Source organism: Protomyctophum parallelum (genome assembly GCF_964188405.1).
Source record: "Protomyctophum parallelum genome assembly, chromosome: 2".
Taxonomy (NCBI): Eukaryota; Metazoa; Chordata; class Actinopteri; order Myctophiformes; family Myctophidae; genus Protomyctophum; species Protomyctophum parallelum.
This window is the reverse complement of record NC_139699.1, coordinates 36,492,397-36,564,485: the sequence shown is the minus strand read 5'-3', so window position 1 is coordinate 36,564,485 and position 72,089 is coordinate 36,492,397. Positions and strand designations below refer to the sequence as shown.

General features: G+C 41.0%; 2 protein-coding genes across 2 annotated transcripts; both read right to left on the bottom strand.

Annotated features, from left to right (window-relative positions):
- Positions 1-12,940: 12,940 nt before the first annotated feature.
- On the bottom strand, positions 12,941-25,054 carry slc17a6b (solute carrier family 17 member 6b; the record flags this gene model as incomplete). Its single annotated transcript, XM_083791349.1, has 12 exons — positions 12,941-13,288; positions 13,646-13,773; positions 15,147-15,257; positions 15,618-15,750; positions 15,935-16,084; positions 16,663-16,805; positions 17,376-17,462; positions 17,563-17,650; positions 19,992-20,106; positions 21,919-22,037; positions 22,388-22,643; positions 24,981-25,054. 12 exons carry the CDS (start codon positions 25,052-25,054, stop codon positions 12,941-12,943), a joined length of 1,752 nt encoding a protein of 583 aa, XP_083647475.1.
- Positions 25,055-26,353: 1,299 nt separating this feature from the next.
- On the bottom strand, positions 26,354-71,278 carry ano5b (anoctamin 5b). Its single transcript, XM_083791317.1, has 20 exons — positions 70,989-71,278; positions 50,702-50,769; positions 46,475-46,585; positions 45,277-45,345; positions 43,892-44,176; positions 42,805-42,924; positions 41,766-41,881; positions 40,768-40,902; positions 40,388-40,493; positions 40,032-40,092; positions 39,423-39,574; positions 39,244-39,318; positions 37,946-38,174; positions 36,898-37,076; positions 36,464-36,561; positions 30,918-31,048; positions 30,333-30,538; positions 29,572-29,774; positions 29,264-29,369; positions 26,354-29,153 (listed from the first exon to the last, which is right to left on the bottom strand). Exons 1-20 carry the CDS (start codon positions 71,062-71,064, stop codon positions 28,917-28,919), a joined length of 2,763 nt encoding a protein of 920 aa, XP_083647443.1. The 5' UTR covers positions 71,065-71,278; the 3' UTR covers positions 26,354-28,916.
- Positions 71,279-72,089: the final 811 nt, after the last annotated feature.

Below are 72,089 nucleotides of genomic sequence, written 5' to 3'. Positions count from 1 at the left end.
AATGATCTTCCTGAACACGCCCACAGTTCAGTAAAAACACACCCTTTCTTCATTCAACACTTCATTCACGTGTGGGTGTGTGACTGGTGCCACAGAACGGAAGAGGGGTTATCTCCTATAGACTCCAACACAAATCTATATGTTACAGCTCATACATAAGATATATCTCAACTCCCTGTTTCCATTTCAATTGTAGCAATCGTGGCTTCTCATAAAACTAGAAATGTATGTACGTGGCATACATGCATGTGTATTGAACTCTCTTGATTTGAACTCTCTTTTCTGCTGTGGTCTGAACAAACAGCTGTGGTCAGATGAATTATCTCTTCTTCCTTTCCTCCTTTCTTTATTTTCTTTCATGGTAGATATATTACTACAGATCCCCTCTGAGGGATCAGCCACGAGAGAAGGTGATCTCACTGTCGTGCGTATTCCTGGGTGGTGCTCGAGGCACTGTGTGCAAATCAGGAGCTTATTTATGAGCACGTACGGTCTCTGGGGTCCTAGTACAACCCTAGCACGGCCCCCAAGTCATTAAAGAGTGATTTTGGCATCCACACCCACCCTCCTTTTCTAACCTTCCCTTGAGTCTCTCTGACAGCACCTGCCCCACACCCACATGTGAGCAGTAATTTAAAATGCTGAGCATATGCGCACGCATTTTCTCAATTTAGCAGCCATGCTGTCTGACTCACAAACACGCACACTTGTGTACACAGCAACGCTATGACGCAATGTATTGACAAGGAGATTTTTTTAACAACCACAACAAATTATGCTCTGACACACACAAAACAATTTTGTGGTGTGACTTTATTGATCATTTATGCTCAGTAGAAAGAGGCAGGAGGCAGAAGGTTCTGCAGCCTAAGCCCTAGGTGAATTGATGGTCACAAGCAGTTATGGGTCACCTCCCTTGGCTGATCTGTGACAAAATGATGGTTATGGCTGGTTGGCTGTGAGAAAATAATTTGGAGGGCTGGTGACACGTTTATTGAGCCTGTCAAATTAACAAGTGCAATGATCTGTGCCGGGACATGGCTTGTGATCTAATTGCTGCATCTGTGTGTGTCTGCGTGTGTGCGTGGGGGGGGGGGGGGGGGGGGGGGGGGGGGGGGGGAGAGAGAGAGAAAGTGTGCATGGTTGTTTAGCATCTGCCAAAGTTGCACATCAATGAAGCACTGAGTTCTGGGACAGGATATATCACAAGACACAGCATCTTTACACATACTGTAGCTGACACTAAAAGAGACACGGCTGTTTCCATTCTGCTGCAGAAATAAAAGTAGTTAATATGCTCTTCGTCATCAGTAGCTACCTACTAGACCTGTGTCTGTCGGCCACCGGCCTACTTGGGAACGATGCAAGTTGGTATGCAATACCTATTGTCATAGCACCCGTTAACCATACAATTTACAATTTAGGCATTTAGCAGACGCTCTTAATCCAGAGCGACTTACATTAAGCAAGAACAAAAAAAGCATGGGAATAGATCATATAAAAACATTTATCAAGAAACATGCGTAAGCTAAGAAAGTAACAGTGGAATATCTATATAATGAAGCTATACATATAAACTATACATCTATACTACTATGCTATACATATGTACTATGACGTGCTATGACTACATACAATGCAATTATAGTGCTGTCTACATAACATGCTATAAGTCTGTATCAAATGCTATCTAAGTCTACAGAAATGCTATCTAAGGGGGTGGGGTAAGTGCTATGGGCCATGATGGAGTCTGAAAAGGTGGGTTTTCAGACTACGGCGGAAGATTGGGAGTGATGCTGCAGTTCTGACTGCAATGGGAAGTGCATTCCACAGTTTTGGAGCCAGAAGGGAGAAGAGTTTGGGACGTGTGGAGCGTTGTCCCGGCGTCTGTCTGTCTGTGTCCCTTTTGTGCCCATAAATATGGAGATCTCTGTATATGTCTGTCTGCCTGTGTCTGAAGAGTGCAAACTGACTGTGAAAAGTGAACTGGTTAAGTAATCAATGGCAGGTATGGGGTTGCCATGGCAATCAATTGGCTGAGGCAGACTGAGGATTCTACAGCTGAGGGGACTTAGGCTCATTAAGTCTGATGAATAAATTGATGTTGTTTATATTACACACCATGTCAAGTTGGACAGTTCATCCGTTCATCCGACAGTTTATCCGGTCCCTATCATTTTTAACTCAGTCTCTAGCCTATTTCCTGTTTGCAACTTATTGTTCATACTTAATATGTCACGTCACATTGTCCCATCCTGTTTTCGTTCGTATTTCAGGGCCCTATCACCATTTATAATATATTTTTGACGCCATATTCATATATACACATCTTTTACTGTCTCTAGTAGGACCGGTTAACTCAGAATACTGTCTGTAGCCCTGTTTTCATTTCAGTCTACATGTCGTTCAGCCTTGGCAGTTTGATAGCAGCTCTCTTGGAATGTGTAAACAAAGCCAACGCACTATCAGGAGACAGTTGTAGGTCCTTGTTTCTCGGGAAAGAGAGTTTTATCTATTCAGACGGGCTCGGGACTCAAACCTGCGTCATGCTGTCAGGCTGGATTACCGGCCTAGGTGCCTGGACCACTTTGCCGCGGCCCAGGGCAACCTGTTTCTTTCTTAATGTGGAGGTTGGGGGGTATCCAGACCCTGTCACGATCTGTGTCATGTTCTGTCTCCCTGTTGCGTTTTCAGGTGTTCCTTTGTTTCCTAATTACTTGCGCAAGCAGAGCGCGCAAGTAATGTTTTCGCCCGGTCTCCTTCGTCGTGACAGCTGTTCCGCCATTTGATGTTTATGCAGAAAAACATCAAATCTGTGCCTGTGTTGCTGGACCAAATGACCACAAATGACCATATCTCTTACGTCATCATTTAGAGCTATAGTCATACGTATACTATATACATAATCAGTAAAAAATAAAATAGCAAATTGTGCCTGATCTGCTGGGACCAGAGTACGTGGTGTGTATGTGTATGACTAGCTCTTAATGATGACGTAGGAAATATGGTCATTTGCCCCAGCAAACAAGGCACAGATTTGCTGTTTTCTTGCATAAACATCAAATGGCGGAACAGCTGTCACGGTTTTTGGCGCAAAGTATCCACAGTATACCGCTAATCAATGTACAACTACACACTTTATACAGTATAGACTAGTATAGAGTATATATGTATACATATACAGTATATGCCTATATACTATATATATACTATATATATTACTTACGTCATCATTTAGAGCTAGTCATACATATACACACCACATACTCTGGTCCCAGCAGATCAGGCACAATTTGCTATTTTATTTTTACTGATTATATATATAGTATACGTATGACGTAAGAAATATGGTCATTTGTGGTCATTTGGTCCCAGCAAATCAGGCACAGATTTGCTGTTTTCTTGCATAAACATCAAATGGCGGAACAGCTGTCACGGTTTTTGGCGCAAAGTAACCACAGTATACCGCTAATCAATTTACAACTACACACTTTATACAGTATAGACTAGTATAGAGTATATATGTATATGTATAATAGTATATGCCTATATAAATATTATATATATTTCTTACGTCATCATTTAGAGCTAGTCATACGTATACTATATACATAATCAGTAAAAATAAAATAGCAAATTTTGCCTGATCTGCTGGGACCAGAGTACGTGGTGTGTATGTGTATGACTAGCTCTTAATGATGACGTAAGAAATATGGTCATTTGTGGTCATTTGGTCCCAGCAAACCAGGCACAGATTTGCTGTTTTCTTGCATAAACATCAAATGGCGCAACAGCTGTCACGGTTTTTGGCGCAAAGTAACCACAGTATACCGCTAATCAATATACAACTACACACTTTATACAGTATAGAGTATAGAGTATATATGTATACATATATATTATATGCCTATATACTATATATACTATATATATTTCTTACGTCATCATTTAGAGCTAGTCATACACATACACACCACATACTCTGGTCCCAGCAGATCAGGCACAATTTGCTATTTTATTTTTTACTGATTATGTATATAGTATACGTATGACGTAAGAAATATGGTCATTTGTGGTCATTTGGTTCCAGCAAACCAGGCACAGATTTGCTGTTTTCTTGCATAAACATCAAATGGCGCAACAGCTGTCACGGTTTTTGGCGCAAAGTAACCACAGTATACCGCTAATCAATTTACAACTACACACTTTATACAGTATAGAGTATAGAGTATATATGTATACATATATATTATATGCCTATATACTATATATACTATATATATTTCTTACGTCATCATTTAGAGCTAGTCATACACATACACACCACGTACTCTGGTCCCAGCAGATCAGGCACAATTTGCTATTTTATTTTTACTGATTATGTATATAGTATACGTATGACGTAAGAAATATGGTCATTTGTGGTAATTTGGTTCCAGCAAACCAGGCACAGATTTGCTGTTTTCTTGCATAAACATCAAATGGCGGAACAGCTGTCACGGTTTTTGGCGTTAAGTAACCACAGTATACCGCTAATCAACTTACAACTACACACTTTATACAGTATAGAGTATAGAGTATATATGTATATAGTATATGCCTATATACTATATATATACTATATATATTTCTTACGTCATCATTTAGAGCTAGTCATACGTATACTATATACATAATCACTACAAAAATAATAACATTACTTTTAAATTAAAAACAACGAACACGAATTACAATACAATGAGGAATGACAGAGAAAACGATATAGGTGGGGGAGTTATGTTTGCTATAAAAGAAGATATTTCCATTGAAAAAATTCAAACTGAAAGCAGGATATTAGAGAAAGTAGAACATATATGTATACATGTAAAAGATAAAAATCTATATATCATTCTTATGTACAGATCACCTAAAACAGACCTTTCAAAATTAAACACATTTCTCGAAAACATGGTAAAGTATCTATCATCTCCGACTTCTGCAATTATGATAATAGGAGATTTCAATGAAGACCATAATACTGAGATAGAAAGAAGTATAAAGACCTACATGTCAAAATTAGGCTTTAAACAATTAAATACAAATCCAACTACAGATTACGGAAGTATTTTAGATCATGTATATTTTAACAAATGTGAAAGTATTATTAAAGAAATTGAAGTTAGAGACACATATTACTCTGATCATGATTTAGTATTAATATCACTATAGTCCAACATGAAATACATTTAAAATAATTGACAATTTACAATAAATAATACTTTGTTAATACAATAACTATACTGTATAATATATTTTAATTCAGTTTATATACTTTTTTTTCTAGGTGTTTACATGCATAAAGTAGATAGGTAGCAAATAGTTACACCTAATAATTAGACATTTCAAACGTTCCTTCACAGAGATATTGAGATTCCACCGTTTACAGAAAAATTATACTGTATAACATATTTTAATTCAGTTTATATACCTTTTTTTTCAACACATATAAATGATTTATTTGTCTCTGAAAAACTAAAAAGGGATCCAGAATATATCTACAACGATAAAACAGTATTTCTTATATAGATAGAAACTTGAATCATACTTAATAATACTAGATGTTTATATGTATAAAGTAGGTAGCAAATAGTTACATCTAAACATTAATCATTTCAAACGTTCCTTCACAGAGATACTGAGATTTGACAGTTTACAGCGGTCGAAAGGACTTGCGCGCTCTGCTTGCGTACTAGTTGGCCATTTATGGCCTACTAGTGTGCAACAAGCAAGTATGCACTCGACAGAGTGCAGTTCTAGTTATAGTTAGTGTTTTACTATTCAGTTGTGTTAATTTAATTTTTAAGTGTTGTTGTATTCCTTCCTTGTTTCTTACTTTACACTTGTGTACATTTATTTTGTAGTAATGTTATAGTGTCTCCTAGTTTCCTTTGTTGCTGTGGTTACCTGTCTTGTCTCACCAGCCGTGTTTTGCACCTGTGTCATTTTAGTTGTAGTTAATTTAGCCTATCCCTGTGTTGATTGCCAGTTCAGTTCACCTATGTCTATAGCCCACGTCTATTTACTCCCCTTGATTCTTTGCCAGTTTGTTGTGTGTAATAGTCATCATGTTCGGTCTTCAAGTGTTGTCTAGAGCTTTAATTAATTCCCTGTTAGTTTCCTGGTGCTTTTCCTATAGTGATTCCTCACGCCTGTTCAGGTGTTTCCTTCATTGATGTTAAGTAACCCCTTGCATCTGAACCGCCCTGCTTCACTGTCTTCCTTGCCAATAAATGTTTTCACCAATGTGTTTGTAAAGATGTCTAGTAAGTTAGTAACACATCTAGGCCCCTAGGGCAAAATGTTTAAAAGAAAACTGCTTGTATATGTGCGGGGTCAAACTAGTGTTTTTGTGAACTTGTGAATCAATACCTTTACCCTAGCCCATTTCGGCACCCTCTGTTACCTTTTCTGTATTTTGGACGGCGGTACCCTATGGTCTATTCCTAGTTAATCCACTCTCCGTAGGACGCAGCTTTACCACTGTCTGTTCACTGAAACCTGCGTGGTCGCTTGAAATGATGAGATGTTTCAAAGATGCATAAAGTTGCAGTAGGAGACCACGGAAACGTGTGCGAAGCGGCGTTATTCTGCGTTGCCGACTTGCCGCTAAGTATTTTTAATCTTTTTTTTAAAGTTTTGGCTTCTCTGAAATACTGTCTTCCTCACTTCCCATGTCCCGTCTCCCGGACCTAGTTGCACGTCCTACAGTAGTTACTGCTTCTAATTGGTCAACCGTGTACAAGCTGGATGTTTTTAATGCTGTCGTGTCGTGACTCGTAGGTCTATTTAATAACTCCTAGTAAACCAAATTTCAAAATCTTTGTGAGATGTGTTACTATAGACACCTTTACAAGCACATTGATGAAGAGATTTCTTGTAAAGAACTTTATTCTCAGCTTTGTGTGTATGCCTATGTGTGTCTGTATGAGCATGGAATGTGCTCAGTTGATTGGCTGAGCACGGAATGTGATGTATGATGATGTATGATGATAAGAGCACCACTCACGAGTCACTTCACAGAAGTGTGATTTTTGAGGGGGAAGACAAAAGTGAGGACGCAAATTCTGATTGGCCGGAATGAGATGATGCATGATGATGTATGATGATAAGAGCGCCCCTTACTTGCAGTCACTTCACACAGGGGTATGTTTTTGAGTGGTGCAACCACTCCAAGGAACAGCAATGTCCGTGTTAACCTATGTGTTAACCTAGGGGCAAAAGTGGCGCTGTTGTGCCAGAAACAGAGAGAGAGATAGTGTTGCACTGTTGCCTAGTGCTATTTACATAGAGAGAGAGAGAGAGATGCAGGGGGAGAGGGGAGTTGCACCACTCAGTTCACACAGGTGTGATTTTTTTTAACATCCCCTGACATGGGTCCTTCACTCCTGCACCGTGACAGGCCCTAACAGATCGAATAGTTCTCTAAATAGCGCAATAAGTGCTCCTCCACCCTCTCATCTCCATTAAGAGGTTAGGACAGTCAATGGTTCCAGCAGGAGAACACTGGGGGTAGAGTGACCCTATTGATTTCTCAGGACAACCATTAACTGTGCACTTCCTGTACTAGCCATGGTGAACCATGCTTTACATTCTGATTACAGTCCAAAGCCCCTACTATGTTGTTAATACCACAATGAGCAGTTATATATTTGTTTTTCATTGTGTTAATTATGGTCAGTGCAGGTCAGATATGATGCCTTATTGACCAGACCACCATTTAATTACAAACCTTTTGAGAATCTTTAAAGGACTTTCAAGATGATGCTTTTTTAGAAATAAATGGTTAAGTAGATTAGGCTATACCTTCAGCTCACAAATTACTGGAACTGAAAAGCAAGCCAACATTCTCAATAGAGCTTCACTCGAATAATTGGACAATTGACTTATTCAAAAGTTTGGTGAGATTATTTTAAAACTTCACTAAATCACATTCATCTGCAATGTGCGTTTGCACAAACACAAAAAACAGAAACACTGGACACATGCTGATTTAGCTTCTTTGTTTGGTTTTGTTATCAAAATGATATAGAGCATTTTGTTTTGACATCAACAAACCTCTCAATTTCCACAAAAACAAAGTCATATCACACTGGAACTTCACTCAGAGGCACAAAAACAGGAAAATGTAGCCATTACTTCAGATTGCACATCTGTTATTTTTTGAAAATGTTCAGTCACCGATTATTACAGACAGTCCTTCATTCCCCCTATTGTAACAGTGGCGTGGAGGAATAGATAAGAGAAGGACGTACAGCATGGTGAGGCAATAGGGGCCAGCCATCGACAGAACGAGCATAAATAAATACATTTTATAAAAGGAAAAACGAGAGAGGGAGGGAGAGAGGGAGAGGGAGAGAGGGAGAGAGGGAGGGAGGGAGGGAGGGAGGGAGGGAGGGAGGGAGGGGGGGAGAGAGAGAGAGAGAGAGAGAGAGAGAGAGAGAGAGAGAGAGAGAGAGAGGATGGAAGAGTCAGACAGAGAGAGAATAGTAAACAACAGCACACCCTCATGAGGACCACAGGGAACCATAGTGAACAACAGAGATGGAGAAGGTAGGCGGAGCCTGGGTTATCATTCTCATCTGGTGAGCAGTCTCAGCACAAAGTCCTGACATGTTATCCATGTCAAAGATATTTGTGCTGTACTCTATTACTATAATATACGTTTTAATATATATGTATATGTTTTGTTTTTTTTACAAGTATTTGTGTTGATGTCCTACATTTGTTATCACTAAAGCACAACTTGAAAACAAGTACATAAGGAAAAACAAAACCCCACCACATTATGTTGTGTTATTAGATAATGGAAGATAACTGTTCCAACGAGTTATTGCTTTGTACACTGAGTAATGTTTGGTGCAGAGTTGCAGACCCAAACCCAGGTCCTACAGGTCCACATACCTTGCTGCTGCCTTTAGCCTATAATGTTATACTTTGTTGAAAAAAAACAAATCTAAATTAGATCGAGGTCAAGGACCCGCTAAATAATATGTATTTGGCCACGGATCTCCATCTGAAAATATCTTGTGCCCACATTCAAGAATTGCTAAGTTCAAATAGACAAACACATATTGCTGGGGACCCTCTGTAAGGTCATCAAAGACCACTGGGGGTCCCTGGACTCCACTTTGAGAACCACTGATTTAGAAGCTCAGCTACTTTTGTCTGGTGACACGGTGACACCACGCAATGACCGAGTACCCTATAAATTATTATCTAACGTTTTAACAGCTACACTTCACCTTTGGTTATTGTGCAAAGAAACGGACACATCAGTAACAGTTTTAAGAGACATGGACAAGACAAATGTCAAAGAAATGTCAAAATAAAACGAAAAAGAGAAACATACAAATTACACTTTGTTCCATGCATAAATACATTTCCACACACATCGAACATTACTGTATATTGTGAAGTGCTAAGGTCTCTGCGGGGGAGTGAAACACTGGGTGATTGGATATCTTGACAACCTTACAGACCACCAAATTTGAGAGTGATAATTTAACATTGAATTAAATTAATTTCTCATTTCTAATTAGACATTACATTTATACTCTTGGGTTGGGTAGGTGCAGAATGAGGAACAAACATGTGTTTACAGCCCAGTACAGTCCCAGATACCTCGCAATGGTATGGCTCATTTCAGTCTCATTCCATGGAAATGGACTAGTCCTTAAATTGACTTATCTTCTATGGGATTGTAAATATAATCTTTGCAGTGGTGTAAGTGTAATACCAAAAGGCATTTCCAGATATTCGCATGGTTAATAGTATTTAAGAAAATGTTTCCAATCATTTGACTTCCTTTTAATGCACCGCTTTAATATTTTCACTGAAAATGTGACAAAATTATCGTCACTCATTTATAATCTTATACTATTATAATCTCTCTTCATTACTCTTAGAAATAGTTAAATTTTCTCTCATATAACATTACTTAGTATTTTTTCTTGGTTACGTTGACATAAAGACAGATACTGATCGGTTAATTCCATACTTTTGTCTAATCTCTGAATTGCACAGACCCTTCATAGAGCCAGACAGCATCGGCAAGGCCAAATAGGCATATGTCATAATATCATCTGTAGGCAGTGGTGGACAGTAACAAAGTACATTTACTTGAGTACTGTATTAAGCACAGTTCTGAGCATCTATGCTTTACTTGAGTATTTATATTTTTGGATACTTTCACTCGACTATACATTTCAAAGACAAATATTGTACTTTTGACTCCACTTACAGTACTGGTTAACAACTTAAGCCCTATTTCAAGTAGCCTATAGTTAATATAGCAGATCTACAAGCTGACAATGTGTCACAAGCTTGTAGATCTGCTAGTTTCACTACTATTGTTTTTTGTTTTTACTGTAATTTGAACTTTTGAATACTTGAGTATTTTTAAAGGCATGTACTTTTGAATACTTCAATATTTGTAAAAACAAGTACTAAAGTACTTTAACTACAATTGTGACAGAACTTTCAATTAGTGGAGTAATATTTAATTCGGTCACTATAAGTACCTATAGCCTACATTGACTCAAGTACTGGGTTGAGTACTTTGTCCACCACTGATCTATAAGCTCCTCTAAATCGTTACTCTGTCTTGTTGTATCTCTTTCGTCCACTCTACCAGATCACTATACAGCATGTTTCTGTCACCGTCTTAAAATAAATTGAGGAAAGCCACTTCTGGTAAAAGGATTGAAAAGGATCATGCTGTTCCCGACGTTTTTAGTAAAATGGCCTATCTCAAGAGTGTTCATTTAGTCAAAATAGGAATAAAATTATTTGGCCTATAGTCACCTGACTTAGGCCAAACAATGTGCCTATTAAAGTCAACATTGCAAAAGTTTTGATGTTACATAACTGACAGACAGTTATTTTATGACATTTTTTGTTTGGGTGAAATGCTTAAGAAATATCATATAGTTTGCCTTTTTTTCTGTTTCCAGACAAACATAATACAATGACTTGGGGCATTATTTTAAGAAGGTGACGCATTGGAAAGACTTGACTTTTGGCCAAGCATAAAATGCAGAACATGATCTGGAGAATTAGCCTGGTTAATAAACCAGACTAATATCGCATGGCCCGACAGGCAATTTATTTGTGCCAACGGCTGATTCGGTCTGGTTTATTAACCAGGCTACTGAAGAATGGCTTCATTTCTGTGCACAGCAAAAAGACAGAGAATTAAGAGCAGGTACATTTTTGCATTCTCTCAGAATTCCACACTGAGAACTTTGCTGTGTGGTGATGCACACTGCTCACATGAGATGAGCTGCAACTGATACTGCTGAGCCAACATCTTAACAGAACTCATCACACATGATCATGGCCAGTGGTGGAAATGTACTTGAGTACAATTTTAACTTGAGTGATTAAAAAATAATTGATAATAATATTTTATATTTCAGCTACTCGAAAATAGCCATGCTATTTAAACAAAAAGGTGAAAACATTTTGAAAAATGAGAGTATTTTTACTTTGGTACTTTAAGTAAATGTTGATGCCAAAATCTTTGTGCTTTTACTTAAGTACAGGGTAGAATACAGGCCTTTTACTTCTACATTGTGGTATTGCCACTTGTACTTAAGTGAAAAAGAAACTGAGTACCTCTTCCACCACTGCAAATAGCAAACGATAATGCAGTGGGACCAAGAGTAATATTAGCTGTCAGCACAGTATAACAAAAACCATTATGCCATTCTTAAAATCAGTACGATCTTTATGCCATAAAATGTGTCCTACGTGTACACATAAGTGACCTTTTTTCTTTTCTTTTTTTTTCTTTTTTTTTTACAAAAACACACACGCGCGCGCACACACACACACACACACACACACACACACACACACACACACACACACACACACACACACACACACACACACACACACACACACACACACACACACACACACACACACACACACACACACACACACACACACACAAATAATGATAAGAAAAATAATCCCCACATTGTGAATTCAAAAAGACACACTACTCTCAGTGCATTCAGCAGAGATGCAGTTCAACCAAAGTGTCTAGTCTCTGCATGGTTACGATTCTGTGTAGTGACATATCTATACACTGTGAAGGAGATGGAATGTAAGAAGACCCAGTTAGGCGTCAGTTCATATGAACTGCACACAACCCTGAACACAGTCAATTCCTCAGTGTTAATTTAACTCTGAGATCATAAAAAGTGACTCAAATGGACTCTGTACATTTAACCCTCAGAGTTAAATCAAAGGAAAATGTGGGCACATTGGCCAGGAATAGCCAATCGACAAGCTCACAGCGTGCAGCATTGCGGCGCATTGTGAGCTTGTATATCTGCTATTCCTGGCGAAGACATTCTGTGTAGAAGGAAACGGCAGAATTACAGGAGGATTTTACTGTACAGACTTCAATGTGAGCGAAAAGCTCTGGCTGATGAGATGAACATGGTTCACATGGTGGTTACACAATTGCACTCCAAACAAATATATTATATTACCCATATGCATAATAATACATTTACAACCTGCCAATTTGATATGTGTTACATCTCATCATATATCATATTTAATATTTTTACAATAATATTTTTTAGGGTTTTTTCTTTTTAAATTATGATTTGAATTTGTGCAAACATACAACAATGGATTGTAATTTCTCTCTCTTTTTTCTTATTTCTTGTTTGTTCACACCATTTATTTTATGACCAAACTGACGCAAACACAGCAACATTTTTCTACAAATGTGAATGTGGTGTACACAGTTAAAATCCTCAGTGTTCATTTATCCATTTTGTACACTCGTTGAGGTAAATTAACACTGAGTATTTCACTGTGTATTAACCACTTAAAACCTGTACCAGAGCCTGGTGTTTAAGTGGCTAAGTGTTTTGGTCTAGGAGTAGTCTTCACCCTGCTTGTATCCATAACTTCCTCCGTGCGCCTCCTCTTGAACGTACTCCTCTGTCTTCTCCCAGCCACCAGGCCAGCCGCCGTTTGCCTGTGTGGTGGCTCCGTACGTTTTGGCCGAACCTCCAGCCAGAGGAGCACCGTAACTCTCCGTGATGTCACCGGTTTCCTCTGCCAGCTCGTCCTCGTCAATGAAGCCACACTTCTCGTCGCTGGTCAGCTCCGGATCGGCCCACGGCTGCTTCTCCCCCGACGCAAAGATGCCGTAGAAAATCACCCCCCCGTAATGCACCATGGACGCAATCAGGAACACATACTGCCACTCGTCTCGAGTCTGAAGAAGCAACGTGAAACAAACAATGGGAAAACTGTAATTAAACATCACCGACTAAATACAAACATTTGCATGGTGATTAATTTGATATTAAAAGGCAGGGTTTCATGTAAACTGAAAACAATGCAACAATATTGACATATTACAACAGCATTATATAATTGAGTACATCTACAGTATGAAGCTATACAACTGCCTTAGAAGTCAATGTGTGGTCTGTATAGTAACTGTTGGCCAACACGTTTTTCCATTGCTTAGGCTTATGTCTCCATTACCATCACACATAGAAAGTCAATGAATACTGAACGCTCATCCTTCATAATTGTGTTAGTCTGTGTCTGAAGAGGAAGCCCATACCTTGTTCTTTGTCATGGCACCAACAATCAGTGGACATACCATCCCAGACAGAGTACCCACACCATTTGAAATGCCCATCAGGATACTGGCATAGCGTGGAGCAATGTCCAGATGATTCACATTGAAACCTGATAGAACAAAATGAATCTATAATCAGAATGAAAAGTAACTGAGATAATCTCCTGTTGTATTGTAGTTTACTCAGTACATTGCACATCACAAGTACATCAGTACTTTACAACACAAATGTCAGTTTGAGAGGATCACATCTTTCAGTATTTGTGCAGAGCAGGAAAAAAAAACAGCAATGGAACCCATAAACAGTCGAAGAATAAAAATGGCACAAATAATAGCCATCTTGTTGCAGAAGGAGGCAATAAGTTGCTCCACATTCAGCACCTCCCCCACACTGGCTGGCTGGCTGAATGAGTGAGTGTCCTGGCTGGCTGCTGCACACAACGTGCCCGCTCTGATCCCGAGGGACGTCTAGAGATGAATTATTAAACACTCCAGGAAAAAGCTGAGGAACAGCAGGCATACAGCCATGACTATACACACCAGAGAAATCCTTCATGTCAGCTCCAAAGAGTGTACAAATACAGTAAAACTAAATGGGCACTTTTGAGTACATTTAGTTAAATACCTTCTTCTGAGTAAAATTTCCACCTACGCTGGAATAGGTCAGAAGGCACCGTGAGAGACCTATACCAGGATCTTACTGAGGCTAGGCATTTAGGTTTGGAGAAGCTTTCATAAGAGGTTTGGAACAGGGTGATTGGTAGCATACTGCATGTTAAAGCTTGTTTTAATGAATAGAATACTAATTTGACTAATCTATATGGTAGAGCATGTTAATACAATATACTAGCACATCTGCAGTCAGTGCATTGGTTGGATATATATACTCTTCCATTGAGAAATATCTAGACCCTGTAGTGCCGGGTAGATCAACTACACACTGACAAGTCATACTGCCTGTGAAGTGAAGATGATTGTATCTCTCATTAACAACAGCTAAGAAGATGGTTGCTATGCAGTGGAAACCTCCTCATAATGTGCTCTAACCTTTTTATATAGTATATCTAGAAATGTCAACAGCAAGATTTCATGGAGCGAGCGAGGAAAATGTTAACGGATGATAAACTTAAGGATAGTTTAGGCTGTTGGTTTATTTTAATTTATTTTTTATTCATCATGCCATACTACATAATTTTATTTTTTCTATGATGAATAAAAACAATTGATTAAACAAATTAAGTGTATCTCCCCTGACAAAGTGAGGTGATCCCTATCGGCCTAGATGTGAGGATCAAATCCCAGGTAGGACAAAAACAGACTAAACCGTTCCGACAGCAGCTTTAGACAGCAGCTTTAGACTAGGATATTGAATTGTGGGATAGTATGGATATCGTGTATGTATGGATATCATGGTGAAAAAAGAACAGCGCCAAATCATTGCAACTATAGACATGGCCAGTATTGTTTTACTTGTTGTACTGACCTGAAATAGCAAAGCCACTGAAGCCAACCGCTAGGACCAGGAATGAGATGGCAACCCCTTTACTGTGGGAATATCCCACCACCAGCAGCAACGTGGCTTCCATGCCAAATCCTACCAAGTAAACAAAGGATGACACACACACACACAGGCGACAGGCTGTCAGCCATCATAGTGCCAGTTCATTTCACCACAGTTTGCACCCATTGACATACAGTACATGTACATGACAGATTAAATCAATGTAACAGTTACAGTTACTATCACAAAATATCTCAATCTAGAAACATATTGTTAAAATATTGTCACTCTGTTGGGTGGAAATCTTGTATGTCAAAAACCTTTGTTTTCGCCAGACAGCACCAATACGTTTAATGTGAATCTAACTCTGTGAAAACACACCCTGTAGCTGTTCAGGGGGAAGGTGTTGAAATTGATTATTAATTTTCGGCTTGTTTTTTTTTTCTTTCTCACCTCCACAGTTCATGATCTTCCTGACGTTGGTGGTGGACATAATGTTTTTTATGCGCAGCCAGTCGGCCAGCTGGCCCCCAATTGGCACAATGATGGTCATCACCAGATGGGGCAGGGCAGACAGCATGCCAACCTACAGCCATGTACATCACACATCACTGAGCTGCAAACACCAGTGAGGCGTAGCAATACAACGCATTCAAAAGGACACGGAAGGTTGCAGAAGTACACAACGCAAAAGAATGTTGCAGAACCAAAGGCAGGCAGGGGCTCTGTCTGAGCCACTACTATACATGCTGTGCACACGGTTGTCTTACCTTGCTTATCTCAAAGCCGAACACCTCCTCAAAGTACGCAGGCTGGCTGATAAGTAACAGGTAGAAGGTCCAGCTTCTGCAGAAATTGGCCACGATGATTGCATAGACCGGCATGGAGGTGAAGAATTTTCTCCATGGGGTTTTAAATTTCTACAGTGGATTATAAGAATTTTTACATAAATGAAAACTATTTAACTTTAAAATAAATATCATCAACATGAATACCTGTTGCCTGCTTGATAGTGTGCCATCCCTATATCTGAGTCTAAACAGATCATGGTGGTCTGTTTTACATGCATGCCTCTGCCAGATGCTTGCACAGGCTGATACTGTACTCTGAGGTCTGAGCTGCATGTATGAGCTCACACTCACATTGCACCTTCACTTATATTTATTTAATCATTGGTCATGCTTCCCTCTCACCTTTGTGGGTACTGGGTATATATCTCACATAAAACAAGTCATTACAATTTACATCACCCTCTGACTCTCCCTATACCTACTGTAAGATTTGAACTGAACTTTTCCATCAAGCCTTTATGTGTGCTGTCTTGCAATGTGGAACCACGTATAGACAGATCTGAAGATAAATGAGCTGATCTCATTTAGGTACGGTATTTAAAAAATATGCTGAATGGTTTGGTGGCAGATTCTATCTGGAAATGCTATTGCTAGGTTATCATTATTTCCATTTGTACACTCTGAGTTGTTTCTCCAGTCACGCTCACCTCAGATGGACCCATGAGCTTAGCAGTTTCTCCAATGCTCTCCTCAATGTAGATGCGCTCCTCATCGGTGATGGTTGGGTGTTCGGCTGGGCTCTCGTAAGACACGAAGATCCAGAAGCAGTACCACACAAGCCCAACACACCCTGCTCAGCACGCACAGACAGACAGACAGACAGACAGACAGCATGTGATTCTACAATGTACCGTACAGTATATTGTATAATGTATAATGTACGATTTGGGTTGATTTTTTACTGTATCCAGTTCTGATAGAGAGAGAGCAGGGGTCCTGGTCTGCTGGATATTATTGTACTACACAGACACACCAAAACATCGACCAAAGAAATCAATACCCAGGCTGACCGGTTAAATCTATTTCACTTTCTCTGGACATTCTGTAAATCAAGACCATTCTCTGGGCTACAGGACTGGTCTGAATAATATAACAAGTGTGAATATTTCTCAACAATATCGTCTTCTGCCATCAATGGAACAATTGCACCTGATTAACACTGTCAAAAGAACCGATCATTATGATTAGTTCTTCTTGGCAAGTGACACTGTCGTATAAAGTGAGCTTTATGATAAACTATTGAATTGTCTTGGGAGGTGATGTAACTACAAATAAACGCCTTCCGAGCTTCGGAATGGCAGTTCCAGAACTTTTCCTTGGAACCCATGCACCTCGCATGCATCTCACCCATCCATCTTACCATAGACGTAGAACACAGAGGACCAGCCAGAATACTGCACCAGAATCCCAGCCATAGGCATAGCAATGACAGCACCAGCATAAGAGCCTGAGACGGTAGAAAGAGAGGTCTTTTGTTCAATACATCAAAATGCACAGCATCATTCCACGGCCCATTCTAATGAGTCCACCACGTAGCTCATATTTACCACAGAATGAGGTGGTGGCCAGGCGACTCCTTTCCAGTGGGGGAGCCCACTTGGCCCATATGCCATGACACGCTGGGTAGGTCACCCCCTAGAAACACAGCCCAAATCCTCATGTTCATTTAACTTTGAGTGACAAAATTGTTTTAAATGCATTTGGATGTATAACCTTTACCCAGGAAACAAGTAAGACACATTTGTTGTAACAGATATAAATGTGCATCTGTCTTTTTTGTTGTTGTTTGTTTTTTAAAGTAAATTGACTATTGTATCCCTGGAACAGATGCCTCAATGCTTTTAGATGAGGATATAGCCACCCCATCTACCACTGAATACATTTTAATATTGAATGCCATGGTATGAAAATAAACAAACCAATGGACAATCCATTGAAACAAAAAAAAAGCCCCTTTTCTGAAATAAACGCAGCAGTCTGCAAGGGTCATTACATTGTTTTTATTTTTTCAATATTAACTCATATGCAGAATGTATCTCGATTATAGATTAGCTCACAATTAACTAACACTTTTAGAGCCCAGAACCCATAAGACATGGTCATGGACCAGCATATATTAGCTGCCTGTAATAACAAGCCAAAATCAACATTTTTCACCTTCGATATTACCATTAACTATTGAGTCAATGCTCTGAGCAAAGAAAGACTGATGTGCTGTTTACGAATCAGAGCACCTCTCCTGTTATTAGATGTTCATTTCAACAGCAGGCAGTGAAGTGGCTTTGTTCAACACAACTGATGTAAGCCGACATGTTGTATCGTCGCTGTTCGGCAGAAACCATGCAGCTAACTAAATTTTTCAGGTTTTTGATTTATTTTCATATACATTAGTGCTATTGAACACCCTTACGTCTGTGTGTTGTTTAAAAATAGAATGAAAAGTATTAAAAAGCACTTCGGCCAAAACCTCCTAACTTCACTTGAGCTGGATGTTTTTTCATTTCTTGAAAAATAAACATTTTGGAGTTACAGTAGGTGGTTTCTGCCTGACAGCAGAGATATATGGTGTGTATATATGACACAAATGTATAGTATACAGTATACTCACTACAGTACACAGTATACACACAGTACTGTGGATAGTACTCACTACAGTACACAGTACAGTACTGTGGAGTGTGGATAGTATACATGGTTCTTGGGCTAATGAATGCATGCAATGCAAACCATCTCATTACCCTTTGGTCTGAAAACCATGCATTCAAATCCTCAATGTTCATTTAAAATTGACAGTGTAAGAAAATGTTCCATCATTGACCAAGTCCATCCTTTTTGAAGGGTGCAGCTTTTAGTGTGCGTGTAAACACAAACTGTGTCCATTGATAATGAATGGCAATTTTTACATCATTGTCCCAACACAAACATTAAATGCAATTCATAATGCATGGCCAGTTTTGAGTGTTTGTGTAAACACAAACACTGTGATTGGCTGGAATGAGATGATGGCTGGAATGAGATGATGCATATGATGAGAGCACCCCTCACTTCACACAGGTGTGGTTTTTACACTCTAAGATTTATATTACATTTTTAACTGAAGCATTTAATGAATATGGCAAACCGCCAGTCTTAGATGAAGAAATGACGCTTTGAGATGAACAACTTCAAACAATCAAACATTTATGCTTCTTTATGTTTCATAAACAAAATTATATTAATATGTTGTTAAGGCATCATATCAGAAATAATATTTCTGTGTGAAATGCATGAATGGCTGCTATTTTCCCTCAATGACAGGACAGCTTTGAGTTTAGTGTCATGATTTATTACCAGTCAACAGGCAATTGTTTGGAGGTTATGTTCCACTACACACACTGCCACATTCAGAATGTATGATTGTTAGCACTTGTACAGCCATGTGTTGCCAATGTGTATAGGTTATGTTGCAAACAATAAGGGACACAAAGGGATAGAGTTACACTATTCCCCAATTGTAGTGGACTGGATCAATACATGGTTTCATGTTTCCACATGGCTGTACTACAACCATTTGGGTGGTGTTGGTGTTTGGGTATAAAACTCATCCATATTTCAACCTTTTAATTCAAAGAATAATAATCAAAGGAAAGGAAAAAAACTATTATAAGTATTAACAAGAGTTCTTACTTTACTGAATAATAACTACACTGGATCTACACTGGATCTTCCTCCAGCAAAGTATTAATCGTTTTGGACATAGCCTACGTCTACGAGGTTTCCACCCGACAGCGGGCTTCCTGGTGAATGATAAGACATCACCGTCTGGTCTGCCGACTGCCGCATGCATATCCATGATATATATATATATATATATATATATATATATATATATATATATATATATATATATATATATATATATATATAGGCATATAATAATAATAACAACTAGAACGGCGTTATTGTTATTATAACATTTGCGTTTTTATTCCCTTACCTCCACGAGGCCTTGTAATATCCTCACAAAGATGACACACCCATAGTGGACTCGAGCAGCCGAGGGGATGAACATGTTGAGTGTGGCGGTTAGGACAATGGCTGCACCAAAAACCCTGAAAACAATGATCAATATTATAGTGCAGGCTTTGCAATTTGCAGACTGCAGTCTCCGCTAATATTCAGCTTCGGGACTGATTTCGATCAAATAAATTGACATGATATAGGCCTATTTGTTTTTTCTCTGTTTATTAGACAGCCTAGGCTACACATTTGGCGCTCGGTGAAATTGCATTTAATATACCACATCTAATGCAACAATGCCTTGTCATTTCGGTTATAGACTATAGGCCCATTCAACAATCCGTGTTTTTTTATATAATTATTATTCATGTTTCCTACATAAGGCCCGTCACCGTGCGTGGTGACACACACAGCGGGATTACATTGGTTTACAATGTGGATGGGGTGGCGGGTACCGTGGGGGGTGATTTTGGGGATGGGGGGGTGGGGTGGGGTGGTGAAGCGACCTTTGCGAGGAGCAGCAGCTGAGCTGCAGGAATCATAACGCATAAGCAGAAGGCAACACCGACACTTGTATTTAGCATTTATGTCACGTCCTGACGTCCTGCACCCCCCCCTCCTCCACCCCCACCCACCCACAGCAATCGGTCTGCGGTGGGGACAAGCTCTAATCCGACTGAGGCGACCCTTGAGCACGACTCACGAGAGGAACTAATTCGATTATTACATGTGTACATGAACAACAGACAATGTGATATTAAATAGGCTATAGGCTTTGTTTATAATCAGATTCATTATCCATAGGCCTAGTCCGAAACGTGTTTTATTGTTCCTGCTGATTCATGCGTCAAACTGTGCAGGGCACTGCAGGCATAATGTTTTCGTTTTCAACGTGTCGTTATTATAGGCTATACATTTATATATTCCGTAACAAAAACAAAAAAACAAAATGTTACAGTTGAAATGACAGTGAAATGTTTGCGATATAAAAGAGGCTTTATATTATAATGGATCACGCAGATATGTGGGCCTTCTTTGGCGTCAAAGGCTGGTCGCCAAGGCTGGTCGCCATGCCTTGCAGAGAGCCAGAGATTAGCCTGCCTGCCCCCAGGGAGCTCGTTAACAGGTGGCACAGAGCCCTGAGTAGAGAGGAAGCCTGGCTGCCCGGAGGCCACATCTCTGCGGCCTGCATGTAAAGATGAGTTTAAACACTCATTTATGCTCCGTCGGTCGCACCACGTGAGAGATAAGGCTGCCAAATCATGCCATGCATGCACGTGGTTCTCAAACATTTTCATCTGTGAAAGAACTCAAGAAGGACCGCAAATTCATATGCAGGCAAAAAGGTGCATGCAGGCTATTTTACATTTCCCACAATTCTTCAAGATCTTTCGATTCACAAGCTTGGCTATTTTCAAATATCCGAAGTATAAAATAGGCCTGCCGGCTTAAACCCATGAAGGACCGCTGGCCGCTGGGGGTCCCCGCCCCGGACCAGCTCTGAGAACCACTGAGCAATGCAATTACACACACAACTCATCCTTCACGCGGTGCTCTGATCTGATCTGATTCTGATCGACCTGAGTTTTGACTGGAGCTTGTATACCTTCTTCCCATTCATAATTCAGTTCATTAATTTTATTTATTTTTTATTTATACTTATTTATTTATTTGTAGGCCTTCTATTTTTTCGTTATTTGCATATAGTTCAATGTTAATAAAATGACAATTGTTTTAATAAGCCACAAATGGGCCTACATATATTGGCTTAATGGCTTGATCGTTAAAAATGATGATTTATTTCACTTCAGTGTTGTCAGTCCACCATGGCACCTGCCAGACAGACAGCGGTGTAACCTTCAGTCCACATGTCCTCATGCCAGACAGACAGCGGTGTAACCTACCTGTTAGCAGCCAGTCTGGAGCAGATGTATCCTCCTGGGATCTGCGTCACGATGTAGCCCCAGAAAAACGACCCGTGAATCAGCCCAACCGTCTCTGGATCCCAGTTAAACTTTGCTTTCTTCATGACAAGAGGGTGATAAGGCCAAGATAAGCAAACTATTAGGTGGAATCGACTGATTTGATTGTGTGTGCGTGCGTGTGTGCGTGTGTGTGTGTGTGTGTGTGTGTGTGTGTGTGTGTGTGTGTGTGTGTGTGTGTGTGTGTGTGTGTGTGTGTGTGTGTGTGTGTGTGTGTGTGTGTGTGTGTGTGTGCGTGCGTGCGTGCGTGCGTGCGTGCGTGTGTGCGTGTGGGTGTGTGTGTGTGTGTGTGTGTGTGGTGTGTGTGTGTGTGTGTGTGTGTGTGTGTGTGTGTGTGTGTGTGTGTGTGTGTGTGTGTGTGTGGGCTATACACGTGCTGCCATGCACACACCTCTGTGATGATGATCTTGCCGTTCCGGTGGATCGTGCTGTTGTTGACCATGCCCACTATGGCCACGCCCAGATTACAGCGGATGCCGAAGCTGATGCAGAAGCCCAGGCCGCTCATGATGGCGATGACGTACCTGCGAGGCAGCCCGCAGCACGTGCAGTCCCACAGCGGGGGCTTCTTCTCCTTGGCGGCCGCGGGGCGGCCATCCTCCGTCAGCTCGATCACCTCGCCCGTTTTCTGTTTCCTCTCTAACACCCTGCGTGCGTGGTGCGGGGAGTGAGAGCCGAACGTCACTCGTCTCACACGCAGACAGTGCACTCACTCACGATCATACAGTATAGCCTTAGCCTATATAGGCTATATATGTATGAAACGAATGAGATGATAGTATAATAATAGCCTATATAATATAACCTACTCTGAGGCATGCATAAGGTGCTAGTCGAACCTATAAAAGGGAATATTTTCAATTGAATGGACATCAATCCAGCCTTTCTTTATATCAATAATGTATATTTCCTTGTGAGTTTTATTATAAGGGCAGTGAACGGTGGATTTGGGAACCTCCTTCTAGGAGGATGAGGAGATAAGGGTCTGTAAATTCCAAGAGTGTACATGGAATTTTCATATAAAAAATATTATAGTGTATATAGAAATACACTATAGGCCCTAATATGTTTTATTTTTATAGTGTAGATTATAGTGTTACTAGTGTATAGTGTAGATTGTGGTCCCATATGCATGAGCATTTCCTTTTCTTTTTTTCATTAAGGGGCCCTTGAAATGAAACAGGTTACTCCCTGGGTTTGGTAGCCACGACATGTTTTTGAAGGCCTACATGGGGAATTCCTTCCAAACAGGGGAGGAGGGAGAACCCCACCTCGTGCGCTGACAGCGTGATCGCTACTGTCACGACGTGACTCCTCAACTATTAGGCTACCGCTTGTATTCTGCATGAATGAGTCGCTGTCCGGTGGAAACCTCGTCAGTCGTTACTTTTCAGGAAATGGTGTAAAAAAAATAAAAAAAATAATAACTTGTGTTCCAATTGGATCCAATTTACTAAATTGAATTTAGTTTATTAGCAAGGGCGCTTTGTTAATGTATACATTCCATAATTGGTTCAATTATTTCAGTATTTAAAAACCCCACAGACACAGCCCACTTTCACTTAATCACTTCCACTTCACTTTTGTGTGACACTGCATGACAAAGTAAGGCCGGGGCATTTATTTACGGGGGGGGGGGGGGGGGGGGGGGGGGAGCATATAACTTGAAATATGGAGGTTATACCTCATGCACGGGCCCGACAGCGATGAGGAAGAACAGTGCATCTCATGATCATTATACCAGACGGGCAGGCCTGCAAGGCCAGACGTCTGTATACGTTCACAGACTCAAATTAACACAGCAACGGATTTAATCCAGTGGGAAATAACAAGCTTCCATTAAATACACATAAAACATGGCACAAAACTTCATCTTTCCAGAGATGTAAAAGCGGAGATGCGCCTGGCTGTACCGCATTGCAGCATCCTCATTAGCATTCATTGAACAGCAGCTCGTTTCTCATGGCAAACATCTATGGGCATGCATGCCTCAACCCCCCCCCCCCCCCACACACACACACACACACACACAAACACACCGCAATTACTGCAGGCAGGGATTTAAAAAAATTCCGTATATTTTGTCACACGGAATTATTATTATTTTAAACGAAAAAAAAAAAACGTTATCGAAATTTCGGAACAGCATTGGGTTTTCATAGGACAACCCATACAATTATGAAATCGTCACTAACCGCTATAGCCTGCAATTAGCCTATGATTTATGATAATGCTTTGCTGCTTTTAGAACAATTATTGAAGCAAACGTTTACTGTGCCTTCCATACATTTCAGACCATCAAGGCATCAATTTATTAGTAAAATTTCGTTTAGCCTATACCATTTAAACAGAGAAATTTTGAAACATTTCCATGCAGTGTTAAACGAAAATGTATGTAACGTTTTCAGAAAGAAACTAAATCAAATCAAAGGTTTATGTGCGTCAAATAGTATTTTTAAAACGTTTAGCTGTATGAGTTAGCTTCTCAAACGGCTGAATAGATTTTCATCTAAATCCTGCAGATGTAGCCAAACAAAATCTGCATAATATAGCCTATAATATGAATGCCTGGAGGTATTTGACCCCATAACTTAATTTATTTATATAGCCTATGAAACAAAACACGTCTCAATAAAAGATAGCTATTTGTCCTGCATGAAACAGTATAGATTTCTATTCAGATTAGTTTAATTTCGAATAAGAATTTGTCCATTCTCATTGCATCCACTTGTTGTAGTCGCCACCACATTGCATCGCTTCTAGAGGCGTGACTAAAGGTGGCTGTAAGTTGTGCGGTGTAGGTGTTTTCTCTTCTTTTTTTTTAATAAGGAAGGGGAGGGGGGCAAACAGCCTACCTACGCACCATGACAGTATCCCGTGTCCGTGTGTGGTAATAAATGAGCCTGAAATGCATAGGATATTAAACGAGTATCAATTGGACATGGCAATTAAGCAAAGATAAAAGGGCAGGATGCTCAACTTACTTGTGCATATGACCCAAAGCCTTCCCCGCGAATTCCTTCACCCCCGCCGTGGCTCTCATCTTCGTGGACTCCATATCCGATTTCTGCTGTAGGCCTATTTCTCTATTTGATTTCTACTGTTTGAGCATCTTGATACAGCGCGCAGTGGAGCGGTAAAGAAAATGAATAAAACAAAAACAAAAATTCAGCCGTTGCGATATTTCTGTACAAAAGGCTATACCGAATACAACAACACTCACGCCGAGCACCAAAACACATTCATGTGAGACGAATCAGTCGAGCTGTGGCCCCTCGTTCACTAACTGCTCGCCCAACAACGTGGAGACGCGAATATCCATCACGCGGAGAACGAAAGATATCATTAGATCAATCAAATAATACACCGGCGTCGATAATACAGTGGTTATATCTCCCAGAAAACAAGAATATTTCAAATAAATCTTAACAGCAAAAAAAAGCGTCAGTAGGAGTGGAGGAGGAGGTGTGCCTCGTTAAATCAAAGAGAGAGAGGGAGGGTGGGAGGGAGGGAGGGGAGCGCCTCTCTCTCTCCCTCACGTGGAGCGCTCCAGTAGTTCTGACGTATCCAGACCTGTGGTGGTTCAGCTTCAGCACCAAGGTCAGCGACAGCACGAAGCGCTCTATTATCAGGCTAGGCTACATATCCCCCTTACATTATGTTCAGCTGCACGGGGCAATTATAACTATGTCAGTTGCTGTGTACAATATGCTGTATAAATAGGTATGAGTTATTTGGTCAAATATAGGCTACTATAATTTGCGTATTTCGTAGCTGAATAGTAAAAACAACAACGGTATATATAGACTTCAATAGGCATTATTTCTTTTTCCTCTGCTGTTTTTGTGCTTTTGCAGGGTATAGTCACTATAGTGAATGGCATAATATATGAAAACTACCTCCCAGGGGCGGTGCCATGGAAACCAAATGAACAGGAGTGGATTTCCCCCGAATACTCCTCACCAGCCAAAGAACCCATCAATAATTTAGGCATCTCGATTCTCCCCTATACCTCCCCGCCCCCCTCCCACCCCATTTACCTCGCACGCACGCAAGCACTTATATGCACACACACACACACACACACACACACACACACACACACACACACACACACACACACACACACACACACACACACACACACACACACACACACACACGATAGCTAAATTGATTAATACAGATTATCCAGCAGATAATAAAGACACACACACACACACACACACACACACACACACACACACACACACACACACACACACACACAAACACAATAATAATAATAATAATAATGTGCTGCCGTTGTTATTATAAGTATTCTTATACAATTTGAACACAAAGGGGAGGAGAAGATATCAATATTATTCCTGAATGTTTCGTGGAGCTTGAGCGCCATCTGGCGCTCATCAAACACATTACACACTGCACATCCACTGACTGAAATTGTAGTATTCCTTCATTTATTAATTATTATCAATGTTACCATGACTGTAATTAGTTAATAAACAGTATAACATTAAATTTCAATTTGCAAAGCATTCACTCAATAGCAATTCATGCAAACAAAACATGGCCAGCTTGCAATAAAAAAGACATAGCCTCTATAGCAAGAACAACATTATGAAATATGACACATTTGAATTGTGATTGGCAATGCTGTCCTTAGGAAGAAAAAAAACATACAACATGGGTAAACATAAGTATTTAAGGCAGGTGTTTTGCGGCAGTAAAATTGATCTTGCACTTTACAGGATCAGGCAGGCATTAAGTCATCTTTGTTTTTTCAGAGAACAGACACAAATACGTCTGCTTATTATATTAAACCCATAAAAGATCTGTAAACGATTTGACTGTCAAATAGTGAATAATGGTATACCTGGACATTTGGAATAAGTGCATAAAGCACAGCACAAATCAGTAAAACAAATCAGAATAGAAATGAGAAACATACAAAGAACATATAGTGCAAGACTCTGCTGCAAAGAAATACCCCCCTCCAAAAAATAATAATAAGAAAGTTTGAAACTTTGAAAACAAACGACATATAAGCTGCTGTAAAGAAATAAAAGGACTGTTTCCAAATCCTATTTGTAGCAGAAGTAGACATGTATTATAACAATTATGCTCAAGTATAGTTAAATGTACTTCTATAAAATGAACAATAAAAGTAAATAATTGACTCCAGACACAAACACTTTGGGGACCAGCCACGTGTCAATAAATAACGTTCTTCTGATGCATCGTAAATGCATAACACACTCTTGTATGAACAGGGAATAACCAGCAACTGAACATCCATATTCACATGTTACCATCGAAACCAATCCATTTGAATTCAATTATCATCAATCAACATCCATCATAAAGATAGACACAGGGATGATTAATAGCCATGCACAGTATGAGAATCAGTTAATTTAAAGTTCATCTTCAACTAGGAGGGGGAGGGCTGATAAACTTGGTCTACTTAAAACCATACAGATAGGATAAAAAAAGACATGCAAATCTCAATGCCCATTAGATTATGTGCTGGTTCAAAAAATACCTTGTTGAACAAAGAATCAGTCCTGCTAAAAGGTATTGCATTTCTGCTATTGTCACGTTCCAAGCACACAGACCTTCCTCAGACTTCAGGCGAATAGGGGAGAAGTCTATAGGAAGAGCTGTGTGTTCGGAATGTCACAACAGCAGTAAAATAAACATCCATTTGGAATGCAGATATCTCTGTTCAACTTCACAACTTCAAAGTGCACACACAGGTACACCTGCATTTCGTAACATCTTTTAAGTTACCAGTGTATCATCACTCTTTCCTCTACACCCCCTTTGTCATAATGTATATTATTGGGAAATGCACAGGTTTGGTCCCACAACAAGTTGTATGTGCCATAGACACATTAAGGGGATTGTACATTTGATTATAAATAACATATGGTTCCTATAGGCAGAACATATGCAATCACATATTTTGGGTGTTACAGTATCAGTACCATTATCGGAGGTAGGGCCTTCTTAAAGTTGATAGCTTAAATCGATTATACTCTCCCCATAACACAATATATGATAAGTGTTCTAACTGTTCATTCATTAATGTAAAAGGAAATAAGGGATATGTCAAACCATTTGAATTAGATACTAACTGCAGGTATGTAGACTTTAAAACCTTTCAAAACTGACACACGCAAGGGTCATTAGGGTTCAACTCTTCGTCATTACATTCTAATTTGAAGCATCAAAAGCAGTTGATATTTGAATGGCTCTGAACCACTGCATACATCACATTCAGGGTATATTTATTTTAGTCAAGATATGTACACTGGAGAGAACACTCAAATACATGGTTTTAAGTTGGGAATGGTAACTGCAATTGTAATTACAATCTCTCTCATATCCCACACTGTCACCATAACACAGTGCCAGCAATCTGCCATGGCACATGCTGAGAAAGTGCAAAAAAATGCCTTCAACGAGATTAGTTGCGAACGCAGTGAGCCACTTACTATGACAGCAAGGGCTGAATGTCTGTGTGTGTGTCTGTGTGTCTGTGTGTCTGTCCCGCTGTTACACCACCCGCCCGCCACCAGAGGGCGCAGCTGTAGCACACACACACAGGGCGCAGCTGTAGCACGCACACACACACACACACACACACACACACACACACAACCACACACACACGAGCTGCGTTCGCTTCCCGCGTTTGCGCGTCTTACTTGTAATATTTAAACAAAGTAAATCAATGTCTTTCTTGCTGCCTCTACACATATCCTAATATAGGAGTATAGTTTGACAGCTGCTTTTTTACCATAAACAGATAATAACACTTTTATCCCACTGATAGAAGCCCTTGATATGATTTTGGTCGACAATGAACTCCCATATAGGCTTGGGTGGTGTTAGGAGGAAGTGATAGCCTACTACAGGCACTCTGATAGCACTTCACATTTGTCTCTAGTAGAGCAGAACCCAGGGTAGAGCTCTGACCGCGATTCTGTCATGAAACTAGCACTCAGCTGAAGTTTGAGTTTCTCCACCTCGTAGTTATGCAGGTATTCCTGGATCAGGTATCGTTCACGTTTGATCCGAGCCTTCACCTCCGAAGGAACGTCGGGGATGAGCCACGCCACAAAGAACTTCACCACAAACACCACGTGCTGGAGAAGGAGAGGCAGAGAGTCTTTGATCTAGTAACATACACCTTGACAAATGATTAGAGCACCTGTTGCTGCAGAGTACTAGAAATAAGTTGATTATTTGTATTTACCTCCATAATAATTATGAAAGCCATTCTAGCTGCCAGGATGTGCCAGAACTGCATGGTGTGCGTATACTCCCTCTGGTGGCCTGGAGGGTAACGGTAATCACGGTACCTGAACAAATCAACAAGTGTATAGCTGTAGTGTCACTAATGTAATGCATAATGTATCTAAAGGCATTGGCCTAATAAACCCTTAAACATTTTTATACCAAAATAATACATATTTAAGTTATTTCTGTCCAAAACATGGCAAATCCCAAATGTATGGCCAATTCAATGTCACACACATGTACTGCATATATAGTCCCCAGTACCTGCAGGTGGTGATGAAGGAGCTATCAAACCAGGCAGCTCTTTCACCTTCTTCTGGCATACTGTAAGCAGAGATCTGTGAGATGTTGTACACCGACAGGCTGTTGTTGATGTAGCCCATCATGCTGGCCTCTGTGCCACTGTGGTAGGCATACAGGTAGACCAAGCGTGGGATCATGTCAGAGGTGAATGCCATGATGAATGCCTGAGAAAAAACCACACAAGGCTGTCAAACTATTTACATAGAAATAAACCCATTTTGGGGCGGGAACCCCTTTTGGTGTTAGCAATCTGTTACGCTTTAGCTATTGAAAAATAGCAGATCTACAAGCTCATACGTATTTGCAATGCCATACGTTGAAAGATCTGTTGCCCGTGGACAAGGCACGCTACCTCTGCAAGTTAGATATTATCGGCATAGATGTTTGTCCGTATGTGATTAAGTATTGGACCAAGTTGCATTTGCAGCCATAGAAAATTCTTACCCCGGGCTAAAACCGGATGTGACGTTTGTGGGCGTTCCTGTCTAGTGTGGTGTCAGTGTATAGCGCGCCATCGAGTGGCGGGCTACGAGCTTGTAGGTCTGTAGGTTCTTCGATTTTTGAAAAATCGAAGAATGACTGACATAGAAACATAGCTTTTTCAGAAAACTGTCAGGATGTAGAAGACATTTTTAGAATCTGATCTCAGATCTAAATGCGTTAAGTAACAAATGTAAGGAGGGGGGGGACAGGACGGACTACAATATAGAATGACAGCTCACATTTGTGACGACAGACAAGATGGCCACCACGTTGAGGATTTCCTGCCAGGCTCCAATGTTTCTGGCCTTGGACGCAACGGGTCGCCTGTACTGTGTGGTGAACTTCCAGGCATCCACCCTGATCTCCAGGATGTTGTTGCAGAGGGCCAGCAGAGGAGCCAGGGGGAAGGAGGCCACAAACAGGGTTATGAAACCAAACTGGATCACTGGAAGGGCAGAAAGAGAGAGGAGTAGATAGAGAGAAAACTGATTAATGAGTGACAAATGCTTGTTTGTTGTGTACAGTATCGTATGTTTTTAATGCTTTGTTTCCTAACATAAGGTACTGTTTGCTTGTTATGTTTTTATGTGGGGACTGCGGATGAGAATTAGCATTTTTGCTAAATCTGTAGTTTTTATGTCCATTTAATGTCCATTAATATGCATTGTCCTGTCTAAATAAATAAAGTAAAGTAAAGTTTAGGTTTTAAACCCAAATCACATAATTTACTTTTTTTCTTTTTTACATATTTGTATACAAAATAAGGAGGTATTCTATCTATCTGATATATGAACCCAGAACTGTAATCTGGGTGAGTATCTCACCCATCTCCAGGTACTCATAGAACAACCCAATCTGGCTGAAGTTCAGCAGGCGATGGTCTTGCTCCCAGCGACTGTACTGGTTCTCTGGCTGTCTCCTGCCCTTTCTGCTGCCCCACCAGTTTCGCATCAGCCTGTAAATAAATGCATTCGAATCTGATATACAAAGTGTCTTATTCATTATATCGTTACCACAGCAACCAATGCAGGCAGGTCAACGATGTCTGAATACACAATCTGATCTGATCACTTACAAATATTAATAATCGGATTCGCCTGTAGTCTGAACAAAGCCTGAGAATGAAATAGTGATGTCCAGAGAACTGACAAGAGGCTTTAATTACCACTTACCAGTAGGAAATTACAGCAAGTGAATGAGAGAATATTTGTCATGAACTGTGTAATTTTATTGTGTAGTTCCTGTTTCCTGTCTGCTCTAATTGTTGCTACCTGTCTTGTCTCACTCTCACCAGTCTGCATTGCAATTGTATTTCACCTGTGTCCTGTTCAGTCTCAACCAATCATGTGTTGATTGTAGTTCTGTTTCACCTGTGTCTAGTTAGTCTTTGTGTATTTAAACCTCCCTGTGTTCTGTTCATTTTTCCTTGCCAGTTGAGTTCATCAATCAATCAGATTTATTGTTACTTCCACAAATATACACTGGGCATACAGGGGAGCAAAATACCGTTCTCCATGGCTCATGGTGCTTCACATTTAAAAACAATAGACACATTAAAAAGAGGCAAGGCCTTATTAAAAGAACATTAAGAAGGTAAAAGGAGCAGACAACATTGGCAGGAAAAAGTGCTGATGCATTCAAAGTGCATGTGTGTAAGGTGCTATTCATCCCTCCTTGGGGGCAGTATGTGGCGAGTGTTCAGTGTCCTGATAGTTTGCAAGGAAGCTCTTAGAAGGAAGTGAAGTGGTCACGTGACTGGGCTGCGCCATGACACTTTCATGGACACTTTCACGGGAGCCAAACTACACCCGGAAGTTCGGCAGAATGCATTGGAGTCAATGGGAGCTCAGTGACCAGCTCATGAACAAACATTATTTATGAATGACTGAGACCTTTTGTAAAGTGATCGCTTCTGGAAAATAAAATAATATATATAACACGTTATTTTAGGCTGTCTTAGTTTTTGATGTGCATACTACTTAATGTGTGTTATTTTTTCAAAGAGCAGAGAGCAGCCCAGGCAGAAATCTTACTATGTGCTCTTCTATAAATACCTCAATAAAAATAAATAGTTATTAAGTCGAAAAACAACCACTCGGAAAAAACGTGTGATATCACTTATGTCTTCTTTCATATTCCTGAACCAATTATATGACAAAGCTCGCAATCGTTCATGTATAATGTTTGTTATGAGCTGGTCCATTCACTGCCATGTATTCATTGCACTACCGGTGTGAGTTTGGCTCCCATGAAAGTGTCCATGAAAGTGTCATGGCGCAGCCCAGTCATGTGACCACTTCACTTCCTTCTAAGAGCTTCCTTGATAGTTTGGGGGAAGAAACTGTTGGTCAGCCTGCTGGTGCTTCCTCCTAGGCTCTTGAACCTCCTACCAGATGGCAGGAGTTCAAGTAGATGGTGGGAGGGGTGGGAGGGGTCGGTCATAATATTCATGGCCTTCCTGACACAACGGTCTGTGTATATGTCAGCTATGGGGGGGAGGGGGACACCTGTGATCTTCTCCGCTGCTCTCACTATCCTCTGTAGGGACTTGCGGTCGGCATCTGTGCAATTCCCATACCAGGCTGTGATGCAGTACGTCAGGACGCTCTCGATGGTTCCTCTATAGAAGGATGTCATGATAGAGGGGGGGGAGTTCACTTTCTTCAGGCTCCGCAAGAAATACAGGCGTTTCTGGGCTTTCTTAGTGATGGCTGAGGTGTTAGTGGACCACTTTAGGTCGTCAGCAATGTCCACCCCCAGGAACTTGGTACTTTTTACCCTTTCCACAGCAGCACCGTTGATGGTAAGTGGGGTGAGCACAGTGGGGCCTCTAATGACCATCTCCTTGGTCTTGTCCACATTTAGGGACAGGTTGTTGTCATTACACCACATGGCCAGTTTCTCCACCTCCTCTCTGTATTGTGTCTCATCGCCGTTCGTGACTAGACCCACCACTGTCGTGTCGTCAGCGAATTTGATGAACTGGTTGGAGCTGGACCTGGCAGAACAGTCGTGGGTCAATAAGGTGAACAGGAGTGGACTGAGCACACAGCCCTGGGGGGAGCCAGTACTCAGTGTGATGGTGCTGGAGCTATGTCCTCCTATTTTGACTGACTGCGGCCTGCAGGTGAGGAAGTCCAAAATCCAGTTACAGAGAGGCGTGTTGAGACCCAGTGTGCTCAGCTTCCCTATCAGCTGCTGGGGGATGATTGTGTTAAAAGCGGAGCTGAAGTCAATGAACAGCATTCTGACGTATGTGTTTCTCTTGTCCAGGTGTGTAAGGGCCAAGTGCAGGGCAGTAGACACAGCATCGTCAGTGGACCTGTTTGCCCGGTATGCATACTGATGTCTGATGGGGGTCCATGTTGGGGGGCAGGGCTCTTTTGATGTTCTCCAAGACCAGCCTCTCAAAGCACTTCATAATGATGGGTGTCAGTGCTATGGGGCGATAGTCATTTAGGCAAGATACAGGGCACTTTTTTGGGACTGGAATGATGGTGGCAGATTTGAGGCATTTTGGGACAACAGCCTGACGCAGGGATGTGTTAAAAATGTCTGTGAGGACATCCTTCAGCTGCTCCGCACAGTCTCTGAGTACCCGCCCATAGATGTTGTCATGGTGTGGCTTGCCCTTTATATGTCCTGCTTTATTGCCAGCTTCAGATTTAGATACTGTTTCATACTGGCCCTTTATTTGCCATTGTGTATGCACACATAGGAATGTGTGTGCATTAAATTAGCCCTTCACTAAGTCCAATAGGCATGGTTAGCAGCGAAGAAAGCTTGACCTGCATAGCAACCGTTGCAAAACTATTTGGATTGGCATTGGACAATCGCTTTTTGGGTTGCGATTTAGTGAAGGGCGAATTCCTTTTTCACAAAAAACACATACACCGTACAGGGAAAAACATAAATATAATCATTCAGCTTGTATCATGCATAGACATATAACGGTAGACGCCCCTTTCGGCTCTGGAGCTCAAGGTAGGGCAAAAAACTCCTGAGATTCCTTGCGAAGCCTGGAAGCATGGAAGCATGAGCGTGCGTCACAGAGCGCATGTTCGGCTCTGATAAGTCCCGGAAAAGATGCGCTGTGATTGGCCAGTAGTTGAGTGGCAGCGTGATGTAGTGTGCCGTCCACTCTACGGTGTAACAGTGTACATTTTTCTGCCCTCCCATCAACACACATCGCTCCAACGAACTGCAGCAGCCAATGAGGCATCTATTTTTTAAATATCTATGGTATCATGAGTTGGATAATAAATCATCATTGAACTTTATCTGCCTGCATGCCTGTGTGGTTCTGCACTTGTCTCATATCGTGACAATCAATGTTCCCTCTAAACAAAATTCGGTCTGAGCAAACACTCAAACCTCCTGAGCAGACATCAGCAACTACTGAGCAAACATACGTCACCTTGACACCAACTATCCAAACGTTAGATAATGCGAAGTGAGCGCCCCTCACTTCACACAGGTGTGATTTCTTTTCTTTTTTCAAAATGGATTTTGGTATACGAGTGAATCAATGAATAGTTACATAAGGTTACGTAAGTTACAATTTTTTTATTTTATATCAAGGTGGTAGGCTAGCAATTTTAGAAATATTCAGTTAGTCTACAGTGGTTCTCAACCTTTTCAGGCCCCCAAAGTAATCATATTTGAACTGGGGACCCCCCCACCCAGACAAGCAACAGAATGGTTCCACAGATAAATATTGTGAAAATAGCCAATCTACAAGCTCGTTGTGAACTTGTAGATCGGCTATTTTCACCAGTTTGACCAGTTTTTATAGCATGGTTTGCTGATTACTTTTGATGCAGTAATGGTATTTTTTCTTTTAGAGCCTTTGAGACATTATAAAAGTCTTAAAAGTCCTTAAATTGTCACTTCACTGTCATCTGGGTTGAGAACGACTGGTATATGAATAGCCTACTCAGTACTCAATTGTGCATTACATGGGGGGCATGAGAAACCGTAAACTTTATTGGGACACACACACACACACTAAGACCGAGTTTGTTGGTGTGTCAACTCCTATAGTTTCTCAGATTGTCGAACGTCAACAGCCCCTACTACGCCAGATATGAGCTATTATTATATGTAGCTCTACATAGCAGAGGGATTGATTGATTGATTGAAGAAAGCTGTATTAACAGATTGGATAATTACAGAGAGAGGTTCCATATGGGACTAGACCGCTAGAGATTAATGTTAACTTCCACATGTTGTTTCATTCACAAGTACACTGGACTGCGGAGGCTTGTTGTGCTGTAGTGATAACAACGTTAGCTAACCAGCTAATGCGAAGCTAACGTTATTCCCCCTCTCCTTGTTGCGCACAGCCGCACTTCCATCCGTTCGCCTTTTAAATCTAAATGTCCCATCAACGCACGGGTCCAAGGCGCAACGCGATCTTATCTGGTTCTTGGGGTTTCACACACTGACTGCACTGCAGTGCTGCCTGCTCCGTCTCCACCTATTAAGGTCCTCACTCGCCGCGCAGACGGCGCACTGGGCGCAGTATACACAGGAGGAGAGGAGAGGAGAGCAAAGAGTAAAAAAGGAGGGGAGGAGACCTGTCTGTCGCCTCGCCTCAGTGTGTGTGTGTAATCTAAATAAACTGTGAAGTAAATAGAAATAAAGTGTGGGCAAATGTCGACTCAGGATAGGTATTATTACTGTAATGTAGATGATACTCGGGGGGAACACCTTTTTCTTTTAAAGAAAACTTTTTTTTACACCAGCGTCGGTGTCTGTGCGCGACAGATTTCAGTTGTGCGCGAGAGCATTTGGCCATGTGCGCGCGCGCGCACGGGCGCACGTTAGGGGGAACATTGGTGACAATATAATATTGCTTCAGGTACTCTCAACCATGCTTAAGTGAACTGGGTGAATGGCATTTCACTTTCTTGATAATCGGACGATTAGAGAAGCTGAATTAGTTGAAATAAATGTTTTCCAGGCAGCACAGCTGGACTAGGGCCCACAGCACTGTGCAAGTGCAATAACACTTTAATTATTTAGTTATGGAAAGTGTCCGTGAAAAGGGTCTCACCTCAAATTCATATCGCTAACAATGCCTCCATAGTTCAAGATAGTGTAGCTGAAGCCAGGCAAACTTTTTGTTTTGTTTTTGTGATTATGTGATTTTATTTGATCATTTTGTGTGATGTGATTTGATGTGATTTCAATATCAGATTTTCCAATGAGGCAAACCTAATCTCAGCGTCGTCTCTCATCTATTCTCCCACTATGACATACACTGATGGCATTTATCAAGGTGACATGTTCTTGCCGCCAGTTGAATGTTAGGAATAGGTGAAATATTGTACAGTGAGTTTATGAATGGGAGGTGAGAGGGACTTACGGCAGCAGAGATTCCTGGATGTTCCCACAAAGCTGCTTTCCTGCCATCACTATCAATAGCTGTGTAGTCAGTTCAATCAGACAACCTCCTGGGTCACACTGGGACAGAGAGACATGCAAAAGAGCAGAGTGCATCAAGCGTATTCATTTGTTTAGCGAAGCCAAATACACACACAACGCAATATTATACAGCATTGACAACCACGGGACAATCAGAAAATGGTTAATTTGGTAGGTTCTTAAATTAGGATGCCATGTGTACAGAAACAAATCCTGGGTGAAAATCTAACTCTGGCAGTATAAACATGGACCCAGAGTACAGTTAAAACTATGGATGGAAACTAAGGATTTTGTGATATGTAAAATCAAATCAATTACCTACACGTCAGGCCAAGTCCAATATGATTTATATGATAAGTTATAAAAGGTTCTGACCTCCTCATTCCTCAGTCTGCTCCACTTGCCAAACATGTATGTATAGTTGCCTGGATAGCCCACAAATTTTCCCTTGAAGAATGCCACATAAAAGCAAGAGGAGTAATAGTTGACAAACTGGAACAAGTACATCTTCATGGTCAGTTTGTTCTCATATTCCAGGTGAGTCTTGGGGATTTCTATGGAAAGAAATGATTTCAATATGAATCAACATGTAGTAATAAAAAATACACAGACTCATTATTACATTTCCCAGTTTTTTCCAGGTTCCCAGATAGTTTCAATGTTCATACATTATACTGTACCTGTGCTTGAAGATCAAATAAATACACTGTATTCCAAATACTTCAACCTCATATGGTTCTAGCTAACCTTTTTTGGTCGGTAGGTGGTTAATGATTAATAATGTTTGTCAAATAACATAATACTGTATATGATTCTGAAATTGGCATTCTGTGTTGAGAACTTTTGCTTTTGCTACTTAAAGTATGATTTTGAGGGGCTATAGTGTAGATTTTCATCTTACACAAAGATGTATATTCCCATTTACAATGAATGGAGAATTTACGTCATATGTAGACGAGCAAATTGGCGATTTTTGTCCTACACATCGTCATTCATTGACAATGAATGGATGATGTACGATGATATGAGTGCCCCTCACTTCACACAGGTGTGATGTTTATTTAAATACCTTTGAACATTGAATTGATTTTGAGCAGGACTTTTACAAAATAAGTTTACACTGTGGAATTGCTACAGTGTAATTTAAGAGATCCGAGCACTCGGGGCTCCCGCTGGCCAAGTGGTCCAGGCGCATGCCACGTATAGACTTTGGCCTGACAGCGCGTCACGTGTTCGAGTCCCGTTCATGACAACCTTTGCTGCATGTCTCTCCCCTTCTCTCTCTCCCTCTTTCCTGTCCGCCAAATCTTTTTATAAAGAAAGTAAAAAAGAGATCCGAGCACTCAAAAAATGTAGAGGAGACCAGTTAAGGTGTTCATCAGGCCGAGAACTGACTCTTCTACCACTTTTGAAAACCACTCACCCATATCAGTGATCCAGATGGCCACCCTCTCATAGAAGAAGTTCAGAATGAGGATGATCACAAAGTTGATGCAGGAGGCAGTGACGGAGGTGGCCAGTTGGGGAGTGATGAGGCTTCCCACCAGCTGAATCTTCCTGGTCGGGCTGTCTTTCATGATGCTGGCAAAGGCTGCAAACACAGCCAGCCTGTAGGCTATGACTCCAATAATACAGGCCACTATCAGACAGACCTGTTGAGAGTGCATACATACAGTAAAGCATGAGTTATACATGGCTAGGCATTGGGTCTCACACCGAAAATAGAGGATCTACAAGCTCACCATGCATCACAGCGTGACATGTTGTGAGCTTGTATATTGGCTATTTTCGGTCCAAGACACTGGCATGTATTTAAGCATAAATCAGGCATAAAGATGTAAGAAGGTAAACATCGCTGTATAAAAAACAAGGGAGGCATTGATGTGCAATTGTGCACACATACACATAGTTGCACTAGCAGTAGTGATATATCTGGCCACTTAACAACACTCCTCTGAAACAGGTTGATGACTACAAGTATTTGGGTTCATATCTTCTTCCCAAAAGGACTTTCATACTAGGAAGGGTATGGCCTGGTCAGCTTGCAATGACATGCATAAGATCTGGTCATCCCAGTTTAGTAAGATGTTCAAAGTAAAAATACTGTCGAGGTGATTCTACTCTATGGCTCCAAGACATGGACACTTTCAAAGAAATTAGAGAAAGTGAGAAACGGTTGGATGGCACTTATGCCCGCCTTCTAATGAGAGCGCAAAATCTCTCTTGGAAGAGCCATCGACTAATCTAATATACGGCAACCTTCCCCGTGTTTCTTCACTAGTTCCGATCCGATGACGGCCACTGCTACAGAGCTAACAATGAGGTTATATCTTCCCTTCTTCTCTGGAATCCTGCCTCAGCAGACAGGTAGAAAACTGTCATTTCCTGATGTCATCGCTAGGGACACATGCATCAGTAAGGAACTGGGGATGGAAATGAAGGACCGGAAAGTCTGGCGTGGCATTGTGAAATCCATGATCTCGAAAAATTATGATGATCTCTCTCTCTCTCTCTCACACACACACACACACACACACACACACACACGTGCCCGCACACACACACACACACACACACACACACACACACACACACACACACACACACACACACACACACACACACACACACACACACACACACACACACACACACACACACACACACACACACACACACACACACACACACACACACACACACAGCATAGCATTCAGTTACCCAGAAGAGAACAGTTGCTCCAGAGAGGCAATAGCGGGCACATTTGCTGGTCATAGGTAGGTATGGCTCCATTTCCTGAAAGAAGAAATAATATATGCATAACCTGGGATTCATCAGTGTTTTTCTTTTTTTAATTGCATTCATATCCATGTATGACACAGGCTGGCATTACTACCTACCTGAGTGATCCTGTTGAGTCTCTTCTCAGTGCATCTGATTTCAAACTCGGGTCGCATCTGGAGTTGCTGCTGTTCTTCCTCAAAATCCACCAAGTCCCACTCGTACGCCAGTCGGGCCTGACGCCTCTTCCAGAACTCCAGAAAGAGGGTTACTGACAAAACGGATAGGGAGAACGGACATAAGAATCTATCTTAACCACATTAACCCCTCCTTCCCTATTTTGTACATGTCATTAAATAAATAAATAAAAGACTAGGCTAATAGGCTTAAGTTTTAGTTTGCTGTATGGCAGTGTCGTGCATGAAAGATAACAGATCTTCAATCTCACAACATGTGATCTTTTTGCCCTGCCACACCATAATACGAAATTATAATTCCTGTTCAGAATTAGGCCCTATTACAGTAAAGCCTTCTCAACTAAAGCAACCACTGTAGTACGAAGCCAAAACTACTGGAGGCAAGGACAGATCTGGGCTACAACAGTATGGGGACAGATTGATGCTAGCTACTGTGTGAAAAGCCTTTAACTGTCCCAATCTGTCAAACAGTGGGGAATGCATTAACAAGCCAGGTTAAACACACTGAGGGCATCATGACCAGACACCTACCCCAAATCCCCATAAATATGGCAAAGAACACAGTCCCTTCATTATCAAACAGATGGGATTGCTGGAAGAGAAGAGAGAGAGAGAGAGAGAGAGAGAGAGAGAGAGAGAGAGAGAGAGAGAGAGAGAGCATATGGCATGTTATAAGTTCCTTAGCATCCCAGAAAAAAGTGACACAGACATACTACACAGAAGGGTGCATTTCACTTGGATTGATTGACTGTGGTTGACATGTCACGAGTCATTCAAATTGGGAATGAATGAAAAACAGGAACATGGGAATCATACATATCTTTCTGATATTCAATATACTGTATAACTCAAACGTTACAAATTACAGCAGGTTTTCCTGGTCTTACCCAGGATGAGAGACAGGTCGAGTTGAGTTTCCAGAAACTGCACTTCTTATCACAAAGTGGACACATCACAATACTACCGCCAATGGAGGGATCGCAGATCTCTTTACTTAACGACAAATAGAACAGCAGCATGAAAACACTTTGGAAAAATGCATATGAAAATATTCTGAAGGACAACATAATGCAAATAAAATCGTTTCCCAAGTAAAGTAGTAGTAGTAGACAGTAGTAGTAGTAGTAGACAGTAGTAGTATTGAATGGAATTGAATATTAATTATATTTTGCTTTTAATCAGTATTTTTTATATTATAATGGATGGATGGATGGATGGATTTTATTAATCATAAAGGAGCTCACTGATGACCCCTGGTGGTACTGACCTAGACATATTGTCATCATAGCTGAGCAGTCCGTAGACAAAACATACAAGGCCAATGACAGCTGCAATGAACAGCATCTCAGTGTAGAACCCCAGCCAGGCAAAGTAGATCCCAATCTTTTCTCCATAATATTTTCTGTAAACAATAGATTATGCGAACATCAGTGCAGATCACAAAATCACCACACAAAAACCCCCACACAATCAAGGTTTTAGACATTTAAAATATGTAAAGGTGCGTAGGCTGTTTGCCAGTAAACTGTAATGCTGCTGCTGTCTGATGCTGCTATCTTGTGTCATAGTCTGTTATGTGTAGTTGTCTTAGGGCACACGTAGCGACACACGGTTCACACCAAAGTTTAATTCTACCTGCTTGCTTTTCAATGGGAATGGAATGAAAAAAAAAAAAAAAAAACACTCTGTTCCCATTGAAAAGCATTGGCAGAAATGGACTTCGGTGTCACACCCAACTGTGATTCTGCCTATAGGACTGCGGATTCTGCCAATGCTTTTCAATGGGAACGGAGCGGTTTGTTGCCCTTTGAGGATTTCCAAAAAACAAACAAAAACAAAAAAGAACGCTTCGTTCCCATTGAAAAGCATCAGCAGAATCCGTCCGCCTAGGCAGAATTCAAGCTCGGTGTGAGCACACCCTTAGGGCAGCGGTGGCCGAACGGTTTGCGGAGCGGTCTTGATACCGGAAGGTCACCAGTTCGAATCCCGCGACCGGCACGTTAAAATTACCACCGCTGAAGTGCCCTTGAGCAAGGCATTGAACCCCTACCATGAAATGTTCTATGAGCAGGGTGTGGCTGTAAACAAGCATCTCGAGCTTAGTCCACTTCCCTGGGTAAACAAAGAACTTTGCTTATTGTGTTTTTATACTTGGTGATATTGAGTTATTTTGCAGAAGTGCTGCAGTGCTCTTTCCCTTTATCACCTAATTCATTCATTCATTCAAGGTACATGACTGACTATATCCAGATATTACTTACTCACCTGATAAGGTTAAGAGGTTGTTCTTTATAGAAACTAAGTAACCTGGCCCAGTTCTGGTACAGATTATACCGTTCACTCTCACATTCTGAATTTCTAGACCTTTTCCAGTATCGACTCTAAAAAGAGAGAGAGAAAGAGAGAGAGAAAGGGCAGTGCATAAGGTGCTGAGCAGAAGTATAAACATCTATTTAAGATCAACTATTTGACAGTGAAAGAAATTGTTCATAAATCAGTTGTTCCACTGTGAAATAATGTTCAAATCAGAGTAACTATAAAGTATAAACTGGAAGAGAAGAATTATGACTAAACATGACATTTTGAACAGGGAACAAAAGGAATGCAATATCCAGATGAAATGTGTACATTTTGTTGGCAGTTAAACAACACTGAAATCTGTGCGCGTCCAACATTTCTACAGCATTATGATCCTTCACCTACACCTAGTCATGATAATTGGCTTTATAATGTTTTATGATTATTGTTATACACCATTGTGAATATTTACGAGTGATAATAACTATAATATACAGTGTTATAAGCGGGTTATAGTGCATTATAATTTATAAGTATGTTTATAATGCATTATATAAAGTATTGCCAAAATGGTACATCCGTGGTATTGGGACACATCAATTACAATTTTGTTGCAATGTGCTATACAAACAAACTTGCCTTGCCTTTCGTTTGTCAGTTTTTTCATGAAGCCCTATTCATATTATCATATTGCGAAAATAGAATATGTACAAGATTGCAATGCATTGTGAATGTAATGCAACACAAACTGAGTGTGTAGATGTGTTTTTACACAAAACATTGTTGAAGAATTTCACCAATGAAGGCATGTCCACAAAAGGACAGCAGGTTCAGAATAGTTAAGATGTCTGTGGGCTTTATCAGTAAAGAAAAAAAGAAAAGCTTGTGACTTAATAACTACATTGGATTGATTGGAATGCCAGTTCTATTTCTATTTCTTGAAAAGTAACGGTTTTGGTATACAATGTATTCACCCAACAGCGACGATGTTGTTGCCTTGGCTTACATCATGCAGTGGGAAGGCTGCGGTGTATGTGCCATTGCTGAGCAAACGCTTGATGCCTTTCTTGTCTTTCTCTTTGCGGTCCTCTTTGTAGTATGGACAGCGAGCCAGGATGTAGTAGACCTAACAACAATGAAGGAATGGGTTAAAATACTGGAGATCATTATGTCTATATTTAGTTTGTAACAATTTCCACATAGTAAAATCTTCAGTGTTAGATCTGCAATTCATCCCTAGATCGATGGCCTAGCGGTCCGGGCACGGGGCACCTAGACAGCATGTGGCGGGTTCAAGTCCCCTTCCCAAAAGACCTTTGCAGCATGTCTCTCTCTCTCCCTCTTTCCTGTCAATCTTCACTGAAAAACTATCAATAAAAGCAAAACAAGCCAAGGCTTGTTTATGTCCTACATTTATGTCCTTCCCAGGAGTTGAAAAAAGATAGGCCTATACCACGCGGGAGATTGTTTTTTTAATACCAGTGAGATCGGTAGAGAATGGAGACACATCATCTTTCCAAAAACCACTAGTCTTGTATTAAAATAGTGTATACAGATTAGTTAAATAACTGTCCATTTGGTTAAATTTGTATATTTGTACACTATTTGTACACTGTTTGTTATTAGTATTACCCATTAATGGGATACTCCATACTAAAAGAGCAACTGTACAATTGAACAACTGCGGAAACGTATTCATATAAATACATTTATCCATATAGCTGAATCAATATATGCACATAGGCTACATGTATGGTCTCACGTGAATTACTCAGAATGGATTATTCTACTACACTTATGAATCACTGTTTCAGACACAGGTAAGCCTGTGTCAAAGCACACAAGAAGGGAGAGAGGGTGAGAGAGAGACAGATCTCTGTCTCAATGGAGCAGAAAGACTTTAACGATGTGAGATAGTTGTACGTAATGCCAGCTACTGAATACCAGATCAGCGTTAGCTATTAGTAATCGTATCTTCGATCATCTCCATTATTAACTTATAGTGGTAGTGTGGACTCTGCCATACACTTTAGTCAGAACGACTTTTAAAATGACATAAAGTCAAATAATCAACTTAAACACCTGCGACTCACAATTCTGTTTCTTGTAGAAGGTGGGAAAAATGTATCCTTGTCTTTGATGAGGAAGAAATCAATCTTGCCCTTGTCAAAAGGAGAGGTGAAATAGTCTGGTTCTGGATGCATAATGCGCTCTGGCAAGCGGAAGGGACGAGAAAGCCACTCCAGAGGGGCGTCTTTGGCGTGGGTGATGTCACTGGCTTTGAAAGGAACCCTGATCTTCAAAACATCCGCATAGGTGGCTAACACCTCCCATGGAGCATGGATCTTCAAGAAGTATGTCTTGCCATCATCTGAGTCCTGAGGGGTACACACAGGAGATAAGGTTTAGCTCCTGTGTCTAGTCACATTTTAAATATAGCAAAATGTATTTGAATTACCTAGGTACAAATAGGTATACGATAGGCTACATCTTTGAATACTATCTTTAACTAGAACTGCACTCTGTCGAGTGCATACTTGCTTGTTGCACACTAGTAGGCCATAAATGGCCAACTAGTGCGCAAGCAGAGCGCGCAAGTCCTTTCGACCGCTGTAAACTGTCAAATCTCAGTATATCTCTGTGAAGGAACGTTTGAAATGATTAATGTTTAGATGTAACTATTTGTTACCTACTTTATACATATAAAAAAGAGTATACTGTGGTTACTTTGCGCCAAAAACCGTGACAGCTGTTCCGCCATTTGATGTTTATGCAAGAAAACAGCAAATCTGTGCCTGGTTTGCTGGGACCAAATGACCAAAAATGACCATATTTCTTACGTCATACGTATACTATCTACATAATCAGTAAAAATAAAATAGCAAATTGTGCCTGATCTGCTGGGACCAGAGTATGTGGTGTGTATATGTATGACTAGCTCTAAATGATGACGTAAGTAATATATATAGTATATATATATAGTATATAGGCATATACTGTATATGTATACATATATACTCTATACTCTATACTGTATAAAGTGTGTAGTTGTAAATTGATTAGCGGTATACTGTGGTTACTTTGCTATTTTATTTTTACTGATTATGTATATAGTATACGTATGACTAGCTCTAAATGATGACGTAAGAGATATGGTCATTTGTGGTCATTTGGTCCAGCAACACAGGCACAGATTTGATGTTTTTCTGCATAAACATCGAATGGCGGAACAGCTGTCACGACGAAGGAGACCGGGCGAAAACATTACTTGCACGCTCTGCTTGCGCAAGTAATTACTTTGTGGCAATGATTGTATCTTAATTTTATAACAATGATACTGGGAGACATAGCAACTTAATTCTTCTATAATAAATGAACTAGCAATGGGCCATCCCTTTAAGATAGTTTTAACAGGTTTGATGCGTTTCAGCATCAAGACCACTCGGGGGCGGCAGAGTTCTTCCGTTTAAGTTCTTACCGATTTGTCCTCTGTCTCCAGTTCCAGTCCTGCCTTCTCAAGGTTGTCCTCAAATTCCCTCCGCCTCTCCTACAGATCAGATCAGACACAACACACACACACACACACACACACACACACACACACACACACACACACACACACACACACACACACACACACACACACACACACACACACACACACACACACACACACACACACACACACACACACACACACACACACACACACACACACACACACACACACAATCTGAGCCTTTATTATTTTTTCACCATTTCAAAATGTCATCTCATTCTGACTAGAATGGATAACAAAGTTAACTATTGTATTTTTGTGAAAGTAAAATGCCATGTCCTTGATACGCTAAATTCTTCATTCTTCAGTTGACCTTCATGATAGCTATGATGAAGGTCAACTGAAGGCAGGTTAAGCCAAATAAATGTTATTGTGTGGAAAGTGTACTGGCTGCTTCTCTCCTTTTCTGTTACTCACCTTAGAAAATCTACACTAAAGGTCCCTGCACACTGCTGCGTTTTTCGGATTTCTAGCAGCGTTTTTCTGTCGGTTTTCCGAAGAACGCGTCCAGTGTGCAACCACCTAAAGGCCTCACTCACACCTAAGACACACGCAAGACACACTTGTGTCCTGTCTTCTGTGTGTTACGGCCGCCTCAATGCATTTCCAATGGGAGCCACATGGTTTGAAGACACAACCTTGTTGCATGGGAGTATTTTGAGGAAAAGGACAGAATAATGACAAGTAGACGCTTGCGCCAATAGGCACATTGGCCTTCAGGTGATCTATTTGCATCGTACGCATCGAATATAGCCAATATACAAGCTCACCTAATCTAGATGCAACAGCCTTTACTGTCCAAATATGAACAAAAGAAAACTCTGATAATGTCAGGTTGTCAACAACTTGGGTTATGGTCTTTGCAATGGGCCTAAAGCTTTCTTGGACTAATAGTGTCCATCTGTCTTAAATGCAAGGCAGTTACTGTTACTGTAAGTAATATATATATATTTTTACAGATGCCAACTCTGTTCTTTTCTCACACACACACACACACACACACACACACACACACACACACACACACACACACACACACACACACACACACACACACACACACACACACACACACACACACACACACACACACACACACACACACACACACACACACCTGTTTCTTTCCATCTCCATCCTTGTCATCTACATAGGATATCACAAAGTCGATCCTACGCAGCCCATCCCTGAAGAACACAGTGTCTTTATTCAGATGTAAATTATCAGTCTGTAAGGGAGAAAGAAAAAACAATTAGCCAAAGAGTCACATGCAATGCATTTTCCAGTAGAATCTCTTGAAATGCGTTTACTTTTACACTGTAGATACAGTACAGGAAATGAAAGAGTCATGTCATGTTGTCTGCATGGAGACACCGCACTGAGTGGCCATGTGAATGGTCATGTGATATACATATGAACAGCAAAGACATATATGAAAGCAAATATGACCTGTTACATCACAAATTCGGATTCGATCATATCAGTCCACAGATTTGGGGACCCCGCAAAGCGCAGGCCAGAGAGGGTGTCTGACCTGGAGAATTCTGACGTGTCACTCCCTCGCCTGCCGCTATATAGAAATCTCTCTCCCACTGAGCGACCTTGACTGCGCGCAGCTCGGCTGCACACTCTGAAAGTAATGGTAACTGCTTGAAGGGTCTACTTTCCCCCACCAGCCCTCCTTGGTAATGATTAATCAATTACCAGATCAACTTGACCTAATGTTATCATACGGACGTTCGAGGGGCACACCAATTTGGCCCTTGGGGGGCAGTGTTCGAAAGTGCGAAAGAGGGATGGGCAAATGCCCATCCATCCTGTTGTCCAGTGTGTAATTGTTATGATCATCGCGAGTCGCAACGCGTCGTATAGGCCTTAGACAAAGTAAAAACATATATTTTCTGGGCTGTGTACACATAATATGTGACCAAATTCGACTGAGGGACTGCCATTGGATTTTTTTGAATTTTCGTTTTTTCATGTCATATGTCACACACACACACACACACACACACACACACACACACACACACACTTTGACACACACACACACACACACTGACAACCATACAAACCTATACACATGCACGCACATGCACAGAATTGACATGCACTCAAGTATATGAAGTGCCTCGTGGTGAATGGACTTCACTTGTAAGGAATCATCTACCTTATATGTCACGATTTGGCTGATCCTGAATAAACTATATATTGGAAAGAAAGAGATGCGCCTGGACTTCAATGTGTTCTTATACAACCTGCTTGGTATATTCTCCACCATTATCAACACTAATAGACTACATCTGTATTCTTAAGACAAAGCTGTACAACAGTTTTTATTGAGTGGTGCAACCACTCCTATATACAACTATGTGTGTCCCTGGCTGTCCGGCAGAAATAGCGTTTGTGTGTCACTGTTGCGCAGCGCCACGCACACGCACACGCACACACACACACACACACACACACACACACACACACACACACACACACACACACACACACACACACACACAAAAACTGTATATATGATGATTTGGGGTGTTACAGTACAGTACAGTACAGCAGGGGTTCTCAACGTTTTTGGCTGGGGACCCCCAAAAATGTTTTGGCCGTGTCTCACACAGCCAATTGTGACCGTTGGACTCCATTGAGGACCTGGCCTCAACTGACCACAGTGGAGTAATCAAGCCCCACTCTCCACAACCACACCAAGGACGGTCTTGGACAATGTCCAGCAACTTGCAAAAGGCATGCCTATCATTATACTATACTTGGTCTGAATCTAGGGAGGAGAAACGTAGTCTGTACTCTCCCATGCTGAATCTGAAATTAAATGTCTTACCATGGAATGCTTCATTATGGGGCAAAATGTATTTTTGTCACAGTCTCTCTCTCCCTCAGTCTGTGACTCCACCATGGCCACTCCCACATTCATTTCCACCACACTGCAGTCCCATTTACACACCTGTCTTCAACTCCCTCGTCAGCCAACCTGTGAACACTTTGCCAATCAACCTGCTCCTATAAAACTGGACTCTTTACAAACTCTCATTGTCAGTTCATAGTTTGATGTCATGGTTGCTTGTCCCTGGATTCCTGTTTTGACTACTTTCTCATTTTGCAATTGCCTGATTCCTGCCTACTACTTCAGTGTAAGATCTGCCTTATTCTTTATCAAATACTTAACATCTATTCTTGTTTGTTGTTACTCTGCACTTGGGTTCAACTCTGTCTACATCCATGACAGCATGAACTGACCACAAATATGAACCCAGCAGAGTTACAACCTCTCCCTAACCTGCATGCTAGACTTCAGGAGGAGATTTCTATTCTGCAACAGTGGTTCAAAGAGAAGCCATGGGTTAGTCATTAATTGTTCCACACTTGGATGTTGTCCGTAGGGGGAGGCATACTATGATCCGACGGACCATTGCTCCGAAGGAGCATTGTTCCGAGGTGCGCTGGGGGTCGGGAGAGGGTTGGGGTTAGGTTTAGGTGTCTGCCCCGGGGGAGGTTAGCGTTAGGGTGAGGGAGGAGGTTGGTTGTCGATCGGACCAATGCTCCGTCGGACCAAACGCATGCACTCGTCCGTAGGAGGCTTAATGATTTTGAGACTAGCTTGCTTCATGCTTCCCAGCCAGCTCCTCACTCTATTCATCTAGTCATGAGTCTGCACCCACCAGCCCTGTTGCAGACAAGCAGAAAACTGAGTATGTGGACTTGTTTACATATTTTCGCAGCCGTGTGAAGATACCTGTTTATCCCGAGCCTGTTCAAGTCAAGGAACCATATACAGTATGGGCACCCGCCTAGCTCTGGGAGGTCCCCGTAGTGCCAACAAACGGGGGGGAAAGTCTCTCTGGATCGCCTAGCCACCAAGCCCACCCGGCCAGCCATTTCCAGTTCAGCTCCAACCCAGCGACCACCTGTATTTGATTCCTGCCTACTACTTCAGTGTAAGATCTGCCTTATTCTTTATTAAATACTTAACATCTATTCTTGTTGTTACTCTGCACTTGGGTTCGACTCTGTCTACATCCATGACAATTATATTCATCTTCTTCATAAAACACTTCCATCTGGCTGTATTCCCCCAAAATAGATCATTGCTATTCCTACACTATGTAATATACAGTATGTTCTGCTATGTAACTCTTAATTTGGTCACAAGTGCAGTGAGTACCGATATAATTTACCATAAAGAGTTGCAGACTCATTTTAATGGCAGATGAAATGTCTTGAGGCCCAGAAAATGTAAGAACAAAATAATTATACTCAGTGTAAAGTGTAGACTAAGCTCCACTTTCAGTACGTTTACTATTGAATTGTGTATATTGTCCATACTGTACGGGTAAAATACCACACAGTATATTATCCTGACCTTAGAAGACAGTAAGACACAGATAATCTTTTCAGTTGGAACAGTAGCAGAGCCACACCCTGCTTGTTTATCAGACCCTTACTGTACATCCACCCCTGGGAGAAGGGGGGGGGGGGTATGTTATTCCATAAAAACATGTATTATTTAACGACTGGTTAATAGCAATATAAAAACATAATTCCTGCAAAAAAAACATTGAACCCATTTGACCCTATTTTTACACGTTTTACATCGTGGTTAAATGAACAGTGATTAACTTCTCCACTGTGGCTTGCCTTGCAGGCAGCTTGTATATCAGGCGTGGTGGGAAGCTAATGCAATAATCAGAGGAGCTCTTTAAGAGGAACAGATCTTGTGACTCAGCGAACATAACAGTGAGTAAGCAGAGGGTCAGTCACTCTCCATAATGACATCTGATAGACAGAGAAGGGGGGGGGGGGGGGCTGCAGACTTGAAGCACAGGTAGAACTACGGCCTGCTGTTGTATGAGCTAGCAGACCCAGTAACAGTTTCAGGACCCAAATTCTACCCCAAAAAAGTGTTGTGATTGGTCGGGAAAATATCGTATCCGGGGGAAATACAGCTCACTCAGATGTACCTCAAGAGCCTCAAGGCCTTTCTGTCAACCAACCTGTCTTGTATTCTATTGTTATATTTAAATTCACAGACAATCACTCGGTAAACATCAATAGACAGGCCCATGTGGGACTAACGGCGATTTATAGCAACATTTATGTTGTTATATACTGTACTTCCAAGCTTGAAGATGATCATCATGTCAAGGTGAATAATCTTGAATGTGTGTGCCTATTCCAGCACCACCAATTGACCTGCAGCTGGGGGTCGCATTCGGGTCAAGTGGCACACACACACACACACACACACACACACACACACACACACACACACACACACACACACACACAGTGGAGTGGAGTTAAATAAGATCATGACACCTACCTCCTCTGTATTCCCAGGCAGCGTCTCTCTGTCAGATAAGGAATTGGGACCATGGCCATTGTTGTCTTCTGGAACATAAACCAACAACACAAATGTACTATGATTGTTCATCGAATAATAGGAAGTCCACATCAAGACAAACATTGCAGTGACTGGAAATCAAACTCGAACAAGTGCTCCTCGGAGCACAGGTCTCCGCCAGGTCATGTAGCCTGAAAGAGACCTACCGGTATGCTTTTTCTGGGCATAGAGGGGGAGAGGTGGAACAAACGTTGATGAAGTCATTGCACAGACATGCAAACTTTAATCTTATCCAATCAGGATGAAATATGAATAAAATTGACAGATCTGCCTTGATCCCATGACTACAGAAATTAAATTCTCCTGGTGCCTGGTGGTACAGTGAAAAATGCCCTCTAGGGAGTGTGAGTGCAATGTTTCATACCAACTGGTCCTGTCATAGTATATAGTCTCAGCCACACCTTTGGCCTGGTGGAGACAATTAGAAACCAATCTGACAGAAATGGCAGACATTGCACACAGTTAAAACAGCACACTACACATCTCTTCCATTTTGTATGCTCTTAATCAGTCACATGATGGCACTCATTGGGAAGTTTCAGTCAGTCAGTCAGTCAGTCAGTCAGTCAGTCTGTCTGTCTCTGTTTCATTGTCACAATGTCAGCCACTCCCACATTTCATTCCATCACGTCAGTCCCAGTTACAAAGCAAACTGTCTCAACCAGATACACTTAGATATCTAGGCTCAGGCACATGTGCCTCCTAATGCACGTATGCCCCATGTATGCTTATTAAAGCAGGAGCTCTTCTCAAGTTTTATTTATTCTCGAAATTACACTGAGTAATCAAACTTCGGTCTGTCTTATTAGCCAGGCTAGGTTAAGAGTGGATGCTGCTGCATGTCTATAGATTATGTCACCATAATCCAAGACAGACAGGAACACTGCCTCAATAATATATGTCACACATGCAGTTATGATATAGACTAGAGTTTAGAATTATGTTTTCATACCAAAACACCTTATTTGAAAGAGAGAGAGAGATATAGATAGATAGATAGAGATATAGATAGATAGATAGATAGATAGATAGCAACCGCTTATCTGACCGACTCGAGTCACTCAACATTGGGCACGGCACTGAGATATGTGAACTACACAGACGGACAGAGATCCTGAGATATGTGAACTACACAGACGGACAGAGATCCTGCAGATTTATAGTAGGATTAATTATTAAAATTAACCAAAACCAAAATAGCATTCTGATATTGACAGTAAATCTCTGCAGTAGCCTACTTAAGCCCTCTTAGTCCGAGACCGAGTCAAGACCGAATCCGGTCTTTAGTCCTATAGTTCTAGTGGTGGGTATATTGTGGGATGGGTAAGGTTTCAGAACCAAACAATGCTATGATAGATTTGGGAAAGAGAGTTATCAAAGTGGGTGGCTTCTGTGAACATGTACTTTACACTGGATCCTGGTGCAGACAGAGTCAACAGAGAGGAGATTATGTATATCCTATCCTTTAACCCTTTCCAGTTAACTGCCTAGGTTCCAAAAACGTGCTACTGAAGTGAACGTATAGAGTAGCAGGCTATAAAAAAAATTAGAACATGATTGCTGCCCATTGCATCATCACTTTAACTATAACTATAACTGACTTCAAAATAGAAAGGAATTAAGGAAAAAGAAAGAAAAAGAGATCTCAGTACTCCGGAGAGGAAGTGACATTTTAAACAAAGATTATTCCATAAAAGCCAACATGTTTCGACCTCTCACAGTCAGGGCAAGAACTGATCTAACTATAACTGATTGTGTAATGCAAAAACTGCAATCTTTGCATTTCACAATATCCACTTCCTTCAAATTTGTGTGGTGGGGGGGGGGAGGAAACTGGAAAGGTCTCAACACAGACATATACTTGCCAAATAAGGTACTGTATAAGAGTTGCATAGTCCATGGTGATAAATGAGATTAACCTTTGACCTACTGTTGATGGAATTGATGGATTGAATCAATAAATCCAAACCTTCCGTTGGCAGAATTGACGGATTTGTTTTATTCCCTATAATCGGGGGATTAATGTAGCAAAATGTAGCAACATTTGGCTAAATTGGCTCACGGCCGATGTAATCTAACTAAAACCGGCCGAAATCCTCACGTGCACGGTCGATCACGCACGCGCGCGGTCTTTATGTGCATCGCTGCGTAATATGCGATATTCGGGGCTTGATTAGAGCTTAATTTGACTTAGATATAAAAATATACGATGATAGCTTAGCATCCCGGACATCTGACTGTGTAGCACAGTGCAGAAAACTATAGCGGATGTTATTGTCCGTTGAACCGGAAGATGAGATATAGTGTGTATATCACAGATTTTTCTATTGGCATTAAAATTGTGAATTAAAAATATGAATAAAGCTGGCAGAAGGCACTGAAAAGCTGCTATTGGGCTGGCAGTCCGAGTTAAAACAAACAAAAACATTATTTTGGGGCATCTTCATTCTTCACCTTCAAAATATACAGAGAGAATGAACACAATACTATCATCATTCAGACACAGATACAAATAGACACAGACACACAGACAGACCCGTCACCCGCAGTTACAACACACACACACACACACACCTCCCTAAATAATACAAAAACACACAGCATTCCAGCATCCCTCCTCCTCCTCCCTGCCAGGCAAGGCCAGTGGGCCCTGGCAGTGGGAATGTGTTAATGTAGCACTAGCAGCGCTCTCTCTGCTCATTGCCCTCCCTTGTTGTCTCTGAATGCTGGGAACCAGCAACGCTTCCTGTGGGGGAGGCTGGAACAACGTGCACAGAGTGCTCAGTGAGGGGGAGGGGTCAAGGACCGGGCCAGTTGCCGCTTCAGAAGATCTTCGCTTTCACGTACAGATGATATGCACTGCATGGATGACACCACCAATCTCCATCCTGTCATATTTAAACTCTTGAGTTCTAACCCTAACTCTCAGAACTACACTCTCTTAAAGTTGTTTAATGGGCGAGGACCCACTGGAACCCTGCCAAGGACTGCTGGGGTCCCCCGACCCCACATGAGAACCACTGACACAGTACCTCCAGCCCACCCCCGAGGCCAGCAGAGCTGCCTCTGATTAGACGCAGCGGGCATTGAGGTCTTTGACAGAGTGCAAGGTAGCCAATAAGAGCCTTTTTGGGACTGGCTGGTGTGTGTTACAAGTAGCTCTTTGATAGGCCTCACTGGAGAGGAATGCTCCACTAATGAGCCACAATGTCTGGGAGCAGCAGCAGAAGACTCTATCAGTAGACATCTTCCACAGTGGGAGTTTCACACTGAGAACATTCAAATCCATGAGGACTGTGCTATTTTCTGTCCCCCTCCTCGTCCCCTCGGTCTCTCAACATTCTTGGTCCGATCCCAGCTGTGCAGAGTCAGTTATCACAGCCTGGGCTGAGCAAACAGTGAGCTGTAGGCCTGCGCCCAGCACACACACACACACACACACACACACACACACACACACACACACACACACACACACACACACACACACACACACACACACACACACACACATACACATACACATACACATACACACACACACACACACACATGTGCGTGTGTGATATTTCCATGCATGGAAAGACTGATAACTGGAGAAAAGGTCCATGATGACAGATAAGGCTTCCACTGCTAAAATGCAATGACTATTAGTCAACAAAGCTGAAAGTAAAGCTTCCCACTTTAATATCTTGAGTGTTATTTAACTGTAAGAGTGTAAAATGGGTCCACACGCTCACAGTTAAAAGGAATTGCAGTGGACCTGCATTTACAATGTTATATATTATATAACCTACAACCTCTTCCAACCCAACACACACATTACACTGGCCTATTTAACTGTGATATTCTCTGTCATGATACATTCATATACGTTGCAATACACCACCAGTCCTTTGTGCTAGTAGCTATCAAGCTCCACACATCTGAGCCTGACCGCCAGATGTTCTGTTCTGTTCTTGGATTGACTGCTGGGATATACTAGGCTACACTACAGATTGAATGTACATTATACTGTACATACAGTAAGATAGAATATAAATGATGTTAACTCAATCAGACCAATTATTTATTTTACGTGTGCGCTGTCTGTCTGTCTGTCTATCAATCCATCAGTCCATCTAAATGCTGCTCGTTTACTGTAAGGACTTGACAGCAAGCCCCATGAGCTCTGAAATAAACTTGACGTTGTAATGTAAACCATGTCAGCTGCCTCTGAACACTGCTCTCAGTAAAACACCAGTGACACAAATCTCACATTTCTCGATCTGAACCGAGGCAGAGGCAATAGATTAAGTATTCACCCTCGGCCTCTAGTATTAGACTGAAAAAAGGGATGTGAAATGATTCCCCTTTTCTCACGTCACGTGTATAAATGGAAGCTTTAACCTATTTTGGGGCGGAACCCCTTTTGGTGTTAGCATTATGTTGTGCTTTAGCTATTGAAAAATAGCAGATCTGCAAGCTCATAGCGCACCACTGAGTGGCGCGAGCATGTAGGTCTGCTATTTTTGAAAAATCAAAGAACGACTGACATAGAAACATAGCTTTTTCAGAAAACTGTCAGGATGTAGAAGACATTTTTAGAATCTGATCTCAGGTCAAAATGGTACCGTTATACCTGTTTTAACCCCAGCATCCATATTTGCATGGACAAAAATAGTCGATCTACCAGCTTGTGTAGTTTCACTTATTCATGCTTATGACTTAGATGTAGGCCTGCAATTTGAATATATTTATATTACAGCTGCTGAGACTGAGGTGAATCATTCACCCGTCAACCGTCATAGAGCGGTTTAAGGGTGGAAAAAGGATGTGAAAGTAACCACCACACTATGCTGATCTTAGCCACAGCTGACCTACCTCTAACGCTTTTCTGGGTACCCAAAGTCGCTTTACAGAACAGAAGTACATGTTTATTAGAAAAACTAGTTTTCTAGTAAAAGGTTAAAAACTAGAAATCACACACACAGCCAAAACAGAGCAGTATTTGGCAAGTTGTTTGGCTGTGAAATTATGAATACACAAATCTGACTTGATCACTTACACACACACACACACACACACACACACACACACACACACACACACACACACACACACACACACACACACACACACAAACTGAGCATGGCTAATGTACATTCACTATTAGTGACTAAATTGATGCATACAGCATGAGTGCAAGCATGTAAACACAACAGTAGGCAGAAGATACCGTACATGTAGAAGCAGAAGCACAGTTTGTTACTTGGATACTTGTTACTTGGATACGATACTCGCACAGTGCAGACACAATACACCTGAGGAAGCATGGATGAGCTGCGCTCTATTTGGAGCCACATTCTGTGGATTTTCCAGGACCGATTTATCGGCCAGGACAATATACTGTGTGAACCATTATTTGGTCATTATCTGTATCCCCAATTATAAAACTTTAAAATAATTTCTATAGTAGCAGATCTACAAGCATACAACTCGTCACATTGTTTTGATTGGACTTGAATGGTCAAATAAAATGCATTTGTTGGTTCAGTGTATAATTGAAGATGCAAGTTTACTTCATAAAAAACTATTAGCTCTCAAAATGTTATTTGGGTTTATTCGTATTCCCTATTATGTTCTCAAATATAAATGTCTCAAGTCTACGTTTTTCAATTTGATTCAAACTTTTTGCAGTTTTCGCACATGATGCAAGACGTATGAGGGGATGCGAGGAGTGAAAGAGGACAACGTGAGGGCGGACAGACAGGCGTCACATTAAGCCCTTGATCTGCCCATACCTGAGTGCAGGTTAATCCTGAAAGATGTGAGCACTGCAAGACCATCTTAATAGGAGAGAGAGAGAGAGTGAGAGAGAGAGAGAGAGAGAGAGAGAGAGAGAGAGAGAGGAACAGTCCGTTATCCACCCTGTAGGTAAAGAAGAGTGAACCTGTACTGTAACAAAAGAAAGCGAAGCTGGCCCGTGAGAATACCACCGTGACACAATCTAATGAGGACTTCTCCTCTCTACTGGATCTACTCAAAACTACAGAGGAAGCTGAAGACAAACCGCTTTAAAGCAGATTGCTGTCAAATCCGATTTGTTTCTCAAATCTGATCTTTAGGACTGAGTCACTGTCCACACTGTTATTTGTAAGTGATCGAGTCAGATTTGTGTATTCAGAATTTCAGATATTGTCGACCTAACTGCATTGGTTGCTGTGGTAACAATGTAACGACACGGGCATGATTGGCAAAATGGCAAAACTGGGTCAATTGTCTTTGAGTCTAACGCAAAAACTAAAGAAGTTTCCATGATAGGTGACGTTTCAGCCAAGGAAGCAGTTACTTACTTAGACTGCATATTAGACAACAAACAATCTGGACAGAGAAAGGTTAATCAAAGTATGTTTTTTCTTTTTTTTTCAAACAGTACAACAAAACAATATTCACAATATAAGTGCTCTTAGAATATTGGCAATCATCATCATCATCATTTTTCGACCGCGGTCGAGATCATGGATTCCACAATGTTACGCCAGACTTCCCGGTCCTTCATTGCCCATTTGCCACCCCCAGTTCCTGCCTACTGAAGCACCGGTCCTTCATTTCCACCCCCAGTTCCTGCCTACTGAAGCATGTGTCCCTAGCGATGACATCAGGGAACGACAGCTTTCTACCTCTGGTCGGCCCGACTCCAGAGAAGAAGGGAAGATTATTGTCGGCTCTGTAGCAGTGGCCGGCAAACTGCGCTCTTCTAAAACACAGGGTAAATATTACTAAACTGGGATGACCAGATCTTATGCATGTCATTGCAGGCTGACCAGGCCATACCCTTCCTAGTTTGAAAGTCCTTTTGGCAAGGGGCTCTTGTACGAAGGCAGTTTAATTACACCTGCACGTCCTGGTACACTATACTGTAGATCCTGAAACATGAGCTGCAGACTAGGCTCACAAAATACAGTACATATGTTGATTCTACAAAAATGCCATATATATTCAAAGATATTACTTTCCCAATGTTAGTGAGGTTCACAACCATATAGCACAAGAGGAAGCTCCACCAATTTTGTAACTCCTCTTTATACTGCAGCAGTAATGCGGAATGGGTTACCTTTCCGCTATTTTGTTACCTTTTAGCCTAATTGTTACCCTTGGCTTTAGCCTAATTACAACCATGTAATTAGGCTACAGCAGCTTATAGCAGGTTCCATATTCCTTCTGCACCGGACTTCCTCGAGTCATAACTGATGTGCGAGTTTGTCATGGTACATACTATGTAATAAGTATTTTATTAATATAGAGAATCTCACAAAGTACTTTATATCAAGTGAAAAAACAAAACTATTATATTTGAGCAGACATATTAAGCAGGACAACAACACAAGCATGTAAAATAAAATCTGGTCATCGTTGCTTGCAGCTTTAATTGTCTCCACCAGGCCGAAGGCATGGGGAGAGAGTATGTTTTGCACTCCGTCCGTGTGTGTGTGTGTGTGTGTGTGTGTGTGTGTGTGTGTGTGTGTGTGTGTGTGTGTGTGTGTGTGTGTGTGTGTGTGTGTCCGTCCGTCTGTGTACAGCTAATCTCCGGCACCGTTAACCCGGTCGATGCCAAATTTTGCACACACACTCGCTGGATGCCAACGATGAACCTCTGCCCCAAAATCTCCAGAACGGCCTGTTATAGCGCCACCTATTTTGCTATTAATCCCGCAAATCGTTACACACTATAGTCATGTGCTCAAGACGGATCTGTCTGATATTTCATATTCCATCTGTGGTTTAATAACCCCGATGTGTGTCGCTTCGGAAGGAAATGTAGAAAAGGAAGGAAGGAGAATTCACGTGATAAAGTTCTCAGAATCTCAGCATTTATTTGGTAAAACACGAGATGAAATCGCTACAAACTACAAAGCAAAGCATGTAAAAAGGTACACGCGAGTTGTCTGTTTCAACCAAGCCTCCGTAGTCAATCTGAGTCTCAGTAAAACAGCCCCCTTCACAAAGAATCCAAGGTCTTATATACAAGAAATGATCGCACCCAAAGTCCCTCCTCTCACCGGACATAAAATAGGCACTTCCTGACTTTTGACCAATGAGATCTGTCAGTAGCTGCTTCCGGTTACAAAGAGGCAGGCCCATAGAGTATATATATCTATAGAGAAGACACCCGAGTTCTCCTCCCATCCACTTGCATTGAGTTGCTCAAAAGCGCATGAGGCGGATTCACTCCTCCTTCCGGGTAGGAACAGAGTGCATTCTGGGACGGATTGCAATGGTGAGTGGCCCCAAACACATGAACGCGCTGCCGTTGAACGCGCACGAGCGTCGTCCGTCGTGAACGTGTACAATGATAGACAACGGACAGCGTGTTCATGTGTTTGGGGCCAGGCTGCAATACCTTCATTCGGCCACTATGTCCATTTCGCCTCAAGATTTCCTCTGGGTGCCTTCTCTATAAATATATATACTCTAAGGCAGAGCCGAAGAGTTTGATCAATCCTCAAGGGTTAGGTCTCTTTGGTGAATTCTTGATCAGTGTTATTAGGTCACGACTCAAGAACAACTACAAAAGAAACCCGATTAGCATTTGAATACTTTTTAACACCTCTTGGACGGCCGGTGTCTCTCAAGACAGACAATCGCAACAATTGAGGAACAACAGGGGAGGCGCTGTTTTTCCGAATATTTGACGATGGGATTCTCAGATTGCCGGCGGAGAGGTCCAAAATGTTCAGAATTCCCAGAAAATATGTAATGTAAATGTAAAATGTCCACGAAAATCTTCATGGGGGTCTAAAGGGGCCCTGGGAGTCTTCATGGGGGCTGTGGCCCCGTGGCCCCCACAGACTCTACGTCGTTGCTCTAAGGGCAGGCCCTCTAGACAAAGATATGTCCTTTCTAACATATAGACGTCTAATCGGAGTTCTAACTTTGAATAATGAATTTAAAGTTACAAATGAAAACATAGTTAAACATAACAGAAATAAATGAAATTGAACAGACTCTATATTAAGAAATGAACAGTTTAACCCTATAAAGAAAACTATAATCATTTTACATTTTAAATCAGTACAAAATGATTAGTAAATCACTAGTAATATTTTCATAGCGTTTCTCATTATTCTATAATGACAGAAGAGTGTTAAAGGACCACTTCACCACTTTTCAACCTATCTTCATATAATAGGTCCTCACTAATAATCATGAAAAAATTGCGCAATTCTTTTCTACTCAGTCCCATTATATGAAGATAGGTTGAAAAGTGGTGAAGTGGATTAAGAGTCATTTTAAGAAAGTTAAGTGTGAAACCGCTACTCAGTGACAAAGATAGAAGTCTTCTAGCCAAATAGTCACCGGAAGATTTTAGATTCTCACCAGGGGAGCAAGCTTCAAACGGTTAGAACAATAGGCCTTTGCCGAAGTGTAACATTCTTTACTATGGTAAATAACAACTGTCTTTGAGGTGAGAACAAGTAGAAGGAACATTTTGCCATGAAACCTCAGACTTTGTCAGAGAGAACTTCTTGTTTACTCAAGTAGTTATGAAATATGCTATATGATTCACCATATACCACACATCCTAATTGGATGTTTGTAGGATTGGCCCGTTTTTAACAAAAAAGCCTCAAATCATGAACACAGCGTGCAATTTACATGAAATCTTTCACATACTTTCCTACTAGGCTGAGGAGTATATCCCACCCTTTTCACATTGGCCTGTTATAGTGCTACCAATAGGTGGATTTTTGCAAAACACATTTTGGGAGAAAAAAATGCCTCAAATCATCCAATTGCCATAAGCCTATTATAGTGCCACCAGGAGGCCACAGCCTGACCTGGCCTGGTGGAGACCTGTGCCCAAAGGGGCACTTTATCTAGTTATTATTATTATTATTATTAATAATTAATCTAGATCAGCCAAAACTTTGTTTGGCTGCCAGTCTGAGCATACTATAGTCAGAATGTTGAAGCTGCACATGGGGAATGGGGATCAGACAACAGTAGATTAGAGTATTAAAAGTAGTGTAAATAAGTTTCTGGGTCTGGAAACAATGTGGGAATTTACTGAGGGATGTTTCTTTTGATTACACACTACACTGTGGTACTGTATGACTCTGACTCATGTTTGTTTTCTTACTTTCGTAACTTCCTCTGAAAAATGAAGAAACTATAAAAAAGTATTTATACAATGATGTCATGAGGCCAGGCCTATAGATCAACCTCCATTCCACCTTTTCCTTGTCACATTCAAGATGAAAATAACTTTATTGTCAATGCGACTGAGTGAATGAAAATAGTTTTTTGGTAGGGGCTTCTGAATAACATAAAAACATACACTAATACTCTAAAACACAACAATAAGGCTATATTAAAACAAGAAATGATCACATAGTGATATTTGTCTCCGTTGTGTTCCTGCCCCCCTATATTAGTATGATTATTTTGTAACGTGTATGTTTGTGTGTCACAACCTCACGCCTCATGGCCGTTGTTTGTGTTCGTTTCCGACGTTCTGTGCGTGGTTCAATGACTGTTTGTTGTGGCTTTCCTGCTGTGGTGCGGAAATCAGCCCTATAGTTTAGGAGGCAGCAGAGCCATAGAGTAAGACAGAGTTACGGCATTGAGGGGGGGCAGAAAACAGCCTGGGGCCTGTTTCACGAAACTTGGATTAACTAATCCAAGATTTAGGCCAAAGCCAGGCTTTTTAAATCCTGATCTTTACAGCCTGGTTTATTCCTTTCCACTAAAGCCAAGCGAGGCTCAGAATTGGTGGATTTGGCGAGCAGGGATCAGCAAGCCTGGCTTAATAGACAGTCTGGCTTTTTGTCTCTAGACCCATTCTGTAGAACACAGATTTACTGATCCTTCTTCTTCATGGGGTATTAAGGCAGTTTGCATCCTTAATAGTTGCATTACAGCCCCTTCTGTATATCTCATTATCTTTACTAATCTATTCAAGACTTACTGATACAAGGACTTAAGCTTCTAAAATAAATACTGCTGCTGTAATTAAAGAGAGAACATACTCTCAATAGTGGATAGACTGAATGATTAACTACCCCAAAAATATAGTTTACATTTTACCACTACTATTAACTTAAAACAGAATTCTTAATATTGTAAGCATAATGATATTGTCGCATTGTGATATTTGGCCATAACTCCCTCCTCTGAGGGAGCTACCTTTGGGGAAGGGGGTTGTTGTCCAGACAGGGGCCAGACTGGTGAGGGTCATGGGTTCATGTAGCATGCCAAAGTTTGTGCTATTGCCATTGAGAATGCATTGGGCGTTTAAGTTAAATAACTCAGAAACTACAAAACATTTCAAAGTAAAAAGTTCCAGCATGTGTCTCCACAGTAAGCTGAATTTTACAAAGTGTGAATGGAGTTTCTAGGTGAAAGTGATTTTTTGAAGTGCCACTATCTGCCTATAAATGTCTCAAATTTGAAAGCACTATATTTCTAAAACTATGAAACATTTCAAAGATTCCTTTTCAGGCACACATGTCCACCGTAGGATGAACCTAAATAGGTTTGAATGGGGTTTCTAGGTGTAAGTATGTAGGACTAGTAGTGGGTGAAACGTTACAATGGTAATATGTTGTAAAACAATGAGTAATGGTAATATTTAGTGGTTTTCACTTTTACAAAATAATAATAATAATAATATAATATAATAATTCTTCTTAACCGTGCACTGCACTTGCACGACAGCAAACCTATTCATGGGGAACATTCACCAAAAGCAGCTGATCTACAAGCTCACAAGCTGTCATGATGTTGTGCAGCCTATATATTTTAGGCACCAGCTTTGTGACGAGATCAAAGCATGTCGCTACTCTCCTACTCTACACTCTGGTGGTGACTATGACTAGGTCGTCTACATTTCATGAGCTTTCATTAGTCAGGTTTCACCTGACAAAAAGATCTGTGCAGAGCTGCATAAAACATTGTAATTGTCCTTGTCTACCCTATTAAGCCCTGTTTAAAAAATAAGCAGCAGTGAATTGCATGATTGTATTTAAAATATTTAATAATAATCCGATTCATATTCAGGATTAACCTAGTAAACTTGCAGGGGTCGGCTCTGTACTTGGTCTGCTCTTCTTGTCCCTCTACACCAGTGGTTCTCAACCTTTTCAGGCCGTGACCCCGCAAAATAATCAAATGTGAACTGGGGAACCCCCAAAATAATCATATTTGAACTGGGGACCCTCCAAAATAATGAACTCCCCCACCCTGATAAGCACTTGGAATGTATGAGTTGAGCTCATAGACTGTAAAAAATATGGACAAAGCGTTCGCCGGGTCTAACATGAACGTAAAATGAAGCCTGTAATAATATGGTAATTCCTGATGTAAGTCGCCATCTTTCTAGATCCGTTTGGTACCAGCTGGCCATTGGCTGGCTCCGTTTTGGACAAGCTGGCCATTGGCTGCCCAGACAACGAGGCGGGACTTCCCCCCTTCTTCTCCGTTGGTTTTTATTTTGACTCGAGTGGGAGGGGAATCCCGATCATAGACTGTAACGGTAGCCACGCCCCTCAGAACATACGCGATGGTTTTTTTTCTTTATGGTCATTCTTTTAATTAATGGGACCATAATTTTCCAAAAAGAATATTATGACATTAGAAATGAGACTTTAAACTAGTGACTGGAAGAAGAAAGTATTCATGACCATGTTTATTAAGGTAATACAGTCTAGGTGAAGTTGGGCCAAAATACATGGGCCTCTATGGAGCTATGGGGCTTTTTGGGTCCAGTCCAGCGCCACAACAGGCCATTATATGAACTACCGATTTAAAATGAGGCTTCACGAAATATCTGGCTGACTGCCCCCCTGGTTGAGCTAGGCATTGCATTTTGTTTGACGTTGCGAGGCCTTGTGAGCTTGTAGATCGGCTAGTTTCAAAATACCGCTTTCTTATTATTTATTATTATTTGACTATTTTGCCAATGTTTCACCAGTTGTTACAGTATAGTTGTTGATTACATTTGTTGCATTAATGGTCTACACCATAATCTCTTAATAATTGCTGCGAAATTGCAGCAGATCGTCTATTTTTGTTCAATGTACAGTATGTACCCCCAGAATAGGGATGCTAGTGTTCCAGTGGTTAACTGCAATGACAGTGAATGTCAATTATGGTCAAAGCCTGACGGGCCATTCACAACAAGCACGATAGCTAACTATAACTATAACTATTGCGATAATTTTGTGTGCATCTACACTGATGAACATTTCATTCTGCAAACAGTATAGCAACAAACGCACGCTGTGCAGTCCACCCCAGATGTGTGCTCCTGTGTCTACGGAGGGAGAGTGCAAGGTCTATCGGCTAGAGTCTGCTATTCATAATCCTCTCTTCATCTCCCTTAGTAATAAAACTTTTCCCTTTTGTATGCCTGGCAATGTTTCTATCGCTCACCAAACTGCTCTAAAAGTGATAAAAGGGATTTTTGGCTATAGCTATATCCCATTATATTTACTATACTAGGTCTGAACTCAGTTAGAACACTTTTTAAAACAACATATATTTAATAGTTATCGACGTGCTCTGAAGGTGAGACCAAGTCACGGTTTTACAAGTCACAGGTCAAGTAGGCCTATAAGCAAGTCTTAAGTCATGAATATGTTTGAGAACCACTGGCTTAAGATATAAAGTCAGAGACAATGCAAAAAACAGCAACATTGAATGAAAAATGCTGCATACAGTAGGCTAGCCATGGCTAATTTGTGACCCCAGGAAAACTGTCTTTTCTTATCACCAGGATATGATGCACTAGCTATTTTTGACAATGACCGGAAAGTTTAAACCAACACCACAACACTCATATAAGAAGTTCAGCAAAGATAGGATAGCTAGAGCTTTATCTTCTTAAAAACACCCTTCCATGCTGGCGGTGTGTCTCCTCCTCTGGCGAAAGGGCCTTTCTGTGTGGAGTTTGCATGTTCTCCCTGTGTCCCCTATAGGTACCCTCACAAAAAACATGCAGTAATCCTGGTCTCGAAACTGCCTCCCCCTGGCCAGTCGGGGCGCCTGATGGAGGGGAAAGGAACTTGTTGGAATAACGTGTTCCTTCCATGTGCTACGTCCAACCAGGGAAACTCCCCCCTGTCAGGTGTAAAGGAGCAACTTGGACACTCAAGCATGAAGGAAGCATGAGTTTAAGTCTGTTGCTCTCCCCATTTCCCCCATATAGGGACTAGGTTTGCGGAGGGTGTGTAGAGCCCAGGATCACATTAGATAATTGACACAGGGGAGAAAAATGGGTTACAAAATTGTGGGATACAAATTATTTAAAAAAAACACCCTTCCAGTGTTCATAATGTAATTCTTTGTAGAGCATATAGTATTTCCCCCCCAAAAATGGTGACAACTACATGTATAACATAGGTACATCTTCGGATCATCCATGAACTGTTCATTTCAATATTTGTCCATACAACCAAGTACAAACAAATATATACTAACACAGAATTTTAATCCAAAATGCAGTAGGGCTCTGCTACTATGTAGCATTTTGATGGAAAGCTATAGGATACATCATCATACTATGTATTTCAGAGTGTAGTGAAAATAATATGGCATTATTAAACAAGGCACTACAAGGTGAAGTCTGACAGGACTGAGTCACATTCTGCATGCTTTCTCTGCCTCCTTTTGTATCATGCTATCAAAGTGAAGTGCAATTACTGGGTCAGTTTCCATAGCAACCCTTTGGTTCTCCCTCATCTGACTGACAGTGGAGGATGACTTCACCCATTTAGACCTCTAATCCTAGAATGAAATCACCTTAAATGGCAGCACAGTCTTTTTATAGCATAATAATAATGCATGCCAAATACAGTAATGAATTATGAGGCTTGGAATTAGTAACTAGTCTCAGACCAGTTAGTAATTACATAGTACTACTGTATTATAGAGTTAGTACTACATGGACATAAATAACTAGATAGTGTTGATTTTGACAGCAAGTTTTGATTTTAGTTTAGTCATAGTCTTTGGAATTAAACTTAATTTAGTTTTAGTCATATTTTAGTCATCTGAAATATTTTAGTGTTAGTCTAATTTTAAACTGTATTTTGGCGGGCCTTGATGGCGTCGCAATGGCTTATTTTACACTTGCATGGTTGCCTACTAAAAATAGATGATCTACAAGCTCACAACGGGTCCAGTGCAACACGGTCATAACATTTTGTCTAGTTTTTATTTGTTTTAGTCATCATAGCTTAGTTTTTATTTTGATTTGATTTTGTTTTCCTCAGTGCAAAAAGGTAGTCGACAAACATTTTTCGTCATAGTTTTAGTCTACACTTCAACACTAGTAAGTCTAGTCATTAGTCTAGTTCAACACTAGAACTAGACAGTGTCAGGTCCGATACAAATTATTTAGTAAAACCAAACAAATGAAACGTGGATATGACATATTCATAAATCCAGTATTTGGTGAAAAAGTCAACATTAACATCAACAGGCACAATTTAACAATCAAAATGAATTGATCAATGAATGGGCCTCTGTCTCTCGCCACTGTTAACAAGGTCATTTAGTCCAAACAATAAAACTGATGTCAAGTGATGTGCAGAAGGATGGCTTCCTATTCTTTTGTTCTGGCTCCTACTGATGTGCCTGAAGGTCTGTGCTGATAAAACCCTTAACAAAGCCGTTGATGTGAGAGCAGTTTATTAACCCTAAAGCTCACCATAGATAAATAGACATATGTCTTTATTAACATCACTTAGCATGAAAGAACTAGCTAAGAGTGAGATCTACTGTACAAGACCTTAGATTATGTTATGTCAACTCACTTCACATCATTACAATGTTGTTGATACAATCTTTATTTTCAATTTCCTTTGAGGGTGCCATGTTTGTAAGATATTTCTAAATCAGAATGATAATAATAATCTGCCATAATCAGATTGTGGATATGGAAGTAAGACAAATACTATGTACCTTGAATTTAGATCATAATTTGTTTTTGCCAGGTCTCCATGTCACCATCACCTGATTTAAATAATTGCACATTTAAAATAGATTTTTTTTTTTTTTTTTTTAAGGATTCAACCAGTATCACAGCCTGACGTTACTCTGCTAAATGATGTAAGCCTAAACTAGCTCATGTAGAATATGTGCTTTCACACCTTCTATTTAGCTTATTCAGTTCAGTTCACACATATTAACTGTTATCTTTCCAGGCTAAAGAAAACAATATTGTTTGCATAAAATATGCTTACTGTAACTGCCCTCTATAGCAGGGATATGGTAGGCAAGCTGAAAATGTATTAAACTGCAAACCTTTTCTCTGCCAACAATTTTTCAGCTGTTGTGCATGGGAGATATAACTGATCTTGGTGTAACACAATGTACTGGTTGGTACTGACGTCAAGCGATGACGCTGAAATAACAGTAATAAAGGGGTAGGGTTCCGAACATATAAAGAAAGAAAAGATATATAATACTTGCGGCCAGTGAGGCTTGTTTTTGGTTTGTTGTTTTTTGTTTTGGGAATATTATTTTATTTGTTCTATATTGCACTTATTTTAATTCTTTTACTTTTTGTCTCCACCAGGCCGAAGGCATGGGGGGAGAGTATGTTTTGCACTCCGTCCGTCCGTGTGTCCGTCCGTGTGTCCGTGTGTGTGTCCGTGAGCAGCTAATCTCGGCCACCGTTAACCCGGTCGATGCCAAATTTTGCACACACACTCCCTGGATGCCAACGATGAACCTCTGCCCCAAACTTTCCAGAACGGCCTGTTATAGCGCCACCAGGAGGCCGCTTTGTGCAAAACAAGTTTTTGCACAGTACACCTACAGATTTTGTCCAAACATCGCGCAAATTGGTACACAGTCTCTCTAGAGCCATTCAACGAAACCGGTCTTTCAGATTTCTCAGACTCCATCCTGATTGGTTAAGATTGGCTTCCAAAGTTCACAGGAGTGCTCAGTTTCAAACAAAATGCTGCAAATCATGAACACATCGCGTGATTTCCGTGAAATTGTGCACGCACATTCCCACTAGGCCGAGGACGAAATGCCACATGAACAATTTCAATTCAGCCTCAAGGTGGCGCTATAACTGGCCGAAAAGTGTTTTTACCTCTAACTGCACGGATCTGTGGATAATTTACTTTTGTTGCCCTTTTATCCAACCACCAGATGAAGGCAAGCTGCAATGTCCTACATTCCTATCCTAGTGGAGACCTGTGCCCAGAAGGGCACTTTTTCTAGTTTTGTCTAATTTTATCATGCTCGGAATGTCGTTTTTCATTAATTCATTAATTCATTCAATGTATATTTCAAAACCCTTCTGAGTTAATTTTAATCTACTCAGGCTTTTGTGTGCACCTGACCCCAGACAGTTTTTAAGTTTCTGGATTCAGTATTTAGATATTTGATATTCTTTTATAAGACCCCTTCCTATATAAACTCATGAGCGCATTGAACTACTAACCAATCACACACAATATTGGGCTAGCCGCTAGCTAGGGAGTTGTTTGACTAGTTAGAAAATCTTGTGGAGTGCAAATTAGGCCTACCAAACTTCTTATGATGTCATTTTCTTCTTACTGACCTATAGCACATTCTAAGCCGATGCGTTATGTTGCACATTGTTTAATGCACAAGGCAGCCCCTAAATGATATATTGCAGTAACAAAGGCTTTCACCTAGAGCTCCATGGAGACAACAGAGATATAGTGCTGACATCAGGTCAATGTAGAAACCCCATATGTGGGTATGGACGACTCGTGGCATCGTCCTTGTGACGTGCATCCAGTTGACTGGCGTCGTCATCATGACAGGCATTCAGTCAAACCCTATATAAAGAGTGCTTATGGGAGATTTGGTGGGCAGGCAGCATTTGCTACGCTCATCGCGAGAGACTCCATCGCCTTCCGTACGAGACAGGATATCTGGCCTTACAAGCTACAACCCAGATATTTTTCTGCGATACCTGGCCTAACAACCCAGATATCGTTGTGTCAGAGATTCCGACATCCTGGTTAAGTTCTAAATCAGATAGAGGTATTTTATATTACCCGTTAGACTTTATGCCTACTGCCTTGTTTGCGCATGGAGGTCTCTCTTAAGGTCTATCCGTACAATTCCTATCGTGCCCAGTCTTCCCACACACATAAGGGAAAGGGTAACCGGAACGCTCACCCCAAAACACAATCGCTCCCATTTTTTCTCCGTAACGCTCGCCCCCAGCGGCAAAACACTATCCCCACCTGGTGCGGAAGTCTCGCCCCCAGCAAGGCGGTCCACTCTGCCCGCCTGGTTAGAACAGACTTCTAATATAAGTTTTTGAATTAGTAAGGCAAAAAACTGTTAAAACGACGGAGGCGCTCCGTCTGAAGCAGACTTGAGCCAGGAGGCACCGCTGAGCCTTCGGCAGCCTTCAAGTTACGTCCCATTAGGGAAAGAATCGTCAATCTCTGCCACCAGTAATAAAGGGCCACTTCACCCTTTTTGCAACTAGATCTTATTTAATGATGTTTGGCAGCCCTGCACTCCTACAGACATAACTTTTTTTTAATCATCCTATCCTTGTTGATATAACGCCATTTAGGTCAATGATATAACATTGTTGCCGGGGAATGCCAGTCTGTCTTCCGTGTTCTGGTTGGTATACAATGATGCGTGACCGGCCGCACCGATCACCATGATGTTAGTTACCCCACTGCATCATCAGGACGCATCACGGCGCATACAGTACCATTTTCAGGTGTAACAGTATCACTGGTTTGTACTTTGTAGTCATCAGGCAGGAATCCACAAACCGGAATCAGAAGTACCCAAAATTCTCCATAATTATAAGGGCATCATAATTTTAGGGACAGATGCGGCATATGAATATACGACTTGTTTCTTTAAGTACTTCTTGGAATAGTTTGTTTGGTCTATCCATCTTTTATTCCAACTCGTAGCAGCTGCCAAGACTACAGGAGGGGGGGGGGGGGGGGGGGACCAAAACAAAGCAACGCCGAAAAAGTCGGAAACCACAAACCGGAACCAGAACATTGTAGCCTATAATACATTTCAATACATTTCATTTCAGCAATGTTACGCCCTATACTTTGTCATGACAAATAGCAAAAAATAGCCAATCTACAAGCTCACAACACAACATGTGAGCTATTTTGGGTATTTCAGGAACAAATTTCATTAAATGGCACATTGGATTAGAAATTAAATTATGTAGTTGCAGTTCAGACTGTTTTCAGGTAAAGGGTTTTTAATTACATCACAAATACAATCATGTGCACTGCACATCCTGCACTGCCTCCAACTATAACCATTCAGCATTTAGCTGAAAGCTTATGACAAGGATCTGCATCAGTGAGATTGGTAATACATTGTATTGGTAGTTAAACTAACTAGCCTACTTCCTCCGCTTGTAATTTTACTTTTTTATTGATAGGGCTTGGGTATCACACAATGGCGCTTTAAACTAAATTTGCATGTCTGTATACTGCAACTCTACCACAAAAGAGCTATAATACAGGCTGGTTTATTAACCATTAATGTGACCTACATTATAGACTAGTTATTGGGACCTCAGACCTCACACACAGCCGCAAGCTTCCAGGGAATTCACATGATGCTCAAACCTCAAATGAAAGGATTTGAGATAAGATTAGCTCTTGGTGCTAATTCTTTGATTTCATACACAAGCTATAATGAAATCAAATGAGCAAAACAGGCTATACTAGAATACTCCATAGGCTTTGTTTACATGTGTTGAATATCAAACAGCATGGGATTATCCAGGATTTTGAATTAATGTTGCATTTTGTCCTCTCCCTGATAAACAGGCATATTTTTAATGAATCCAAACTTTTCATGGCTTTAGGCCCAAACTTTTTTCCAGTCAAATTTGTGGTCTTTCGTGACGTCATCACGCACTAAGTCGACAAGTTGTCTAATACAATTCTAGACTATACAACTTCTTTAGGCTATATAGGCTAGGCCTACATCACATTCACTTCTAAATTCACGAGGACACAATTGAAATCCCTTAGTTTGTGATGAGAAATGAAATACGATTAGCGGTGAGCACTGTATTTTGACACCCGGCCCCTGGTTGGCAAACGCCGCCGCGTCTACTGTGTTCTGAATTCAGAAGATGTGCATCAAAATTCAAAATAATAAAGTAACATGATAATAATAGCCAAGACTAACGTTTCTGATGTATGAATATTTTGCCTACCTCCAGTCTGGGAATCATCTGCGCTCTTCATTTCGATTAAAGTTTCATCCTTCGATTTGACCGTTATTCGTTTCATATTTACCGACTAGCCTACTGTGTGCAGTGATCGAGCAGCTTCACCTTTTGAGCCAGGATGCAGATCGATTGTACGACGCCGGGACGCCTGCACACACTCCACTGACAGCTGGCACTGACAACTGATCTGATGATTACGTACTACCTACTCAAATCGATGATTATGATATTCACTACATAGATGCATCCTTTTTTACACGTGTATTCGAGTCCCAACGGTGCTCTGCTGCGCTAGACGTTACTCGAGACGGGAGGCTTAGACAATAAAGGGGAGTGGCATAGCCTAATTTCCCGTCGGCATACTGTCTATCCATGGTGCATGGACGGTCCTGTTATTCACATCCACGTTTGTCGTTTGACAATATAGTCGAAACCAAACGTGGCATGTGGAGTGGGCCTTTAATCTGTAACGTGTAGCCTAATTAATGAATTGCTTTGTTTACAATAACAGCGGTATGACTATGAAATCAGCTGACGGCGCACCAACGTTATTCAATATGGACCAACTACATACTACTACACTTTGAAGAAAACCTCGAGGAACGGCCAATTTTATTGACTGCACGACGACATCAAGTGGTGACTTTTCATATTGCACAACATGCAATGTAAGATTGTAGTCATTGTACACACACCACACAAAGGAAAAATATACCACATATTATAGTGTAGGTGTAAGGTTACATTCACAAAATCATGGCATGTGTTTTCATGACACAATAGGCATGTCACTCGGTAGGCCTACTACTTTTCCAGCCCTTTTGCCTCCTTTTTGGGCATTCCAAATTTCCAATTAAGTTGTTGAAGGAAGCCCTCTAACAACCTGTCTGTGCTGGGTATATCCTAAACTAGACTGCCAGATATATAAAAAATAGTCTGCACCTATATTCTAGCTCTGAGAATGCTATGTAGGACTGGCTGGTATTTAATGACCATTTTTGGGTTTCTGATCCGGTCGAGAGCGGAAAAAACTTACGTCATGACTCATGACTCATGACTCATGAGTCATGACTCATGTTAGATGTT

What these genes read in the sequence shown, in the direction of transcription:
- ano5b (XM_083791317.1), bottom strand. Translation starts at nt 71,064, where the DNA reads ATGAAACGAATAACGGTCAAATCGAAGGATGAAACTTTAATCGAAATG. An exon ending in CAGCCTTCCCACTGCATGAT is followed by an intron (nt 41,882 to 42,804) that starts GTAAGCCAAGGC and finishes CTCTCTTTTTAG; the next exon opens with AGTCGATACTGGAAAAGGTC. An exon ending in TATGATGACAATATGTCTAG is followed by an intron (nt 40,494 to 40,767) that starts GTCAGTACCACC and finishes TTTGTCGTTAAG; the next exon opens with TAAAGAGATCTGCGATCCCT.